The sequence below is a fragment of the Seriola dumerili genome, unplaced genomic scaffold (genome assembly GCF_002260705.1).
Source record: "Seriola dumerili isolate Sdu_G_001 unplaced genomic scaffold, Sdu_1.0 BDQW01000149.1, whole genome shotgun sequence".
NCBI lineage: Eukaryota > Metazoa > Chordata > Actinopteri > Carangiformes > Carangidae > Seriola > Seriola dumerili.
The window spans coordinates 21,599,907-21,671,995 of NW_019174404.1; the positions used below are offsets into that span (position 1 = coordinate 21,599,907).

General features: G+C 42.5%; 2 protein-coding genes across 2 annotated transcripts in view; both read left to right on the forward strand.

The window, feature by feature from the left end:
- The first annotated feature begins 7,398 nt into the window (after window positions 1-7,398).
- Window positions 7,399-49,863, forward strand: LOC111226125 (gamma-aminobutyric acid receptor subunit alpha-2-like). Its single transcript, XM_022751224.1, is given in 10 exon segments — window positions 7,399-7,439; window positions 30,026-30,138; window positions 31,414-31,481; window positions 37,428-37,494; window positions 37,497-37,647; window positions 38,555-38,637; window positions 39,260-39,403; window positions 42,591-42,743; window positions 46,881-47,083; window positions 49,561-49,863. Coding segments are annotated over 10 exon segments (1,326 nt in total).
- A 14,292-nt stretch (window positions 49,864-64,155) lies between these two features.
- Window positions 64,156-72,089, forward strand: part of gabrg1 (gamma-aminobutyric acid type A receptor gamma1 subunit) — a 17,303-nt gene continuing 9,369 nt past the window's right edge. Inside the window, exon 1 of the mRNA XM_022750534.1 lies at window positions 64,156-64,232. Coding sequence (XP_022606255.1) covers window positions 64,156-64,232 — 77 coding nt within the window. The remainder of the gene's footprint in view (window positions 64,233-72,089) is intronic.

Sequence of the window (72,089 nt, forward strand, 5' to 3'; positions counted from 1 at the left end):
AATATTGCTTAATTATCATGGTCTAGCTGATTATGTTAAAGATGAAATGGCTGCACGGGAATCATCCACAGAACCTGATGATTTGACTTCTTTTCTTACCAGAGAGCAGTTAGTCCAGGACTATCCCGGCCCTGGTCTTTGGTGTGACAGGTGTGTGCTTTGCACACCTGCTTTCCAACCCATCCACTTCCTGATGACTTAACAGTCATTAATAAATGTGAGCTTTCATTCATTCAAAAGAAAAACACATTGCAATTACTATTCACTAATTGTTTCTGATATATATATTCAGAAATATAAATATATTCTGAATATGTTAGTGCATGTGAGTCCCTCCTGTTAAACCTTTGGTCCTCCCTACATTTATAAACACACAGGCTCCGCCCACAGGTGAAATGTCACAGTGCAGTATGCAGCATCCAGGTGAAAGTGACCTTCCAGAATTTCCTCCACTGAAAAACCACACTTTCATCTAAAAAGGCCTCAGACAAAGAAAGAGATGAGATCAGATGACAGGTGGATTGGCCATGGTGACTACCAGTTCGAATCCTGGTCAGCCGGTGGACCTTCAAAATATCCATAAAGTTTTTAGTCTTTACCTGCTCCATCAGTGTCTTTCCCATCCCATCTGTGGAGTCAATACTGGTCTGGCTTTACTGAAATGGAGAACGAGCTGCTAAAAGGTCAAGCTGGACTCAGAACTGTTTTTTCTTCTCCTCCATGTGTCAGTAACTTGTGGTTCATAATAAGTCTGTTTTCTTTGGTGACGGCTACAGTTGACATGATAATGTTACCTATCACGTTTCCAGCGAATGTTGCTATTGCTAGCTCCCTAACTGCCAGTATGCTGTGGAACATATCACAGCAATGCAAGCATGGGCTAATGTTTGAGGTTAGATGTTGTTGGCTCTCATGTTCAAAGGGCCTCATGACACCTTGTTGACTGGGAACCTGAACAGAGGGTAGGTTTTGACAACAAACCATTTGTTTTTGGTATGAGATGTCGGGAGTCTAGTGCAACATCTAGTGGCAGTGATTATCATTTACAGAATTTATTGTGGAAATGTGCTTTCAAAGGCTTTTTGTTACTCAGACTCATTGAACAGCCTGACAAAATATTCCCCTCTAAATTTTTAGAACTAGCCTCGCCTTTCTAACCAATGGGAGAAGCCTAAAGTCAAGGGTGGGAGCTCATTCGATTTGTGAATGTGCAGCTGGTGTGATTCTCCTCATACTGAGGCTTTAAGCTTGTATTAGCTACTGGATGACGTCACTATGGCTGACTCACAGACTAGTGAGCTCTAAGTTCTTGCATTAGCAGAGACAGTGATGATGACGAGGACGTAGGTGAAGACCTGACTGTAACGAGCAAAGCGAGGGAGGGGGGAGAGGAGTCTCATGCTAGTGTTATCCTGATTTCCAGAACTTGCACTTTGTAGCTTTAATTTGATGACATCTGCTGCGTTTTGTGCATTTATATTTTTTAGTATAACGTGGCCCCAGCTCCTCTCTCTTTCTCTCCTCCATGTCACCCCGCAGCACCCAGAGGTGTCACCCAGATGAACAGACAACACCAGCTGCTGCTCCACCTGTGCTTCTGCCCCCCCCCTTTACTCCTCCTTCTGCTCCTGCTTTCCCTCCATCTGCCTCCTCTCACCCTCTCACCCTCTCCCCCTGTGCCTCGCTCTGTCCATCAGCACTGTGTGAAGAGGTCCTGGGAACTTCCTGTTTCTGGTGCTGGAATTAAAAAATATATGACTCATCTCACATCATGCAATTATGCAGTTTATTTCATTATCGTTATCTAAAGCAACTGAAGGCTGTCTCCCTGAGCCGGCCTTCAGATTACAGTCTTGGTTAATTACAGTGCTGATTCTGATGTAATTATTAGGTAATTATGGAGCACTTATAAAACAATTATGGGTTGTAACAATGTAGCGACATGAGAACAAATCATGATGTCTCAGCCAATATCAATATATGAATAAACTGCTACTAACACGTTGCCACCATTTCACCCAAAGATATGAGATCAAATGTGCAGATATACAGAACCTTTATCTTGTCTACTATACACTTAAAGTCAAAGGAAATGTATACAACCTGTAAAATAAACCAAACTCTACATACAGATAGGTTTAGAGATCTTTATAGCAGAAACCAGGTATTTCACTTGATATTATATCTGTCCCTTTTTTCTCTTTAGCCCTGAAGAGGAACAACATAACTTTTCAGTCCATGGACCAGGAAACCAAAATAGTCCTTAACATGAAGCAAATAAATGTGACAGTATGGTAGTAAAATATTCGAAAATTAGCATTGGGTTACAGTTACCAAACTCTGCAGTGCAACTGCAGCAACTTGGCAGTAACCAATAACTTTTGAATTAACTTCAAACCAAACGTTAATTGTTAATGTTACCCAGGTTTCATGTCGACTTTATGGAACTGAGTGAATATGTTACTACTGTCCCCAACAGAATTTTACCTGGTGTAATTTTGGTAATAATCAGGGCAGAAATGAACTTCAAAATCACAATAGAAGTTTGGTGGAACAAAGCAGCCCTGCTGAACAAAACATAACGTGTATCATGGATTTTCCTAGAAATACAATTTAGTTGGTGGATTATAGACATGCTGAATTTACCTTAACACCAAATCTCCAGCTTCATGTTCTGAATTATGATTTCACAAACAGTTAAGGCTTAGACAAATCTACCCAATATCAGAGTGAAGTTTGGCTTCCCCCACATGGCTATCAGGGAAATTGTTGCAAGATACTGTGTTCAGCTCAGTTTATATTTAGCTCAAGACACTACGCAAACTGTCTTTTTACACTTAATATTTTATGAGCGTAACTGCAGTCATTGTGTATTGGTCTTTCTTTGATCGGTTAGAAGGGCATGGCCTGACAATCAACTGTAGATGTCATGATCTGGTGTGTGCGCACTGGGTTAAACTGTCTCAGTGTGGTAAAATTAAACTCTGACTTCACGTCCACTGGGTTGGCGGTGGTGGCCTGAGATGGTGCAACCTGCTCCCCTTCTCCCACCGGTCCCTGGGGGAACGAACCGTCCAGGACGTCCTCATCGTCATCCTTCATCCTCCCCCCGTAAACATTGTGTGTTCAGTATACACTATGCTAAATGTTCAATGGGATTCATTATCATTTAAATTAAATCTTCTTTTTTTAAAGTCCTTTTAATTTATTTGATCTTTTCTAATTAAATATCTGGGACAGTAATGTACTTAATGAAAATACCTGGGTTCTGTGACAGCTGCATTTATGGACATTGAAATTCTGCAGTGTTGTGGAAATATTGTATTGTATATAAGCTCTAAAGATTTTAACTGAATGGCTCGTTTTCCCTTTAACATCAAAATTAACTGGCAACACGAATTATCCGTGAAATCAATGATTGTGGGTGTAACACCATCTTACTTTTCAGAACATTATCTTCATTGTTTGTTGTTGTCATTTGTATAAATTGACGATTTCAAGCCCCAAGCAAGTCCTGTAGAAGTCTTATTAGTCCTCCATGAAGTCCGCTATGTGACGACCATTTTTCCATTCTCCTGGCATGTTGCCTCACTCTTCTTCTGCAGTTATGGGAGTTGGCTGGAAGGTGGAGCTTGGAGGGTGGCTAGTTAATATCAGCCCCTTTGGGTAGGGCCTCCCAAAAGGCATAAAGGTCCGCCCCTCAGGTAGTCTCTCTCTCTCAGCTGGGCCTGCTGCAGACACTACAGCCTGTCTCTCTCTTTGTTTGGTTTGTTGCATCTTACAACATACACTACACCATATTTTCACCCATCCACACACTTCTGACATGACTGATGACTTTCTTACTTACACACACCATTTGGTTGGTTACTTTGTTTACTCATTTGAGTTAAATAAATAATTTTCTTGTGTCTGTGTGTGGCCTCCCTTTTTGTTGCTGGCTTAGAGCCAATCGGTAACAGCTAGCATAGCATTTATGAATGCGCAGTGCCAGATCCGGAACGCCGTTTGCTCGTTTTCATAGCCCAGAGACACGATGGGAGTGACACTACTGCACATATTCAGTGGGCCACATAACGCGGAAGTAACCTGGAAGCCAGAAACTTTTTCGGCGTATGCGCCAGGTGAGCAATTTCTATAGAACAGAGTGGGCACCATTTTTAGATCCGGTATCAAAGTCTTACAAGACATCCATGACATAAACACTCGCAGGCACCTCTGGGTGTTGACTTCGGGATAGAGGGCTGGGTGAAAACGCCGGTTACTCTTCCTACCCTCTTACGACCCCTTTTCTCCTGCTTCTTCAGGGTCACGGGATGAGGCTCGGTTGAAAGTACGCCTAGCTCGTCTCCATTTGGAGGCTCAAGAAAAGGCACAGGATCGTCAGACACAGCTTGAGTTCCACCTGCAAGTCAAAAAGCTGGAAATAGAGGCAGACAAAGCTGCATCAGATTGAGCTTAATTCACAAAGAGACTCTTACGTCAGAGGCCGTCTCAGTTACAACAGGCACACCTTTCACTTCCACTAGTTTACAACAGAATTCATTTGATATCAGTAAATATATTGCCTTGGTGCCAACCTTCTGAGAAAAAGTGGACTCATATTTCAGCGCCTTTGAGCGTATTGCAGCGGCTTCTTAATTGGCCTCTACATGCCTGGCCCTTGCTGTTGCAGTGCAAAATTCATGGGAAAGTCCACGAGGTAGTGTCAGCGCTTCCCTTAGAGGACAGTTTACTGTATGACACAGTGAAGACTGCAATTTTGCGTGCCTATGAATTGGTTCCAGAAGCCTATAGACAAAAGTTCAGAGACCACAGAAAGTCTTCAACTCAAACCTATGTAGAGTTTACTAGGGATAAGGGAAGCCTCATTGATAAATGGTGTTCTGCTGGTAAAATTGAGGATTTTTCTGGCCTACAAGAGCTCATGTTGCTGGAGGAGTTCAAGAACAGCTTGCCGGAGCTCATAGTGGTATATTTAAACAAACAGAAGGTGGGGTCATTATCTGCTCCAGCTGTCTTGGCTGGTGAGTATGTGCTTACGCACAAGGATACCTATTCCTCCCTTTCCATTGACAGAGCCCGTTCAATTCCTGCCACTCAGGGTAGCACTAACAAAGCTCCTGCTGGTCACAAAGAAGAGAGAGAATGCTTCTATTGCCACAAAGCAGTTATCGCACATTGTTTACTGTTAAAGCGTAAAGAGCAGCAACAGTTGTCTCCGAGTGCGCCAACTCCAAAAGGCATCGGGTTAATTCAATTGAGACTGTGTGAAACGCCCGTAGATCAGTGCGGCGATGAGCGCCCCAACCCTTGTTTCAAACCGTTCATTTTCGAGGGTCTAGTGTCATTAACTGGCAACCCAGGGGATCAGCGTCCTGTGTGTATTTTGCGTGATACTGGGGGTTCCCAATCTGTCATTCTTACCAGAGTGTTTGCCCTTTTCCAACTAGTCTGCCTGTGGTTACAGTACTGTACTCGAGATGGGTTATGTCCCGTGGCCACTGCACCAGGTGCATGTGCAGTCCAAATTAATCAGTGGATTTTTCCCTGTAGCTGTCTGTCCAGCTCTGCCAATCCATGGTGTCACTATGTTAATGGGAAATGATATTGCTGGGGGTAAAGTGTCTCCTACCCTCGAAGTGTTAAATGTCACACCTACACTTTCCGATCACTATGGCAGTTTGGCACAACCGGGTTTGTTTCCCTCCTGTGAAATTACACGAGCGCAAACACGGCAACTTTGCACAGAGGGAAAGACTCAAAACCCAGCAGATGTTGATTTGTCTGACTGTATGTTGATGAAAGTTTTCGCAGTGGACACAAAATTGGACACCAATGTGCCGACCGAATCTCCTGCAAAAACTGGAAACGAACAGGTAAAGAAAATCAGTGTCCTGTTGCCAGACGAGCTCCGGCTACCGGTAACTCGGGAATGACTCATTGGTGCTCAGAAAATGGATCGAACCTTACATAAATGTTTGGCAGCTGTGGTGAGTAATAGTCAGAGTGGGATTCAAGCCTAGACATATTTTGTTGACCATGACGTGCTCATGCGTAGATGGTCACCGACAATAGCTGAGGAGATGGATTGGAGTATAGTAAATCAAATTGTCGTGCCCACCGGTTACTGCTTTATGGTCATTTAGGTGTTAACAAAACCCACAATCGCATTTATAAACACTTTTTCTGGCCAGGTTTAAAGTCTGATGTTACTGAACATTGTCACATTTGTCCGTTGGCAGGCAAACCATAACAGATCATTCTGCCGGCTCCGTTGTGTCCAATACCCGCCATCGGCGAGCCATTTGAGCAAGTCATAATAGGCTGTGTTGGTCCACTACCCAGAACAAAGTCCGGAAACCAATATTTCCTCACCATTGTGTACGCTGCCACTCCTCCGCGGAGGGTAATGTGTTGGATTACGTCAGCAGATTACGTGAGCGTTTACATCCCGCCCGCGCCTGTGCACGGAAAGCGCTGGCTAGCTCCCAGGTGGAGATGAAAATTCGGCCCAACATTTCGAAGTTGGCGTTAAAGTGTTGGCTCTATTACCAATCCCTCGCTCCTCTCTCTCTCTCTGCGGGCTTTTCCGGACCGTACAGTATCCACCAGAAGCAGAGTGATACAGATTATGTCATCAGCACTCCTGACAGAAAGCAAAAAACTCGAGTCCGTCACATAAATATGTTAAAGCTGTATCACTCTCGGGATGATAAGACTGGCTCTGCGGTCCTGACAAGTGGCTGCTCCGTGTTCGTTGTAACCGAGATTTGTCCAGATAATGAGGATGGTTTATCATCATCGCAGATAAACTATCCTCATTATCTGGACAAATCGCCCTTCCTCCACACCGAGTGTGCGGTTGCCAAATTCAGAGATGCTGGAAGTGTTGCCACGTCAACTCAGCTATCTAGAAGTTAAACAACAACATGATATTATAGCTCTAGTTGCAGAGCTTCCATGTCTGTTTGGCGGTATTCCCACTCAAGACACTGTATTAAAACATGACATAGCCGTGAGGGACGCCAAACCAATCAAACAACACCACTACCGGGTAAATAAGATAAAAAGATCTGATGAGAAAGGAGACCCAGTATCTGCTAGAACATGGATTGGCCATACCCAGCTCTAGCTCTTGGAGCTCACCCTGTCTGTTGGAAGCCAAATTCTCTGGTTCACCTAGGTTTATTACTGATTTCAGGAGGGTCAATGCAGTCAATGTGCCCGAATTCATATCCATTGCCAGGAATGGAAGATTGCATGGATAACTTGGGCTCTGCCAAGTTCGTCAGTACATTAGATTTACTTAAAGGTTATTGGCAGGTGCTGCTGACGGAGCGTGCGTCAGAAATCTCTGCCTTCATAACTCCAGGTTACTTTTTACAATATACCATTATGGCATTTGGGATGTGCAACGCCCCTGCTACCTTCCAACGGTTCGTAAATACTGTCCTGGCTGGCGTGAACAATTGCAATGCTTAGCCGGATGATTTGATTTTCCACTCCGCTACCTTGGCTGAACACCTGAGAATGTTCACCTGAAGTGTTCAGCTGACTTGCAAAAGCGTCTTTCACTCTGAATCTGGCCAAAAGTGAGTTTGGGAAGGGCACCGTCACATACTTGGCCAGGCAGGCAGGTTGGTCAAGGTCAGGTCCGTTCCATCGAGGCGGAAGTTACTGCCAACACTGAATTCCCTGTTCCAACCACCATGCGTGCATTGCGTCGTTTCTTAGGTATGACTGGCTACTACAGAAATTTCAGTAGGAACTTTTCTGCTGTGGTTAATCCGCTGACTAAACTCACCAGTCCTAAAGTCGACTTTAACCCTTGAATTATATTTGTTTCTCCGCCCTTACTTTGGTGTTCCCGGTCAAATTTGACAGGTCTGGTTTAACTGCTTACATTAACACAAAAAACATCATTCAAACATAATCATTACCAAATTTAATTTAACACCTTTTAATGCTGTAAACAATGTCTCCAACTAGTGGTGAACATGAATAACTGCAGTGAATATACAAAGAGTAGACACTGAAAATTATAATAATAATCAAAACAGAGACCAAATTCACGGAACATCAGAAAATCAAGATGAATAGTCATTTGTGTGAGTGGCATTGTGCAGTCAGGTTGGAATATGCTTTGCAAACGTAGGATCACATTTGTAGAATGTCAGTCTTGTTTTATTGTCTCTCGGGGCACAAAGCTTGCATCTCTTCCTCTTTTGCCCCTGTCCTTGTTGGGGGGGGGGGGGGGGGGGGAGCAGTGACTGGGGCTGGGGCTTGCAGACTCCTAACCAGACTGGTAGAGGCTGGTGTGCACGGAAGGTGCTGTCGCCATTGAATGAGAGGAGTTGCTAAAGCTTTCCCAAGCTCTGCCAGGAAGAGTCGCTTCTTGAAGCATTTCCCCCGATTCCAGGCTGGGTCGATCTCCATCCACACCACGTATGCATTATATGCAGACACATCCAGGATGTTGTGGAACACCACCATGTTTCAAACTAAGTGATGACCATCAATAACTAGGGATGGGAATTGATAAGATTTTATTGATACCAATGCCAATATCGATTCTGCTTATCAATCCGATTCTTTATGGATTCCCTTATTGATTCCTGTGGATTTTCTGTGTGGAAAAAAGTAGTCCTATACAGATTTTCAGTGTCAACAACGCAAATTTTATTATGAGTTCCTGAACACTGAACAAGATAGATAACTGCTCTGTAGTTGTCAGTGGCAATTGCTCTAAGACTGCAAAGGAAGCTCAGCTTCCCCTAAAATGTCAACAAAATAAGTGGTCAAATATGTGCTGTTGTTTGTACATTTCATTGACTAAATATGCGCTAGAACACGTTCATCTTTTGTTCAGAATCAGCTACTTATCACAGGTAACCGACACGACTTCCTTCTCATTCATCCCCGCAGCGCCACAGTGCTTTACACAGTGTAGACGCCGAGCGTCTACTGACTTCAGTGGGGAAGCACAGAGTGGGTTGTTCCACCGCAGCGAAACTAGACGGTCATTGGATAAATGCTGGGCTTTGTCCCGCCCATCGGACGCTCAGCGTCTCTGGGGGTCTATGGGGCAGTGGGCTGGCCCGGACGCTTAGCTTCTGCATGATGATTGGATGATCTGTCTGAGGCTGAGTCCCTTCTTGATTGACAGCGAAATGAGCGAATCAGCGATCTTGAAGTATAAGCATCCACCTGAGCATTTTTCAAGTTTTTCATTCCGTTGTTCGGAGTCGATCTGGAGACGTTACTGATCCTCAGCCACTTTGTCTTTGTTAAAAATTACTAGCGTTGTGTTTGACGACTCTCTTCTGTCACTCTGCGAATTTACATATAAATAAACGGACACATTTTATGATGTAGGCTGAAAATGAGCTTCCCCTCCTTATAAGACCAGCAGCCGCCACTGGTAGTTGTTCAATCCCTCGTGGAGGGGGTGCTTGTAGGGTCCTTGTATTAATTTACTAAAAAAGAAAAAAAAAAGTCTCGGATAGGAGCCAGCTCCCATCGTTCATTTAAAAAAGCCGGCTCGTACACGACCTACACATCACTAATACGTACCTTCACTGCTGTGCTGAGACTGGGAAGCACTTGTTGACCGGTGCCATAGAGTGTCAAACACACGACACTCCTGATATTTAATGCCCTGCTGCATCTACAAATGTTTCAGCATGTTGCTGATGTTTCCACCATTGCTTGAAGTCTTAGTGCCACAGACATTGCACATATCGCTGTTGGCGTCATTTGTGTGAAATTAAGCCACACTTCCTCGAATCCTTCGTTGTCGTTCAGGCTGACAGCCTCTCGCGCGAGCATGACGTCATTGTTTGGCATGGCATGTGGAACTAAGTGGAAGGCATTGATAAGGGAATCGTAAAGCATAAACTGGAAATGGTTCTCAATTCCCATCCCTATCAATAACACAGCAAGCTGACTTCAGAGCCTCCTGATACAAATATAATGGAAGCAGATGAGCCAGTGTGTCCCTCAACCTCAGCACCAGTTATTTATACTTTTTCATTAAGGGTATATGTCACTGATACTGGGTGCACATCAAGTACTAAACTTCATTTACACATTTGTGGATCTGCTTTTTGTGCATGTCAGTTGGATCCTGTAAACATGTAGACCATGCATCTGACTGTATTTGTATGAGCATGTATGAGCAGCTGAGAATGTCTTCTCTCTACACATGGAGCTCTGCCCTCTAGTGGCACCAGCAGCTTCTTCTCTGCTGCAGCTGCTGATCTGGCTCCTTTCAGTTGATGCAGCTTCACACTGTTTATCATGACTTCATCATGTGACTGTTGTTTTACTTTGAAACGATCACAATTTTAAATGTGGTGAATACTTGAGACAGAAAATACTAAAGTAAGAGTAAAATTACTGATTTTTAGAAACACTCAAAAAAAACTTCTTTGTTAACCAGGACAGATGTAACTTGTGACCTCCACCTCTGTCAGGTACAGAAATGTACTGTATGGGATCCTACGGAAACACATTCCTGCCACATGAAGATAAAGAAAGGAAGAAAAGGAAATTCCACTGTTTATTTTCCTATGTTAACTACTGATTGATACTGATGAAATATTAATAGTTGATTAGAATCAACTTGTCAAATATAATATGTTTGTGATGAAAACATTAGAATTGGACTCCCTTGTAATTTGAGACTAACTGTCTGAAGGCTCCTGTGCAGGTGGTGTTGATCAAATAAAAGATGAAAAGTTTGACATGATAAATTATTAATGAATATTTGACATGATAATAGTATTCATATGTAATGTCTTGGGGGAGAAACAGTCATTGTTCTTGCTAGAAATGTACGTATGTAAATATATCAACTCAAATTCATTAATGAATACATTTGTAATTATAAATGTTGTATTTGTTTAAAAAAAAAAAAAAAAAAGTTTTAGGGTTAGGGTTTGGGGTGGGGGAGGGGGGGGTTTTTTACCTAACATTTTCCCATGAGCAAGAACTTGTCGACAGCGGCAAGGAAATAACTCCCTTAACAGGCAGAAACCCTGAGCAGAACCAGGCTCTGGGTGGATGGCCATCCGCCTCAACCGGTTGGGTTTAGAGAGAGAGAGAGACGAAGGGAGAGAGAGAGAGAGAGGGAGGGAGAGAATTGGGGTAGGGGTAGGGATTAGAGGATTAGGGGTAATATCAGGTTGAGAGGTTGGGTGACGTTGGGTCTTTGTTCTACTAAAGAACTGGCGGAACCGTTTCCACATAGATCTCTTATTTGATTTTTTCTGAACCTCTTCCATCTGATTTTCTAGATCCATTATTCCTCCCATCAGTCCAGCCGTAGCGCTGTCTTCGTCCTTGGCTTTCTCAGCCTGCTTGAAATCCCTGAGAGACTCCAGGCAGGACCTCTCCTCACTCCACTGGAGCCTTTCCCCTCTCCAGGTCTTCCTGTGCCTTCATCAATGCTGCCTTGAGGCCAGAGGTTTCCTGCATATGCTGAATCAAGAGATAGGACTTCTCTGTCTCCCATTCAAGTTTTTGTCCTCCAGGTCCTGGACAAATGCTGCCTCAAGCTCGGAGATTTCCTGCTCTTGTTCAGCCAGGGGACGAGACCTTTCCACCTCCCACTGGTGTTGTGACTTTACCAGGTAGTCTTCGGCCTGGGCCAGTGCAGATTTGACCTTGGATGTTTCCACTAGCTGTATGGCTAGGCATCACTTGGCCTCTTTCGTCTTCTCCGTTTCAGCCTGGAGAGCTTCCTCTAGTTTGTGTATTTGTTGGGCAGCGTCCCTTTCCATTTTCCCCATTTTGGACAGTTCAACAACTAGGATTGCTATCTCCTGGTTTGCTTCACTTGCTCGATGTTGGAGCAGTTCTTTTGATTTCTTCACCTCACTGGTGAATTCAAGCTTTTCTTTTACCAGCATGGACATATTCTCCCCCCCTTCTGCCCATTTAACTCTTGCTCAGGTACATGAAGGAGGCTCTGTTCGGTCATGTTTTTTTTTTTTACCTCAGGCCCAACGCTGGTATTTCCAACGGGAAACGGTTAGAGTTGAAATGTCACATGCTTTGGTTTGGTATTTACTGCAGGGTTGATATGGGTAGTTACTGCAAGCTGTGGTCTTTCCAGGATTCCAGGCCTGGAAAGACTGGGGTTAGGAAGTTACTGCAGACTTTAGTCTAGTCAGTGTTGTAGGCTGGAATTGTTGCTGGTATTTTTTGCAGGCATTTCTTTGGTAGTTATTGTAGCCTGGATTTTGGTAGTTATTGTGGCCTGGATTTGGGTAGTTATTGTAGCCTGGATTTTGTTGTTCATTGTAGCCTGGTCTTTGTTTTTTACTGTATCCTGGTCCTTGGTAGAAAAGCAGCCTGGACTTTAGCCAGCTGGGGGTAATAACTTTGGCACTGACAAGGTTTTAAATTCCACTCTAGGCTGTGTTTCAGTGGTCACAGCAGTTGATACAGCTGCCTCTGCTTCCATTTTCATCGCAGCTTGTGTTTTGTTTGTCTCTACAGACTGTTTCAGTTGACACAGCTGTGTTGAGGACTTCACTGTCCCCGGTCCAGGAACACTGGACAGGTTCGCCGCTTTGCTTTGTGTCGTTGTTTGTTCCACTTGTGTCCATGCTGAGAAGATTTCTGTTCTCACTTGTTCACTGTGTAAATTCATCAGGTAACTGAGTAATTCTGCTGTATGTGAAGTACTGACCAGTTCATATGAAAAGTGAGGCAACTCAACCTTACCTTGACCTGATAACCTGATATTACCCCCCACTTTACACACACACACACACACACGCACACACTCTCTCTCACTCACACACACACACACACACCCCACCTCCACTCAAAGCCCTTTCAGCCTGTTAAGGGAGTTATTTCCTTGCCACTGTCGACAAGTTCTTGCTCATGGGAAAATGTTAGGTAAATAACCCCCCCTTCCCCTACCTCAAACCCTAACCTTAAGACTTTTTTTTTTTAAACAAATAAAAAATTTATAATTATAAATGTATTCATTAATGAATTTGAGTTGATATTTTACATACGTACATTTCTAGCAAGAACAATGATTGTTTCTCCCCCAAGACATTACATATGAATACTATTATCATGTCAAATATTCATTCATAATTTATCATGTCAAACTTTTCATCTTTTATTTGATCAACACCACCTGCACAGGAGCCTTCAGACAGTTAGTCTCAAGTTCTTGCCCATGGGAGAATGTTAAACACCCCCCTTATCTTCTTAAGTATTTTCTTAAATTCTTTCTTAAGTTGTTCTTAAGACTTCATGAATGTGTTCTTAAACCGAGAATTGTGCGCGCCTGTGTTCTTAGATTGATGAACGTCAATCAAAAAAGTAAAAGCGAGTGCCAGTTGGCCCCAATTAGCATAGGTAAACACCAGAAAATGCCCTTAAAAGGACATGACGCTGAAGGGTCGTGTGCAGACACAGACAGAAGTCACAAAGAGATATCGTAAGGGAAAGTTGAGGAAATGCCAAAACGAAAATCTAAAGACGGAGCACCGGAATCAAAATGCAATAGGAACTTTAGTATTTCTGAAGTGGAGGTACTACTGCAGGAAGTGAGCCGCAAACGAGCGGTTAAATGTTAATGTAGCGTTCATTTATTTTAAATAAGATTATTGTAAGATAATCAAAGGTATTTTTTAAAAAAATATTATAAATGACAAAAATATTATTGTTATTTAAATAAATCTGTAGAACAGAAGAAAACGCAATAACCACTTATCTTGCTCAAACATGTCAGCACTCAAATGTGCATAAGAGTGCTCTTGAATGTGCGTAGATTCTGTTCTTACCTAAGAACAACTGCCTACTAAGAAAACATTGTTGAATGTCAGAAAAAAAAGTGTGTAAGTGGGTTTTAAGAAGAAATTTCTTCTTAATAATGGTTGGTGAATGAGGCCCATTGATTGTTTCTCCCCCAAGACATTACAAATGAATGCTATTATCATGTCAAATAATAATGTCAATATTAATAATTTTTCATGTCAAACTTTTCATTTTTTTTCACTTTTTCATCAACACCACCTGCGTTATTCTCAGTGTTCATCACTTAGTTTGAAACATTGTTGTATCTTGTTATCTGTATACCTTATACATATCTATATCTTTACCACTGTCTTATATTGTCTGTCATTTCTCTGTGAGCCTTAACAGCTCCACAAAGAGGACAGCAGTCTTCCCTCCTAAAATTAAATCTCCAACACAATTAAGTGTTCAAAAGAGTGAGAGGGACTGAGTACTTTCCGAAGCCCCTGATGGAGTGCGGTGCTGGGACTGGTGAGAGTCTGAGGACATCTGGTGGATGGATGGAGAATGACAGAGGAAGTCCTGAACCTGAGGGAAGTGACAAGTGGATCAGAGGAGCAGAGCAAAATACACAGGACCAAGGCAGCCATTGGGAAATGCACTTACCATCTACACAGTATTGGTCTCTTTAAGTCTGTATTAACAATCTAATGCATTTTACTCTGAAAATCTGACACAAACCGTTCCATTAATTATGATAAACAGAAATGACACAAATCTGGCCTGAGGCAGAAGCTAATAAAGTGGCTACTTGGGGCCATTTGGTCACCAGAGTTTCTGAGCTTCAGGCTGACGACTATATGAGGTGTTTTACAGCTAGAGAAGTAGGAAGCAGCGAGAGTGGCAGTGGGAACACGTGTGCCTGAGGTAATTATAACCTCGGCTAAGTCAAGGATCCTGCACCATTTTCCCTGATAGCCACTGTGGGGATAAACTTCACTCTCATATTGAGTAGGTTTACTTAAACCTTAAAGGTATAATGTGACATCATCACAAAGGCAGAATCAGAGAATAAGGTTTATCGCCAGGTAGGATTTTACTTACAAGATATTTGGCTTGGTGTTTGGTGCAGGATACAATGAACATTAACAGGAAATAACAATAAAAAGGTAAAACACTGCAGCAGTCAAAAAGATAAATATACATACATACACACATTCAAAAATAAAACAATGAAAATACTATGTATGAAAGTGTTGACAAAACTGCTGAGCAGGACGTGCAAAAGATCACAGTACAGACAATATGTGTTCTGTGCAGGGATAATATTTCTAATTAATACAAGGTGTTACTGTAATGTGGTTGTTGATGGTTGATGAGGCCAGACTCAGAAGAAAAGGCAGGTGCTGGTCCATCACTGGGAGGACTGGACTGGAATTCTGGTCCTGATACAGACAAACATGTGATAGGACAATTAGTTTAGATCATACAGGTTCTTTATATTCAAACATGCTGGGTCTGTTGTGTGTGTATAATAAATAGTAAAGACAGATATGAATATGCTAAAATGAATACAGTATTAGGCAGTGGATCCTGAACCCGTTGGTTTTGGATCCAGGCTAAACTGGATTTAGACTAAATAGACATTTATTTGCTTCATGTTGACAAAGACTGTTTTGGTTTCCTAGTCCATGGACTGAAAAGAAACTCAATAAGTTAAAGGACAAGTTCACATGTTGTTCTTCAGATATAATATCAAGTGAAATACCTTCAATCTGCTATTAAGATCTATAAACCTGTCTGTACATTGAGTTTGGTTTATTTTGCAGGTTGTGTAAGTTTCCTTTGACTCTTTAATTGCGTAGTAGACGTGATAAAGTTAAATGGTAGGTAATATGGACAGATGTGCTTTAGTCCAGACTCGCATAAGATATGAGATGAAAATATCATAACAGATCTCTCTGTTGTGCTGCCCATCTCCATGGCAACTGCTGTGACTCCAGGAAAGCAACATGAGCCACTCCAAACCAGAGAGGTGCTGATTCAACTTAACAGTCATTTAGCAGGCTGCAGTTTGCCCTGTTGTTGAACCGTATTTACACAGACAGGTGCTGCTTGGACATATTTGACCAGAAGATGGCATCCTCAGCTCATTTCCCCCTGTGTCCTGGAACAATCAGCAGACCGACACATCACAGTGACAGTGGATGTTGTTTAAACGTGTTTCTACATTACTGAGTAAAGAGGAAATTGATTTGTCCATTGTAGAAAAACAGGGAATGGGAGTCTGTACCCAGGCTTGGGATGACCGGTAGAGGGGGTGTTACTGGAGGTCCTTAGAGGTTTCTCACAAAACCAGAGTAATTACATCTAAAAAGAATACATCTCTCAGAGCCAGAACCACAAGGACATAACGTTATTCAGAGCCACAGTTCTGGAGCTGGAGGCCTTTGTTCGTCTTGTCTGTCCAGCTTTACTCAATGTGCTTCTCACCTTTTTTTTTTTAAATCTCGCTTCTTCCTCACACAGATGTACAGATACGCACATAAATACAAGCTTGTTTCTCGTAACCTGAATATGTTAATGATATGCAAATGAACCATTTCTAAAGAGGTGAACTCCACCGTTTCCTCAACTTGATAAATTCCCACCCACACACCCTTAACATGATGCTGCCACAGTGTTAAGATCTGTGTCGGGCTTCTGCAAAAACACACTCATGTTGACATTAACTGGGGTAAAAGCCAGTGTTTTGGCCCCAAAGTTAGGGCCCTGGCTCTGAGCTTAATAACAGCGTTTGGTCATCATGTCCATCAGCTGTGATTGACTGTCGACTGCCTCAACTTTGACCTCTACACAGGTCAACTGTGAGCGAGAGGCAGTTCAGCTAAGAGACGGACAGGTTGACCGAACAGAACCTCCATCACGAACCTTAAGAAAACCTGCCTCTGTTATCACAAAATAATCATCAGTTATTCTGCAAAACATCAGAACTTAAGAAATGGCCTTTGTACTATATTGTGGTCCATGTGGTGAAGTAAACCGTAGAGTATATAAAGAGAAACCACCCTGGTTCTTCTAAATGACATGTTTGATTGATACTCCTTAATAACTTGGTCTCATTAAGCTCAGTCCTTCATAAGAATGCCTCATTAACCATGACATGTTCTTTATGTGAGACATACATCATACAGTCTGATGGGGCTTTACCATCAGTCAGCGTTTGACAGGTGAGCTGTCACAGGGATATTAAAACTGAGCCACTGCAACTATAGTTTACTGGTCCCAGTGCAGCCATCGCTCAATAGACAAAGAGCTGGAGGCTTGTTCAGGATCGTAAGTCCAGATAATGAAGGAGTAAAAGTCTCATGTATGGAAGACCTGCTCATTGTCTGGAAATAAAGATGGACGTAGCCTCTGTGACACGACCCATGGGTTAGAGGTCATTAGAGGAACTGCAGTTTTTAGTTCTTCAGTGTTGGCTTCAGTTTTCAGCCTCGGCGGTTGATGCTTGGGGATGCTTAGCTTATGTCAACCATTCCTGCTCAGTCAGTTTGACACAGGTGTAAAAAATGTGAGGGGAGGAAACGTTTTGTTCTGATCATATAAATATAAAAGCTGAAATGGGAGAATCCACTGGATAGTGTCGGGTGTGTCGTACGAGGGAAGGAGCACAAACACACCTCACAGCTTCTGTTCTGACACATGAAGAAGACGTCTGCAGCCACAGAGAGATTTATGAAGTCATGTCAGGGTGATTATCTGATATAAAACTGTCTCACTGCTGAAGGTGTCTAACATCGGGCTCACATTACGTACACTACGTTACACTGTGCAGGAATTCAATGTTTTGGAAAAAATTGAAATTATAGATATAAATTATAGATATTTAGTAAAAAGACTGACACCGTCTCTTCAAAACAGCTTTATTGACACTATGGTGTATGTACAGGCAGGAAATGAAAGAGCAGCCTGTGACAGGAGTCAAGTCCTCACATTCATCGTTGAGACATTAATGCACGTTATGAAGCAGAGAGAGAAAATGATCATGTGACGGACGACATGGGCCTTCCACGTTCACGCCACACACTCTCTGCTCGCTGTCACAAACACTACAGTTTCAACCAGGAGCTGTCATGGCGACCCACCTTAATTTCTCTGGACACCCTCCCCCACCCACACACACACACACACACACACACACACACACACACACACACAGACACACATGTAGTGTATGTAAGCCAGCTATGTGTGGCTGTCAGCATCCCTCAGTGTAACAATCACGTGTCCACAGAGGATGAATGTGACAGTCTGCTGTAAATGTTCTGAACCATAAATGTCAACAAATGCCACATACAGTCTGTACAGTGATCATCTGTCCAAAGAAACCAGAGCTGTATCTACCTCCTGCTTCCACAGTCACCCCAACATCGTCACTGTGAGGGGAACTCAGCACATAAGGAAAGATTATATGGAAACAAGTTCATTTCTTACATGAATGATTTTGTGAAGGATTTATTTTGAGAATAAAGTCACATGTTGTTGATTGACATCATGGAAGATAAACCGAGATGAGCAGCTTCTCCTCTTCTGGTCTTCACATGATGTTGGTGACTGTTCTCCCTGTAGTGGGTGACAACTCCAGTTCGCTGTGACACAAGACACATCATCCTGCCACTCATCCTCTCTAATGTGCACATTCTCTGTTCACCTCAGGCATCGGTGTAACTGTTCATTTCCGTTTCCCCCTGACACACAGGAGCCATGTCCAATTATGTTAAAACCCTCAGGATTTCTGGCCTGGATTTGGTGGCCCCTGGGGTCAGATGCATAAAACTCTGTGCAGATTCATGTCTTCAACTATACAGTAGCTGTGTCCCGAATCAGGGGATAAATCCTCGGCCCACGAAAGCCAAACTGAAATGAAACAGTGTGGTTCATGGAGGACTTTCGCTGTGCGTCTCCAGTTGTGCCCACCGTTAACGTTGTGTCGCAAAGCGAGGCCCCTGTTGCCTAGCAACCTTGACAACATGCCTCTTTTTTTATCACAAAAACTAGAGGGTTTCAGGCCATTAGTTTGAACAGTTGTACCGTCAGCGGTTGAACTGAGCTGAAACCTAATACTTACATTTAAAAGTGTACCCCTCAGGCTCTCTGTCTGTGTTGTTGCTTGGGATAAAGAAGGACGCAGTTATCGGCTGCATTTGAAGGGGCCTTCGAAATGGGACAGTCCAGTCTTGAAATGCAGCCTCTGAAGTATGCGACCCCTGAATTGGGAGACAGCTTATGTCTCCCAGTTATTCATACACAATATGAAAATATGAAATATTCATACACGTTCTTTTCATCAGAATTATAAAGCCACACATGCACAAGCCTTGTTTCCACTCCCACAATTAGCATATATGGATAAAGACACTCCCTTAATCAATCAGTTTGCATAAAAAAACCCTGTGGCTGCCACAGGTTCTCAGGCATGGCAGAGTAAAGAACAACAAAAAAGAAGCAAATGCCGATTTGCCGATTGTGAAATTGAGGCTCGTGTTGGAGAAATTGAAAAAAGAAAATGTGTGTTATTTGGTGGTCTTAGTTCTGGGATCACAAACAGACGCACGAATACAACGTGGCAAAAGATAACAGAGACTATCAACTGGGTGAGATTTGAGCAAAGGACCATGGAAAATAAAAATGGTCAGATTACAACAGGAGGAGGGTTTTATCAAGCATGGATGAACAGATTGCTTCCATTTTGGGCCACACAGCTTTACAGTACATGATCTCGTGGATGACCACAAGGGAGATACAGACACACAGATGGAACATGGTAAATTATACTAAACAAAATGTTCCATAGATTGGGGCGACGACCACAGTGGCTTCTCAGGGACACAGGATGAGAGCGGAGAGGCTGCATCCACTGCTTGTGCGCAAACTGTGCAAAACCCTGCAGGTCGGCCACGTGTGTGTGACCTCACAGATGCTGTGCTGGAGTTGCAGAGAGACATTATTAACACGATTGCCAACGTCGCAATGGAGTTGAGAGAAATACAGTTTATTAAATCTGACATACTGTATGTTGCACATTAAAATAATTGGTAAAGAAAATACATTTTATGATTATTGGAGCCTCTTTTGTATATGCTTTCAATTACATATAAACCTTTTTAACCTCTAGTCGGAGCATCATATTAAGATGTGTGTCACTGGCTGTATGAGCTCGCTCATGTGGGACTCTGTGATTCTGATGGTCATCAACTCGTTCATTTGTGCCACATTATGCAACACAGGTCAGCACAAACAAAACCAAAGCAGTCTAGTAAATCCAGATCTAAGGATTGAGTGTGAATGTGTAGAAACTTCCACCAGAGTTGTGTCACTAAAGCTTTCTAGAAGCTTGCAGGGTCAGGCTGACGCCAAGATGGAGCCTCAGGTGGAATTCTTCATACTGGACTGAACCTGTCACAACTCATCTAGCTGCCAAGTCCAGCTGTAAGTAGAGCACCACAGCTGGTGTTCATGGCCTCTGTGAAACAGCTACAGAGTCAAATCTGCTAGGATTTCTTTGACAAACACTGTTGAATGGTTCAAGTATCAAATATCAGCAGTTAATTTACACGTATTCTGCATATCCTACTGTCCTCATGGCTCACTCCAGACTCAGGCCTCTGTTTACTTGCTGCTGAGAGTATGGCACCTACATACAAACACGCTTCTCCTAACCCTGTCATATAAGTGCAGTGGCCAAACTGTACCAATCCCTCCTTATCCACAGGGACCCAGTCTGTCAGTGGTAGGTCATTTAAACTGTAGTTCACCTGACACTGCATAAAGTTTGGATTAGATTTATGTCACAAGATATTGTGTTAACCAAACCAAAATCCTACTCCTTGTCACTAATGACCTCCAGTGACCCTGAAACTAATGACCCATCAGTGTCAGGCAGCTAGCTAATGCTAGCTAAAGTTTTGTCTTATAACTTCACAACGTTAATGTCAGGATTTTTTTCTTAGAATATTAATCCCTCCCCCTAGAATTTATATTCATCATATTCATGCCTGGAAGAATCTTGTACTATGATTTCAGACACCCCTAAACTGAACCCTACCATTTCTTAACCTTGACATTAGCTGAACGTTTCTGCCTCACTCCATCAGTGATTCTTGCCCTCATGCCCCAAAACAAACCGTTGTGGTGGTTTGGTTAGTTTTTTACCTTTTTCGTTGGACCACAACAGCTGGGGCCAGCCCTATCATGGCGAATGTCACTGACAGACTGACTGAGTGATCATATTTCCACCAATGGTCAGCCAAATGCCACAAGACAGGAAATATTGTATTTTCTTGTCCACTACACTTATTTGAAGCAAGATACTGCAAGGACTGTAAAACTGCAGTTCACTGAAGCAGGTGCCTACAGGGTACTAGGTTCCCTCGCTCCCTGAGAAAAGGTTGACCCCTGTGACTGTCATTGTATAATTCACACTCTAACTTATTCGCAGTCGTACATAGAGTTTTTAGGTAGAATACATTTTAATTGGCCTTCAGTGTGTATATCATACTGCAGTTTTGTGATATTGAGTTTTCTCACCGAAAGCCTGGTTGTCCATCGCTCCCGTTCCTCCTTTATCAGATTATCTCAACAGTCACAGGTGGAGCAGAGAGCAGCTGCTCCACAGTGAAAACCTGAACTTCTGTGAACACAGAAGAAATACAGCAGGAGGTGATGTGTGGAGGAACGAAGACATGAAAGGTCGTAAATGTCTCCAGTAATCGTCCCTGACGGCAGCAACCTTCACAAACAAGAGAGCAACAGTATTAACTGTTAAACACACACGAGGAAATATACAGGCCTGAGGTTGTGCAGGGATCTGCTGGTGTCAGTGAAGATGCTGCGGGATCTGATGCTAACAGATGTGGTGGCTGCAAGGAGACAACAATACGTGGCTGTCGGATAAAAACAATGTACCTTCAAAAGGTCAAGTGCTCAGATATTTAGAAAAAACAGCAATCTTCGTGGGAACAGCCTTGTGTCTTTGACATTTAATACAATCGAGGGTCATGAGCTTTGGTACGTTCAAAGAAAGTCACAGAAGCCTCCAGATAAACAAGACTTAAAGCCTCAAGTCCTGCTGGGGGGCCCTAGAGGATCCAGTCATCAATATGACATAAACTACAGACTAGTAATTATGCTCCTGTTTGTACACTTTATTACACTGAGAGGACAAACACACAATAGACAGATTTCATGCAGAGAAACCTGCAAAAATGTTTAAGGCAATCTGATCAATAGAGGAAGTGATATCTTTCTCTGGACCAAATAAGTGTTGAAGTCCAGGTACCCCTGGGTGGTTCCAAGACCAGCCAGATGGGATATGTTAGGATGAGGTCCTGTTGGTCCTGTTTTCCTTGCATTCTTTGCTGTGTATATTTGTCCCTGTGCTTCAGTATTCTGTCTCTCCATTGTGTGCCACGTCCAGCTCTGCTTTTTGTCTGCCTGTCCAGTTCTGTGCTCGTCCGACCGTGATGTCCATTCTCACCTCACCTACCTGTTGGACTTCAGTCACCTGTGGCTCTCCGGCCTGACTTCTCCACTCATGTGACCACACCATCCTGCAAGGAATCCATTCCCCTCTTCACTGCCTGCAGCCAGACGCAGCTCAATCCCTTTTCCTTGCTCTGCCCCTGGACACTTCCCCTCTTCGTCATCCTGCCCTAAGCCCCAAGCCTTTTCTTCCACCATCGTCCATCCCCATACAACATAGATTGTCCAGTAAATGAAGGTAATTGTCTTCACTTCCAGCCAAACAGCTGCAACTTGAGACATACAATAATTCAGTTTAATGTTAGGTAAAGACTAATACAGTAACTTGTGTTTGTTTTTAGAACTGAAGAGCAGTTTTGAAGCTCAGTGTGAGCTGCATCACTGTCACCATCTTGGCAGTGTCTGACTCCGCCCCTAACTCCCACGTAATACAGAAATGGTCAAAAAGGAGGGGCGTGTGGAGCTGAGACTTAAGTGCATGCTGGTTTGTGACAAGCATAAGCTCACCCACCTGTCACTCAAAGAGGCCACGCCCTCAATTCTCCATGACTTTAAACAGTTGTCATGAAGGAGGAAATTAGCTCTAGAGACCAAAACTGTTTTTGTACCAGGCTGTAAACATGTTTATTTCTGCTGTAAAGTTGGACATTTTAACATGGGAGTCTATGGGGACTGACTCACTGTTGGAGCCAGACTCTAGTGGTCATTAGAGGAACTGCAGGTTTTGGTTCTTCAGTGTTGTCTTAATTTTTCAGTCTCTGAGGTTGATGCTTGGTTTAATCAGATGAATAATACAACTTTTCCACAGTTGGGCTCTTGTTGCTAGTGGTCCAAAGGCAGTTAGTGCAGTATCCTTTCTTCTAAGGGAACAAGAGATATGAAGTTCAATGGCAACTCAATCACAAGCCGAGGATGCATTTTGTCAACACACAAATCTAGATGAAGCAAAAGACACAGAACACATCTTGATTGAAAGGACCGGAGTGATCTCTTCATCATGGAAGCACTTTGTGACTGGTGTCTGTGAAAAGTGCTAAATAAACTGCTTGCTTGTAGCATCACATGCAGTCTCCAGCTGGGGCTGATGACTGTTAGCTCTGTGGACAGCACGTTTCCTGTGTGTGGGGAGAGAGCTGTTCTCTCAGGGTCATGGACTGGATCCAGGCACCAAGTGTAAAATCTTAGTCACAGACACAGTCACACTGACCTGAACATGAACACTACGGAAGGCACAGGAGGCACAATACTCTTTGTGTGTGTGCGTGTGTGTGTGTGTGTGCATGTGTGTGTGTGTGTGCGTGTGTGTGTGAGGGAGATAAACTGAATGATGGCAGCAGTATAAAGAGTCTAGTAGCAGATGAAGCTTGTTGTATCACCAAAAATAACAATTTTTGATTGGCTGGTGGATATCTGTTAAAAAATATATTTCCTGTCAACAGTAACATCATTGTTGTAAGTCAGTCACCAGATATATTTAACTGCAGGTAACCATAGAAACCTATGGAAGCTAAGAAAGGCCATACTCACAAATATTTTTTTTATCCTGTTATGTTGACATGACAGAGCTTTGTTTTCTTGAGATAACAGAATAATCATCTTGTTATCTCAAGATAACAGAGCTTTGTTATCACAGAATAATGATCCCGTTATCTCAGGAAAACAAAGCTCTGTTACCCGTTATCTTGATATCACAACGTTATCTCGTTATCTCAAGATAACGAGACAAAAAAAAAAGAGCATGTGAGTATGGCCGTTCTTGACTTCGTCGGAAAACATACTTTGTGCAAACGGGTGACTGTGGTATAAGATGAGGAAATGTGTTGTCTGCCATGTCTCAGTACGTTATTCTGGTATCCATGTATTAACATACCTTGTCCTGTATTATCACTGACAAAGACCCAGTTGACAGGAAGGCAGAGTGACACTGACCAGTGCCTGGTCCCAGGTTCAGTTTGAGACCATTTAAGTAAACACAAGTTTATTTAATATGGGCCATTTGCAACACAGGCAACATCACCTACAGCCCATGTTGTCCAATGAAGCTAGGCCCATGCTGGTAGAATTAAATGTCTATTACAGCATAATTTGTAGAGGACTCTGACTGTAGATTTTTCTGGATCCGCTATGACATTGTGTTTCATTTATGATATTATATATTATATATGGTCTCGTGAAAGGTGTCTCATAGTGTATCAGTGCGTATTTACTGTTTGGTTTCTAATTTAGAGTATATTGTGGTTTAATAGTGTCTATAGTAGGCTATATGGAATTATATGCAGTTGCTGATTAAAAATCCAGGTATATGGTGTCTAATTAGGGTATGACCTGTTTGTTTACTACAGAAGCCGAGAAAGGCCATACTTTTATATATTGGGATATATAGATATTGGGATATTTATAACGTTATCTCCAGATAACAAAGCTTTGTTATCTGGAGATCACTGAATAAGGATCCCATTATCTTGAAAAAACAAAGCTCCCTTAGCTCAAGATTATTATTCCATTATGTCGTGATAACGGGATGATTATTCTGTTATCTCAACATAAAAAAGATCCATTAATCTGGAGATAAAGAGAAGAGCCATACTCGCAAATATTTTTTTTATCCCATTATCTCGAGATCAGCAGACTGTTATGTCCAGATCACAGACTAATTATCCTGTTATCTTGAAAAAAAACAGCAAGATCATTATTCTGTTATACTGAGATATTGTAACTAGATAATCCAGATAATGGAGCTTTGTTTTCTTTAGATAACAGTGTATATTCCCATCTCCTCATAACAAAGCTCTGTTATCTTGAGATAATGGTGTCATATTCCCATATCTCGAGATAATTATTCTAGACAGCAGCGTTAATCTCGAGATAACAGCTAACATCTTTGTTTTCCTCAAGATTTTTCTTGAGGTAACAGGATAATTATTCCGTGATAATGAGATAATTATTCTGATCTCTGATATAATGGGATTCAAAAAAAAAAAATTGCCATTCTCGGCTTCCATACTTTACTGTAGAACATGTTATTCCTAGTTTTGTCTGACATAAAGTAGTTTCTCTTACTTCTCATTAGTGAACTGTAAATTAAAGTGCGAGCCGAATGAATCAGTTGAAGTGACTAACTCCTCTACGTGTCATTCTACAGGCTTTTGTTCTACTTGCCTGGTGCACGTTGGTGGTGCGCTCACACGACACCTCATCATCAGCAGATGAACGCGTCTCTCCAGCGGACTCAGTGACTCTCTCTCCATCAGTGCGCGGGTTGGAGCTGCTCTCTCAGACTGTGGCTGAGCCGAGGGGAGGACAGGATGGACGGAGAGTAACCGCGCTCCTCTCTCTGGGAAACTACTCTGTTTTTCCGACCAAGGCTCCATCATCATCTCCACCGTGTCCACACGCAGTCCACGTCTCTCTTGGCAACCCCGGGGACACCTGTCGCGTTTCAGCTGGGCAGTACCTCCATCACTGAACACACATTTCCTCAAAGGCTGTGGAGACAGAGAGCTGGTGGTTGAGGCGGTTGCAGAGTCTTAGATGAACTGAAGCCGGTCTCTGCGGGGACCATCTAACCTGCCTCAGCTGCGCTTCGTGCCGCTCCACCGTCTCATTCAGGCTCCGACAGCGTTCCCGTCTGGTTTTTCAGGCATCAGCCATGACAGGACGATGGAGCTCATATTCCATGTCAGTGCTGCTCTCTCTGGTCGTGCTGTGGCAGACACGGTAAGTTCTGTGTTACTGATACGCGTTTTTACAGATTAATAAACCGCTCTGACGGCGCACTGACCGGGCGCACAGCGGCTCTGTGCCTCTCCACCTCCAGGCTGTTTAACGGTGTGTTGTTAAGCAGCAGCAGCAGCAGCAGTATAGATGACTACAGCTAGATTATACCCACACTAATAACAATGAGGATTTATCATTGATCACGTCCTCTCCTAACGGTCGCTCTGTGCGCTCTGTTCAACCTCACGCGCCAGACCCCGCAGACAGATTTAACAATTTAATGATTATTTGCACATGAGGGAGAAATATCTCAGTAGCTCAATGAGATCTGTTTCTATATGACGGTCTCACGGATACGGCTCTGACCTCAGACCTGTCAACTTTGGGAACTGACTGTTACCACCCAGCGCAAAAACCCGGACGGACACCGCCGGTGACAGTAACAAGCGTAATCCATATTTAATCCAGCAGCAGACTGGACCTCCGTTAATCTGTGTAGTTTTACAATTGATTTTTTTTACACTGCTTGTGTGCACGTGTGTTCCACATGAACTCAACAGCACTTAACGTTCTGTGATAATGTCAAGATACAGTCAGAGGTAGGAGAGACCGGGCGCGGTTGCAACAGTTTTTACATTTCTCCCAGTGACTCAGAGACCAACCAAACTTTGATATATTAATCTTACATCTGTCTGCTAATTATCCATACCATTCAAAGATTACAGATGACATATCATTCACAATATTTAGCCTGACCCCAACCCTGGGGACAGTTGCAACACAGATCAGGGAGGGTTGCAACATATTGAAAATACATTAGATTGCACTAATTAACTTTTGATTTTTGCCTCAATAAGCATAGTATCCTGAAAACGTGCATTGTTTTAAAATAATATTAAAGTATTATTTAGTTAATTAATAATTTGTATCAAAGAACAAGCAAATATATGATGAGACCATGAGAGGCTGACAAAATAATTCCCAAAAGAACCTGTTTGTATTTTCTATTGCCTTAAAATGAACTATTGTTGCATCAAAATTTGCTGCATATTTGGCTCATATATTTTGTTCTAAAAATGTTGAAACACACTGTTGTGTGATCTGTTTTGAATTGGCTGCTCAGTCCAGAGACAGTTACAATAAATCAAACTCAGTAAGTTTTGACTAATTCAGACAAAAGGTCAAGATTGTATGTGAAAAATACAGCTCATTAAAAAAAAATTTCATACTTTCAAAACAACATTTTTTCAATAAATGCAGCAGCAGCAGGTGTTGTGTATATCTTACATCGTCCTGGTAGGGGGAGAGTCTTGCTGCAACCGTCTCCCCAACCTTTAGTTTGTTCCTTGGTTTGGTCGCTAAGGTCTTCTGTGCAACTGTTTAACTGACTTTAAGTGATTCCTTAAGTTCAAGACCAAGATAAGGGGAAAGCCTGAAATACTTAGATGAACATTTTAAGGAAACCCTAATTAGAAGACTTAGGAGTGTTTTTTGCAACTGTTTTTATTTTAAGGAAACCTTCACTTTGATCTTAAGGAAAATTTTAACTTAAGGTGTTTTGTGCAACCGGCCCCAGTTTGTCAAACTGAGAACATAGTTACTGTGGAAACTGGTTGTCCCGGTGATTTATTTAGAGTAGAAATGAAGGCAGGTCATAATCACAAATCAGGACATTTTGTCATGTTTTCTCCTCTGACGATTTTCTGCATCAGTGGATCTGAATCATTTATTTTTCATATTCCAATAAACATCACATTGCTGCACGAGTTTCTTGGCATTTACTTGAATTTCTTAATTAAGATTATAATAATTTGTAAGGAGCTGACCGGTCAGCAAGTACAGTGTCACTGTGTGCATTGAAATGTCACCTCTTTAAAAACTTCAAAACACTGAGGCTGTATTGTGCCTGTTTAGATATTTAATTAGACACCAGACCAGAATTCATCCATGTCCTTTTAAAACTGTGCATCAGTGGTTTTGATTTATTCACCCATTAACTGTTGAACTTGTTTATTAATTGAATTATTTATTAAAGGCTTATTGTGCCATTTGTGTATTCATACCTCCCAGGCTGAACTGTTGATAACACAGCGAGGAGTATTCCAGTGATTTAGTAGTACACCTCCAGCGAGCACTGTCACCTCACAGCCAGAAGGTTCCAGCTCTCTGGGGCCTTCCAGTGTAGAGTTTGCATGTTTCTGGTTTCCCTCCAGAGACATATTAATAATAATAATAATAATAATAATAATAATAATAATAATAATAATAATAAACCTTATTTATAGAGCACTTTTCATACAAGAGATGAATCTCAACGTGCTTTACAATAAAAAATCAATAGTAAAAAAAAAAAGCTACACTGCTTATTTTCTTGTGTGTCAAATTGTGTGTATTCAAAAGTCTGGCAGTAAAAGATGTGAGAGCTTGTGAAGGATTATAAAACAACAGAGAACCTGCAATTTTAACTCCACTGTGATGGTGATGATGCATCATCCGATCACAAATGACAGAGAATCCACTTTCATCCACTCAGATAATAGATCTAGAGACACACCGCAGCCTACCTTTCCAGACCTGGGTCCCAAGATTAGTTTCAGTTGGAGCCATGACGACCCGTAGTATATTGACTTACAATCATTGTTCTTTGCTCTCTGTTCATGTTCTGCCTCGTTCTTCCTCGGGTTAACGTTGGTTATATACTCCTGATCTATTTCCCATAGACCCAACACTTCCCTACTCGGCCGCTAGTCATTGGGTCAAGCCATTAGGGAGCAGTCCTACTTTCTCATGGTGTCAAAACCCTCCTGTCACAATCCTGATGTCACCATATCTGACCAATGATGTGTCTGCCTGGTAAGGTTGGAGTTCTATAAGAACTGTGCAAAAAAAGTGTAACATAACTGCAGTAAAAAATGTGATATAGAGCTGAGGTCACTAATATTTTTATTTTAACTGGTGCAGCTTTTTTGGCCTTTATAGTTCTGGTCTTGTGATGCTACTCAGCCAATCATAGTGACTGGAGTCAGTGAGCCTGTGTAGCAGGATATCAGGGTGGATGACTGGGTTGACAAAACAGGATTTTCACACAGGGTACCACTTCATTTCCCGTGTGCCACCCACTTTTTTCTTTCTTTTTTAAACCATGACCATTCCACAACTTTAACTGTGTGCTTTTTTTGGGGGGGGGGGGCTTTTTGTGCCTTTAATGGACAGGACAATAGAGAGGGAATGACACGCAGGAAAGGGCCGTGCGATGCGGGAGTCGAACCAGGGGCCAGCTGCAGCCTCTATATATGGGGCGCCTGCGTAACCCACTGCGCTACACGACGCCCCTAACTGTGTGCTTTTATTGTAGCCATGACAACAAAAGTCCTGGCTTTGGTTTTAACTGTAACAATGATGATGAAGGTGCGGTACACCTGCCGCTGTAGGGCTGCGTATCAGTAGACGCTCTCACAGATTGTATCGGGGGGGGGGGGGGGGGGGGATATCGACTGGAACATACCCCTGTGTGTTGTCGTCACAGTGTGTTGTCAGGTTTGGAACCATCGTTCTGTGCAGAGACCAAAACCAGATCTTCACTGACCCTGTTTGACAACTCACAGCATACACACAGGGGAGATGAACACTGGAAGGTGTATGTTTTGAACCTAAGATAGCTGGCTAGCTGTTTCCATTCTTTATTGCTAAGCTAGGCTAACCATGTCTCTATGAGAGGTCACACACTAGAGTCTATTATTTCTGTTATTTTGGTCCAGTTTTCAGTTTGATCATTCCTAATGAAAATCATAGTGACTCCTCAGAATAGTCTTTAATTGATGATTTCTAATTCTGTCCCTAAAATACAGATGATACTGGGGTGAGGGCTGAAATGAAAAAGGCAGTCACTTGAGTGATCAGATTGATGAGGATCACATGTTGCTCCCAGTGGAACCTGTAATTCTACCTGCTGCTGTAGACTGGTCATTTTTCTTTCTCACACGTCTTTTATTAGGTCAAAGGCGGATTCCAATTCAACACGTAACTTCAAAGACATCACAACCTTCACTAAGATCCTGGACAGTCTGCTGGACGGATATGACAACAGACTGAGACCTGGTCTGGGAGGTGAGACTGGAACACTTACACACTTCCATCAAAACTCAAAAGAGACGGATAAAGACGGTCAAAATCAAATCAGCAGAGACAGAGATATCTTTACTTTCGTAAAACACTGGATCCTACATTTCCCATAATGCAACGTAATGAAGTCTTCTTCCTTCCTGTCTCGTAAATACCCACATCTCTCATACACACCTGCAGCTTGTATGTGAGACTTTCTGTTATAACCCTGATGACATCACTATGACATCATCAGAGTTGCGTTCTCAAACTTGACCAATGATGATATTATATGATATGATATGATATTATAATACACAGAGTAGGACTGAACTGATTCTGATGGGTAAGATTGAGTTTAACTCCATAAAGGAATGTTCAAAAAAATGTTTTCACCTTTGGGGCGACCTGATCATCAAATCGTTGAATTGCGTACCACTTGGCTCCTGGTTCGACTCCTCCTTTCTAAATATTAACAATGGAAAAACATTTCTTTTATTGTATGTTATAAACACAGGAGAGAAGATGATTTAGATCAGACTGTTGTGTGCTATTTGTAGCATGCAGGGTCTCAAAACTTGTTAAAAGGTAATAAATCAATTTGATCCATCATATGAACAGGTAAATTTTTTTTTTGTTAAGTTATTGTTTTTTCCTTTTTTTTGATAGTCACAGTGAGACTAAGCCTTTGCGGTACGTGCTGTACCAGCGGAGGCACCAGGGCGCCCCCACATGAATTTATTTATTCATATTGTGTAACTGAACAGCACAGAACAGATCAAGTCAGGCAGGAACTCACACACAGGAACGGTACAGAGTATCTGTGTAATTTTCAAAATAAAACACCCTGTGCACACCCAAGTGTATATCACGTGGAACGCACAGCAACTGGAACAGAGTCGGGCGGCTCATTATACAAGTTGTGTCAAAGGGAGGGGGAGGCATCACCACAGCAGAAAATAACCCTGATGACATCAGCTCAGCCTGGGCTCAGAGACTAGAAATGAAAAACACAAAGCCTTTGTGACAAACTGAAGGTAGGGCGGTTCAAAGACCTGGATGTTTACTTGTCTTGGAGGGTTGAATGAAAGATCCTTTTGAGCTGCATCATGGGAAATGTAAAAGCAAGTGTTTTTGAGGTTTGAATCACATCAGGAACTAAATGTCAGGTTATCTCTGCCTCACCAGTCTTTCATTAACCTGTCTGTCATGAGTCGTAAAGACTTTGCTTTTGTTTGCACCGTGATTTTCTGCAGCACATGTCGTTCTCTGTCTCCACAGACCGAGTGACAGAAGTGAAGACTGACATCTATGTGACCAGCTTTGGCCCAGTGTCTGACACAGATATGGTGAGTCTCAGACACATCACCTCTCAGTGTTTTACCTTCTCATGAGCCGAGACAAACACAGTGAAGTGATGCGTCACGCTTCAATCAGTCAGAATAAATCCATAGTTTCAAACATCTTTTGGTTTTGAAAAGACTTGTACAAGGAACTTCAAAGTGACACCAACATGTGATTTTGAGGCCTAGCTGGGAGATAGGGGCGGAGTCAGACGCTGCCAAGATGGCAACGGTGGAGCGGCAAAACTGCTCCTCAGAAACCTGTGAGTGACGTCACGTAGGCTACGTCCATCATTATTTACAGTCTATGGTCCATACAAAAGGCAAGATCTGCAATATCAAAGCAATAAAAATACAGGTACCATACAATCAAAATAGAATTTAATAAAACAATATTAATAATAATGATGAAGTAAACGACAGAACACTGAAAAACTATCGCTGAGGTGAGTGAACCATCTACACACAGAAGGCCAAGCACCAGGTCTGAATCCAGGGCCCAGTCTTGAGAAGTCGGCCTCCGAGCCTCTGACACACCATGCTTCATAAAATGCTGGGCCTGTGCACATGCAATAACACACATCCAGCAGATAATATCCTCCAGACAGAGAACTGTCAGTACTGCTTGTCCTGTTGCTATGGGAAACCCACCCACTCCAACAGGAGAGTGATGACACGTCAGGGGTCAGACTGTGTTATTAAAGATGTGATCTGATCCTCCACCGACACCCAGCTCTGATCTGAGCCGTCTGCTGTACTGCATATTAAACTTATTAAAGATTATTATCATATGTTATGTAATATATTAATGACCATATCACATGTTATATAATATATTAATGGCCGTTGTCATATATGATATTAATGACTTTTATAATACATATCATAAATGATCATACATCATACGTCATACATATACTATAACCCTAATCCTACTTTTAATCATACTGTATAATCAAATGGATATTAACCCATTCAGACCTCAGTTTCCCTCTAAAACATAAACATTGTTTAAACAACCTGAACCTGAGAGTTTTCTGAAAAACTTGTCATTCACTGAAACCTTTATTCCTCAGCCTCTGTCCAGCTGATATGTTCCAGTGATGTTGGGACTTCTTCCGTCAGTCACCCTGAGGTGATTCTGCTTTTCATCCAACAGGCACATGGTCCAATCACAGCGCATGGTGAAGCTTTGTATGCGTCGATCTTTCATCCTCTGTTTAACAGTTAGTTTCAACCAGCTGATGGTCATGATAAACCGTCATTGAGTATGTGCTTTACCTGCATGAGCCATGAGTTATACAGGTGAAGCAAACAGTCATTCATGATGTGACTGAGTTTAGACCACAGTACTACAACCTGTCTGTTTAAAGTATTCATATACGTCAGGTGATAAGTATAAGTTTAGGTGTAGTATGGATGCCTGTAATGTTCCTCCTCTCCACAGTGGGGTGGTGTAGTGATACCCAGTGGCTCCTTCATGAAGGTGCTTACCTGGGCTTCAGCTCCGGGCCCCTGACCAACCAGGGGCCTCAGGAGACATGAGCCTAATGTTTTGTTGTGGTTGGTTGGAGGCCGTGACAGACTTGTCATCATCATACAAAATGCTCCACCACACAAATACTGGAGACTGTAGAAAAACTAGAATTACAGCCTTGCAGATGCATGTATCCACCAAAACACTTTTTGCGTTCCTGAGACAGAAGGCCATAAACATGTTTTGTGAGGTCATCGTGCCCTCTACATTTGACGTTTGACCACCAAAGTCCTATCAGTTCGTCTTTGAGTCCAGGTGGATGTTTGTGACAAATGTAAAGAAGTTCCGTCACGCAGATATCACATCCAGGAGAATGGGACTACGCAAAAACATTATGTCTCCAGCTCTGGCATACAAATCCAAACCTGTCCTTAAACTAGACTAAGTGAAAATCAAGGGTTAAACATGTTAAAATGTTCACAGTTAACCATAAACATCCAGTGTGCTGACAGAGACACTGCTCACTGAACTGATACAGCTCATACAAACACACAGTACGTCCATATGTCACACACACACACAAACACAAACACTCTGCTCCCTGCCCTCAAAGCTTTGCTCAGTTATTCCATTACAATTCCCAACCACCCCCCACCCCCTACCCCTCACCCCCTACCCCTCACCCTCCCTCCCCACCTGGCTCCTCTCAAATATTTAAGTGGCGTGGAGGGGCAGAGGGATGGAAGTGGTCGTGATGGAGACGGCACCTTCTAAAGAAAGAAGACACAGAGATGGTCTCATCTTTAATTCATGACATGTCTCCATCAAACTTGCAGCAGATAATTTCACTCCACCACTGTATCTGTCTTTTCTCTGCCTCTGATAGCTCAGCTCTGACACACACACACACACACACACACACGTCTTTTGGATGGCCCCCTGCTGCTGCGCTGCCGCTTGTTTGTGCAGGTTTCGGATTTCTGGATTATAAAGTCCTGTCTGTGCTTCTCACACTAATGCTGTGAGAGCAGAGACACAGCGAGACGCTTCAGTAAAACACTCGAACACCTGCTCATTCTGTCTGTTGGATTCAGACTGCTGTGCTCTGTTGAAGTCACACTCACAGTAAATATCAGGTTCTGTTGCCACAGCAAAAACATCTGCTGGGAAAATCTAAAATTGAGCAATATCACACGAGAAGGATTGATGCTGTACTGAGTGTCAGCACGACTGTGATTCGGTCGTAGGTACGAGGCCGCAGGCGAGCGCCGTGTTAGTTAAATAAGCAACAACAGATTATGATTCGTTTGTTTATTTCATCATTTATTTGGCTACGCTAACACAAATAGTCCCGCAAGTGGACTGGTACTGGACTGTTACTAAGCAACACATAAACATTTTCCTGACCTGCACAGTGCACGCTAGCTTGCTACTTTGTCTACACTCTACCTCAGGTGTGCGCTGAAGTATCCAGGCTTCTTCCCTTCATCCTCTTCTGACGACCACACATCATTTCATTCAAATGTTATTTCTGGAAATATGTTCTGTTTTCTCATACTTGTAAAGTTTGTTACAATCAATTAATATGACGCTGATTAACAGTTAATAGAACACCTCTGACGCAGAGCGACACATGTAGTTAAAAGTCCCAGTGCTGTTGTGCTCTCAGATCATTAGGAGCTGACGGCACAGAGACCTATGGGCTGGCTTTTACCGGAGGACAAATGTAATGGAATATTTATTACTTATTTAGAAAAGGTGTTTCAAGACTTGGTATAAGAGGATGTAGGATAGAAGCAGACAGAGGCTTGACCTATAAAGATGTTATAGAGTGTTAAATATTTTATATATCTTTCAGTCTTTTCAGCTACAGGGTGGAGTCAGATTCTGTTCCCCGTTCTGCTCAGTCTGGTTTCATGATGACACACCGGCGACAGTCAGAGCTGTCGGTCCCATTCTCATGGACACGATATCTCAGTAACGCCCTGATGAAACTTCTTCAAATTTGGCACAAGCATTCACCTGGACTCAAGGATGAGTTGATTAGATTTTGGTGGTCCAAGGTCAAAGGTCAAGTTCACGTTGACCTCACCAAATGTGGTTTTGGCCTTGTGAATGCAATATCTCTGTGACACCTTGAGGGAATTTCTTCAAATTTGGTGCAAACATTCCCTTGGACTCAAGGACGAACTGCTGTGCACTGTATTACGCCACAGACCAGCTGTTTGGGTCATAAAGGGCTGTTTGACTGTAGTGAAAGTATTAAAAACATGTTGTACACTTGAACTGATATTAGTTTTTTTTGATGGCTAGAATACGTTATTCCTGCTGACCCCGTCCTCAGCAGTACATCACTCAGTTTCAGTGCAGGTGCTCCTGCCTGCCACACTGAGTGTGCTGTGACTGTGGATAAGTACCTCATACATACCTCCATGAAATAACCCGAACTGTCACTTTAACAAACAACTAGTGCTTCAGTTAGCCTGTAGAAAATCTATCAGCAGGTGATTAGTGTGTGTCAGTACCTAGAAAGAAGGGAAGTTTCATCTCACCCAGATTTGAGAAGATGACTGATTACAGTTTGTTCTCCGAGGACGCTCCATGCAGTCCCCTGTGGACTTGTGGTTAACTGTGGAACAATGAGAGAACCAGTCCAGGGAGATGGTTCCACTGGAGGAACTGAAGGCCTCATTAATGTTGTTGTAAACTGTGGCTGACACATTCCTTAGGGAACAGCTGGATCTGAGACTGACAGGTCTGAACCCGGTCAGGTGTCGCATCATCACCATCACGCTGAGATCTGCCTCAGTCTGCAGGCTGAGGACACGACAGGACAGAGCAACTCACATGACTCTCAGATATCATAAACAAATCTGGTGTTTGGAAAGGCTCTAACGCTTTTCTAGAGAATTCGTTTCCTCAAAGTAACTTTTTCAACACATCTTCCAATATGTGATGAAACTTTGCTTCACCCGCAAACCAGTGCTCAGTTATGACTCAGTCTACTTCTATAATCAATGAACTCTCAGAACTCCTACAGTATTAATTAAGGTTCTCATAAGTCTGAAGGTGAAATGAGAAGTGGAGGTGAAATGTTGTTTAAAAGATTTGAAATCAGTGTTAAAACTGAGAATGTAGTGACCATTACTAATTTTATTTAGCTGTACTAACAACATGTCTTTAACAAATGTTTGATCAAACTGAAAACTAAAACATCTTCTGATCTTTCTGTTTTTTATCTGTTATTATATATATTTTTGTGATATTGAACCTTACCACTACATTAACTCATACTTGGACCACAGGTCTGGTTCAGATGCTGAGGTCAGCAGGATTACTAAGGGTCACTCCTCCAATTTGACCCTTAACCTCTGCTGCTGTCCACTGTTCAGGATAATTAACCCTTTTCCTGATCTATGACGTATTCTGATTGATGTACTGATACTAGTAAAAACAGTTATATTATATATATAATGGTTTAGGTTTTTAAAGATTCATTAGATTATTAACCTCATGGAGCTGAGACTTTGGTGAATTAGTGCCTTTGTGGGAAACATACATCACCCGAGACAATTTCCTCCTGTAAAAGAATGAGCCACAGGTCGTCTAGTGCAGCAGGCTATTATGTCCCATAGTTACATTTGTTGCTAGGCGACATCTAGTGGACGTCAGTAATTATGACAAGAGCAAAGGGAAAAGTGCCGGTGACGTACGTATACAAGAGAACAAAGTCCACGTCAGGAGAGGTTGTGGTAGGATGAAGATGACACAGGAAGCGCTGTTCCATTCCCATGTGAAAGTAGCATTGTGTTGTAACCATGACACAAAGACCCTGTAATGTTGAGGAAGTACTTAGTTGTTAACCCATACAAATTGATCTTTTCCTAAAACCTAAAAAAAAGCCACATGACCGTTGTTGTATATGACAATAGCACAAAGTAGGTACACCCCTGTTGGTACAGCTCCCATGTGTTTATTACTGTAACCACTGACAACCAAGCCGGTACACCTGTTGCTGTAGGGGGCAGCTATTTCAGGAGACACTGCTAAGGGTTGTATCAGAGGGTTGAAAAACAACCATGTGGTTGTTCAGGTTGGAGGAGGAGTTGTTGGCTCACCCACCTGTCACTCAAAGAGGCCACCACCTCATTCTACATAACTTTGAGTCTTAATAAAAATGTAAACACTAGTTATATTAAACAGTTGTCATGAAAGGAGGAAATAGCTCTAGAGACCAAAACAGTTTTTGTACCAGACTGTAAACATGGTTTATTTCTGCTGTAAAGTTGGACATTTTAACATGGGATCTATGGGGACTGACTCAGTGTTGGAGCCAGACTCTAGTGTCGTTAGAGGAACTGCAGGTTATTCTTCAGTGTTGACTTCATTTTTCAGGCCCGGGGTTGATGCTGTAGACAATCTCTCTCTCTTGTCTCTCTCTCTCTCCCCTCTCTCTCTCTCTCTCTCTCTCTCAGGAGTACACTGTGGATGTCTTCTTCCGTCAGAGTTGGAAGGACGAGCGACTGAAGTTCCACGGACCGCAGTGACACTGCCTCTCAACAACCTGATGGCCAGTAAGATCTGGACTCCTGACACCTTCTTCCACAATGGCAAGAAATCAGTAGCCCATTAACATGCCATGCCCAACAAGCTGCTGAGGATCATGGAGGAGGAACCCTGCCTGTACACCATGAGGTACCTGATTTTTATCATGTTTCTATACCTGCTTATTCATTATCCAATCAGCCAATCATGTGTCAGCAGTGTATAAACTCCTGCAGATCCAGGTGAGGAGTTCACACAAAACAGTCTCTAGACCAGAGGTTTTCAAAGTGGGAGGTGGGCCTCACCAGGGGGGGGCTCCAGTTTCAGGGGAGGCTCAGTGAATGGAAGGGAAAAATATTACAACTTGTCACATGAGTTATCAAAAGGAGCTTATGTAAATGAGCCTAAATGTGTGTGATGTGGTTAAAGAGAGAGTTCAGAGATAAAGGATAAAAGCTATAGACCGACTGTGGTGGTTTTTTGTTGGATCTCAGCAAACTTCAGGTTTAAAACTGCACCTTTCACAACTGAGAGTTGCATCGCCAGGACTGTTGCTGGGTCATCTGGTTTAAACTACAAAGAACGATTTTTAATTTAATTTCCATGTTTTGCTCAGTTTCCCTCCGCTCCCTTCCTGAGCCACACCAAGTCACGATGACCCAGCCAGGGCAGTGTTGACTATGACTACGACTCACCACCATGTGACAACCTGCAGTCAGTCTGTCAGTCCGTCAGTAACCCAGGAGATGGTGGAGGAGTCTGCCCCTCGTGTAACGGTGCCTGATGATGTTGAATCCACTGAGAAATCACAGAGTGTGATTCTCATAGATTCTCATAGTGCAGCTGGATCCATCCAGATGTGAGTGAGCTCTCTGCAGAGACTCTAGAGCTCACAAAAGCCTGTGTTTATAGATTTATTTCTCAAACAGTGTCTGATATCAGAGCAATGTGTTTATATAGTCAGATAATGTGAGTGTGTGTGTGTGTGTGTGTGTGTGTGTGTGTGTGTGTGTGTGTGTGTGCGTGTGCGTCCATGCGTACGTGTGTGTGTTGACAGGCTCACGGTTCAAGCTGAGTGTCCCATGCACCTAGAGGACTTCCCCATGGACTCTCACTCGTGTCCTCTGAAGTTTGGCAGTTGTAAGTATCGACACATCATTTCTCTTTCCAACACAGACTGAACTAAAAATTTTCCTTTTAGCATATTATTTATTTATTTATTTATTTATCTATTTTGTTGCCCAACAAATTTCATTCAAAATTGGTTTCACTTCCCCATATGTTTACAGACACAGGATCGGACATAACCAGGAAGAAAACAGAAAAGCAGTAGAAAGAAACAAATGGTTTTATTTCAAACTATTCAAAAAACCAAGACAATTCGTGTCCCGGGAAAAAATATTAAGTTGCTAAAAAGAGAACAATCCCAGGAAAACTGGTACAGGTGTCAACGCTAACATTGGTCAATGTCGAAACAGCTGAAGCAGCGACCTACGTGAGTTTAACACCCTCTTCTGACAGTTCTGTTTATGCTCCGATCATTTAACTTTCACTGTGTTCAGGATGTGAAGAGAATTTAAATAATTATAACAACCAATGTTTCTGACACACTACTGTCTACTGCAGTGACTGTGCAGGAGTAATTATACCTCTCCTGATGTCAGCGTGTGCGGGGAAGTGTACAAGCGTTCATGTGCTGAGTGTTGAGTATGATTGTAACAGCGTGTTGATGATCAGTGTCTCCCTCCTCTCCCTCCAACAGACGCCTACACTAAGACCGAGGTCACGTACATCTGGACTCGTAACGCCTCCCAGTCTGTGGACGTTGCAGCTGATGGGTCCAGACTCAACCAGTACGACCTGGTGGGCCAGAGTGTGGGGAAGGAGACCATCAAATCCAGTACTGGTGAGAATAAGGGATCAGTGTCCAGACCAGACAAACAGAGAACTAGAAACAGAGAAGACCAGAGAAGGTTTCATGACATTATTATAACAGCAGATATATTTACTATTTAGATCGTATCATATCATCTCTGGACTTCTTGTGTCCTAGATGCCTTTTCCAGACATTCACAGATTCCGCTGAGCAAAGTCTTTCATTATCACCCCTCTCCTGGCCTCTGTCCATTCGCTCCAGTTCGTTTTAGAACAGATTTTAAAGTTGATTGATTCCCAAACATGCATTGAGTAACACGCAAGAAAACATTCAACCTTAAAAGAAGCAGCCAGAAGCAGCCAGAAGCAGCCGGCAGCCTCTGAGCTGCTCAGTGAATTAAATCGTTAAGTTGTAAAGATGAAAAGACAGAGAACATCTTTTCATTCATCATTCACTCTTCTGACACTTTCTTTATCTGTGATGCTTTTACACAGAAACATGACAAAGTTACACTTGGACGCCTTGTGCTGCTGGAAATGAAAGCTAGCTTTTCATAGCCTAGCCTGTTAGCTTAGCTGGACCTCTGCCTGCACTGCAGCATCTCCTCTGAATGGATGTTTCCGGTGCGGCTTCGTTTGCTCGACAGAAGTCAGTAAGCGTATGTAAACTTGTCACCATAGGAACAGTGGTTACATCACCTTTGAAACACCTCTGCACACGAGAGACAACAACATGACAGATGAGGTCCCAGTGAAGTCAGCGGCGAGTTTAAAGGCAGATGAGTGGCTGCATTTCAGATTTAAAAACTATGTAGACTGTGAAGAGCTGGACAAAAGCCAAGCTATATGTAGCATTAGTTCTCTGAGAATCTCATTCATATCCAAGAAAAATTGATGTTGTAACTGAAATATCTCTGACTGAATCGATACCAAATCAAATCAGAATAGAATCAGAATCGAATGGATTCAGGAAATCATTTTCAATACCCAGCCCTAATAGATAGATAGAGGACGAGAAGGACAAACTTTAACTTGTGAAAGTGTTTTATGATGCAGTGTTGGTGAGTGTGAGTGTGCTGCAGGGCGTCTGGACAGGATTCAGACAGACATTTGTCGACTTCAGCACGAACAAACATTTGAAGCAGCAGCAGTTTGGAGGTGTGGGTCACCTCCAACACGTCACTGACACACATGCAACACAACAGTCTGCTCACATCCTGCACTGCTGCTGTCACACACACAACCTCACTCACTCACTCACTCACTCACTCACTCACTCACTCACTCACTCACTCACTCACTCACTCACTCAGCTCTCTGTGGTCAGTGATTTGATGGCTGTAGATATATTATAGACTGTCTCTGATGACAGATATCATTCCAGGAGCAAACATCTGGAGCTAGAGCTGATAGATAATAATCAAGATAAATGTGGTGAGGTGAGGCCATACCTGCTCACATGTCCACGTCCCACCTATGAGCTTTATTGTATGGTATGGATTATATTACGATGTCTGTGCGGAACATTCGTAACGATATTTTTTGAGATTTTCAAGCGGGCCACGAGCTGGAAAAAATACTCTCATGTCAGTTGATTTGTTTTTTATGTCTTTATTGGATAGCCTGGTTTCAGGGCTCTTCACAGTGCAGAGGCAGCCCTTGTTAAAGTCACTGCTGACCTCCTGCCAACTGCAATTTGAGTTCTTTTACACATAAGTAATACAGTCGATACAGCCAATCATATCATCCTCTTACACCTCTTAGAGACATGAGTAGGAATCAAGGGCTCAGCTCTCAGCTCACTGTGTTCACACCTCTCTAACAGAACTCTGTCAATCACCATGGGAAACTCTACTTCCTCCACGGCTCCCTGTCCTCCCCCTGTCCCTCAAGGCTCTGAGTATCATCAGATCATTCATAAGTCATTTGTAATTTAATAACGAAAAAACCTTAAATCTTTTATTATTTGTGTCAGAATCAAAGAATGAACAGTGGTTTTTGGCCATTCTTTCTTTCTTTCTTTCTTTCTTTCTTTATTCAAGGTTTTTATTTTGACTTTATTTACACTTCACTTCATCTTCCTGTCTTTCCACTGTTCTACTGTTTTTGTCAGCTGAGAAATGAAAAAATGAATCAGCAAAAACCAAAATTGGACTGTGAATTACATTTTCTTTCTCTTTCTTTGGAAACAAAACACGAATAGAGCATCTGATTTTATTTTTCATTTTTGGTGTAGAATAAAAAAAAATCAAATAAAACCATATGATTTAAGTTTTTGATGATAAAAGGAATTTCCAAAAACCAAAAACAGACTGTTTTGATAGATTTTTCGTTTTTTGATTCTGACACCAAAAATGTTTTGGTTTTAAAACAAAGAACAGATTTACAGTTTTTTCATTTTAACTTACAAATGAATTATGGATTATCTGATGAGACGCAGGCCCTCAAGGCTCAGTTCTTGGCCACCTCCTCTTTTCAATATAAAACTATATTTTCACCTACAACTGAATAATTAAACCCTGATTGTAAAAACCAGTACAGATTGCAAAACCAGTCCTCGCCTCAGTACTGGTTTCTGATCTGACTTTAATTGTTATGCCTCAGCGCCGGTGACAGTCAGGGCCAGAGGAATTATGCTCTCAGTAACACCCACAGGGATTTCATTACATTTGGCACAAACATTCACTTGGACTCAATGATGAACTGATTAGAATTTGGTGGTCAAAGGTCAAAGGTCACGGTAAACTCACAAAACACGCTTTTTGGCCACAACTCAAGAATTCATTCACCAATTATGACACAATTTAACTCAAATGTGTATAAGGATAAAATGAAGTGATGACATTTTAAATCCCAAATGTCAACTTCACTGTGACATCATAATGTAACTCAGCATGGAGAGGTTGTGACCTTATTCCCTGCAACTAGAGTGGTGGAGGAAACAAGACGAGGTGGTAATTCTGTTTATTTGGTTTTATTTCCTTTCTTATTCTCCTGTGTTATCTGTGTTTTGTGGCGTTAAGTCGACTCTCTTCAAACCTTTTTTTTTATTCTCAGCCTGAGGAAGTGAAGGTGATGCAGCAGCATCACAGGGCATCAAGGGGCCAAACTAGTCAAGTGACAGCACACTATACAGCACATGGATGTAATACTCTGCACCTCTGTCCAATAATCCTGTCCACATCTGTACTCAGCAGCATCTGTCCCTCTGTCCTCAGGTGAGTACACAGTCATGACGGCTCACTTCCATCTGAAGAGGAAGATCGGCTACTTTGTGATCCAGACCTATCTGCCCTGCATCATGACGGTCATCCTCTCCCAGGTCTCCTTCTGGCTCAACCGGGAGTCTGTGCCGGCCAGAACTGTCTTTGGTGAGTCTGACACTCTCCTCACAGAGAGCAGATCCATTCTACACACGGCTGAGTGGTATTTTTCCTGTGGGTCGCTGTCTGTGTATAAGGAAGGTGGGGTTGTGTTGTGGAGGGAGCAGGGCGAAGCAGGTCACCGTCCCACTAGCGTGTGTACCTGCAGGGCTTTCCTGTGGTTTCTTCTTCTGTGGTCCTGACTGTAAACTGTGTTCATGCTGACAGGTGAACATCTTATCAGGCCGCTGCAGGCCTCCCACCAGATGAGGGTCACACTCGCTCCCTCCTTATCAGCCAGAGGACAATGTTCACCCGCAATCTGGTTCTCCATTTGCTGAAGTGTCAGGGAGCTGTGTGGCGCTAACGTGCTGCCCTCTCTGCACGTGATTCACTGCTGTATGACACCCTGTAACACACCCACTTATCTGTTGTGACACAGCGGGCGGAGAGGAGAGGTTTGGTGAAAGGCATCAGTTAGTTCTCAGGACGGGAGACGTCTCAGTCCTGGTTCATTAAAGACCGGTGCAGCTATGACTGTGATATATGGTTCACCTACAGTGGGTGAAGAAGAGCAGCTTCCTCTGTGGTGTCCATGTCAGGACTCCATGTGAACCGGCTCCGATGATTCCTTTAAGCCTTCAGCTGTGACTCCAGCTTCTTTGTTACTGATCCTTCTGCTCATCGACTCGTCTTCATCCTCAGTCTCTGAGATCTTTGTTGTGAGGAGTAGATCAAAAATACCAGTTAAAATACAACATCAAATTAAACCAAAACAATGAATAAATAACATAATGAAAAGAATGAGTTAAAACAGGTACAAACAGAAGTTCAGAGATGAAGAATCTAAAATGACCAAGAGACACCAATGAATTCATTTTTTGTAGTGAGTTCAGGTGGACTTCCAGGCTCAGTATGAACTGGAGGGACATGGAGCATCAGCCGGTCATTAGTCCTGGTGTCATGTGGTCCAGTGGACCGGACTAACACGGAAGTAAGATGTGAAGGCAGTTTTTCAAGAAGGGAATTTGTAAATAAACAAATACACATACAAATCACACCTCTCAGAGAGAGAGGACCATCCAACCTTTTTGCACAGGATGCAATGATGAGTGTTATAAGCTTCATCAGTAATGATCCTGAGAGCTGAGTGGTAGACAGCATGGGGGGGGGGGGGGGGGGTTTGAGTTGCAGCTGAAGCATGTCTGTACAAGATGTCACTATAATGACTCTTGTTGCCTCAACAAGAGTTTTTCTACAGTGCAAGATTTATTCCTAAAGAAATAGACAATTCACTCACCAGGTTTGATACATGATTCTTAAAGGATAACTTTGCCTCAGCTGATGTTTTTTATAGATCAAAGTGTCTCCAAATCACACCTCCAATCTGGTTCACCACCGACTCCACTGCTGCTGCTGCTGGTCAACATGTTTGTGGTGCAGTTTGAAGTTGAGGGTTGCCAGATCATAGTCGAGTATCCCCCAAATCGCAGCCTTTCGCTCTTTATCACCTTTTGCAGAAAACACTCACAGTGGCTGTGCAGGCCTAAGTTGGGTGAAAATATTCGACACTCTGACGTTATGATACCTTCTTCCTCTCTCTCTGTCTCTTGCTCTGACAGTTTTAAGCTAAATGAAACTGTCCTCTTTCATGCAGCCATCAAAACATTACCACAGGGCAGTCGTTTTACTGGGGGCAGTAAAACTGTTAAACTGATTTGAAGGAAGTCTGTAGTATTGATATGTATTTCTCCACCTCATAAATACTATCTTTCTACACTGCGGTGACTTTTGCACTCACGGTCTGAACTGACCCTTTGTTTTTAGTTTGTCATGATTTGTTTTTTTTCTCAAATGAGAGATGTTGTTGTTCATCTTCTCCTCAGTGAGTGTCAGCCTCTCTTTTCCCTTTCTCTCTAATCAAACCTTGATCCAGAGAAAAAAGGACGAGGTAAGAAGGAAGTTTGTTCAGTGAGCATGAAAATACATCTACAATACTGCAGTAGTACATCTGTGTGATACGTGGTTTTTAATGTATCTTGCTTTAGACAAAGATATTGAGTTACTGGCGACTGACAACTAAAGATCAGTCACATGATCTTTGTTGTTATATAGCTGGTCAGGAGATGCTTTTACACTCTCTCTGTTTTTGCATATTTCTATAGGAGCTCCATGATGAGGTGGTTGATGAGGGGTTCATCACAGAGGTGTGATGCAGACTGATGCAGAGGTGTCTGGTCTCTGCTTCACTTAATCCCATGAGAATATTTTAACACCAGCCAGATCAAAACCACTGATTTATATTTTTCACAACGCTGATTCTTCAGGATGAAATATAGAAGGAGAGGAGGTGTGTGTGTGTGTGTGTGTGTGTGTGTGTTCACATATGAGGAAAGCAACATCAAAAGGAAAGCACATTATCCTCTTACAGTGGGTAGTGATGCATTCACTGTGGTGGGGAGCTTTGAAATATGACCTGCAGCACAAATAGTATTCATGTGCGTATTTGTGTGTGTGTGTGTGTGTGTGTGTGTGTGTGTGTGTGTGTGTGTGTGTGTGTGTGTGTGTGTGTTTATGTTAATGGGTGTTAATGGCAAGTGGATGCTGTTCTAGCAGCTAAACTCCATCAGTCTGAATGACTGAGAACCTCCTCAAACATCGTCACAGTCAGAGACAGAACAGGTCGACACTGATGAGGAAACTCCTCCCACTCATTAGATCTGGGTGATGTCCAACATTTAATATCTCCATACAGTCCAGCCCAAAAATCACCGTATATGATCATCACAGGGTGTGAGGTATAAGTGATGCTGCCACTAAACATCTGTTCAAAGTTTTATTTGTCACATAACAAGCTTCAATGTACAATAAGATCAGCAGTGACATGAGGGTTGGACTCAGCAGCAGGACAGAGTTTAGAAAACTGCAAAAAAAAATCAAAAAAATCAATATTATGAAAAATGTCACACATAGCAGGAAATATAACCCTATATTTGATATTATCAGATACAGTATATGCCCAAACCTCCCACTCATTTGTGTTTATAATAAAGTCTTTCTTCAAACACAGGAAACGAGTGACACCTCTAGTCTTTTAAACTCACAGTCTGTAACTTCTGCCTCTAGGAGTCTCAGAACAATAACAAAAGACAATTTTGGTTGACGTCATGAAATATCATGGGATCACCAGAGTTGTTGTCTTCTCCACCATTACCATAAGATACTCCCGGTTTGGATTCCTTCAGTGTCAGTGGTTCAGGAAATTAAACAGACCCGGTGATTCTAACGGTAGAAACACTGAATCAAGCAGTTTCACTTTAAAAATTCAGCGACGCTCTTTAGTGACACAGGACAGGACGTCTCCAGCAGCTGGGAGCTGAGCTGTCTAACATTTCCTCAGCTTGTTTCTCTGATAACTTCAGATCCAGACGTCCGACGACTAAAATCCTTCATCTGGTTCAAACATAGAGCTGAAAACCACCAAGGTGTCAAAAGTGCATGTGGCTTAAAACTAGATAAAAGTCAATGTTGAGCTTCTGTCAGACAAACACACATTAGGATGATTAAAATCACAGATTTTGAGAGTTTTAGAATTGATGGAAACATTTGGGATAATGTAAGAACACAACAACAACATATAGAACACAGGTCTAGATGTTTTTAGACAATTTAATGTGGAGAAGTTACAGATTATAACTTTTCCTGTCTTCAGTTAGGAACATTGACTCAGAACTTGACACAGACTATTCACCTGTCACGGATTTTTTCCTGAATCAGTTCCTAACTCTGGTTCCCATGGTTACCAAAAAGTTAAGATATGATCTGCAACTTAAGAAGTTTCTGTGATTCACCCCCAGACCCACAAAATAACTTCTACAACTGTGCTCACAGGATGAGTAAAGAGACTTTTAAATGTATGTTCACTTTCGCTGCAGTTTTGTTCTGCACATCATGCATAATGCACATCTGTACTTGTAAACATCTGCATCATGTATTCACCATCCTGTGCCTGTATAACCTCCTCCAGAGTCCCTCCTGTGCTGGCGCTTTTTATGTTTTAAACACACAGTCATTCAGTGGCTCTCATCCAAAGTCTCTCTCTCTCTCTCTCTCTCTCTCTCTCTCTCTCTCTCTCTGTCTATCCAGGTGTGACTACAGTCCTCACTATGACCACGCTGAGTATCAGTGCCCGTAACTCACTGCCTAAGGTGGCCTATGCTACAGCTATGGACTGGTTCATCGCTGTCTGTTACGCCTTCGTCTTCTCTGCGCTCATTGAATTTGCTACAGTCAACTACTTCACCAAGAGAGGCTGGGCCTGGGACGGGAAGAGTGTCGTCAATGACAAGGTAGAGCTGTCACACACCTGGAGCACCAGGTGAAGAGTCCTGGTTGCTGTTCGTAGATCCAACTGAATACAGCTACTGTCAATTCTCATATGACACTGGATTGAGAGGGTGAAATTACCTGTCGTTCATTCAGAAAGTCTTCAGACCTCTGAACTTTAGTCACATGTTGTTATGCTCTGTTGCTTATGTTCTGTTCCTGTTCCTCCTGACTTCTGCTGCAGCTGATTCACCTCCCTCCTTTCCCACAGTCTGGCTTCAGGCAGCTCCTCCCCACATGGAGCCATGACTCAGTTGTGATAGATAGATAGATAGATAGATAGATAGATAGATAGATAGATAGATAGATAGATAGATAGATAGATAGATAGATAGATAGATAGATACTTTATTTATCCCCGAGGGGAAATTCATGTGTCCATTAGCTCATTGTTGATAATAATAATAATAATAATGATAATAATGATAAAAACAGTTAATAATAAATAAACAATAATAATCAGATTAGTCCACTTCCTGTGGCTGAGGTGTTGTATAGCCTGATGGCAGTGGGAACAAAGGATCTCCTGAACCTCTCTGTTCTGCAGCGCAGTGAGATGAGACGTTTGCCAGGAGGTGATCAGAGTGTGTGGTCAGCAGACAGATCACAGGGCCAGGTTCACATCCTGAGTCCAGCATGTGTTTCAGTTAAAACAGGGTTTTCACAGTTTGAAAGGATTATAGCTCTGGATTCAGAGTTTTGCTGTGGGCTACAAACTCAGACGGTTTTTGTTTGCACTTTGACAAACTGTCTCCATTAACAGTGAACTGAGTGAGTCTTTAGGGACTTTAAGCAGTGATGGTTGAAGTGACGACTATGGTGCTTGTATACATTCCAACACATTGCCGTAGTGATGGAAATCAAAGATCACTAAGCAACATTTAACTCTAACAACAGCTACTTAACTTCTTCAGGAAACCGAGGTCGCTCCGAACATTGTTACAATACGTCTCTTAAAAGGACCTGAGAGCTCTTCATATTTGCTTTAGAGACTATTTAATGAGATGAGTTTGTTTAAATCCATCTGTTACTTCAGCACCATGGATAGCGTCATGGTTTCATCAACAAAATGCACAGTCAGGTTGTGGGCTGGAGACAGAGGATGGAGGTTAACAACAGTTAACTGACTATTTAATATGAGAGGAGGAGTTTGTATAAATCCATGTGTTACTTCAGCACCACGGACAGCATCATGGTTTCAGCACAGTCAGGTTGAGGGCTGGAGAGGGAGGATGGAGGTGAACAACAGTTGCAACAGTGCATTTTGGTCTTTTTGTTAACAAATCTATGGCATGGCATCATGGCAGGCTTTACTGACATGACCATAGTCAGATACAGCATTGTCAAAGCAGACTGCATGTGGAAAAGATGAAATTAACAATTAACAACAAAACATATTTATGATATTGATTGAACAGCTGAACAACAACAGCATCAACAGTACTCTGCAAAGGGAAGGAGGTCAAACACAAACACAACAACAACAGAAGCATCAATACAGGAAAACAAACTGTGTGTTAATACAATGCTCCCACTGTTCTGTAACAGACAGTAGGTGGGGCACGAGTGTGTGTGTGTTTGTGTGTGTGTGTGTCACTTGCTCACAGTACGGCAGGTAAGGACACACTGTGCAGTTGTGAGGCTGCAAATCTCTCTCCGAGCAGGCTCAGCAGTTTGCTTATGTTGGTCATGTGGTGGAATTGAGGATGTTTGTTTTTGAATTTTGGGGATATTTGTTGTGATTGGCTGCTGACCTTCAGTATGTGTCATAGTCACTGTCTCTTCCTCTGCTCACAGTTTGATAAGCTGTGGGTTAAAGTTGATGACAGACTGTGGTTTCAGTTAGATGCTGATCAACTACAGTCCTCTTTCTCTATAAAACCAAAACCATGATGTGACCTCAACCCTGTGCTGTGAGGTTTTTCTTGTTGTCATGGCTACTGGCAGATGTTGTGTTACTAGACTGGATAAAACAAGTGCTAAAACCTTATCAATGAACAGTTTATTGATATCTTTAGTTTGAACCTGGGTGTGTGAATCAATTTTAAAAATAACTAATTAATAACACAATTACCTGTGATTAATCATGATTAATCACAGACACCTGTAACCTGTAATCATTCCTCTCTGAATCACCAGTTCACTGTAGAATCAAAGTATCTGTTGATTGGAATAATGACCCTTAATGATTAATTATCACATTGATTCATTCCTCACTTGTTCCTCAGTAACTACTCACAGTATGATGTGCCATATTGTAAGCAAGTGTTCGTCCTGCTGACTGTATCATGCTGCCGTTAAAGCACAGAGCCAGTACAGATGTAGACACAGTGAATTTCTTTCCTCCTGCTCCACTATAAATAATGTCGATCATTGAGACGTAGTGAAATGAGCTCAGACGGTCTCTCTCTCTCTCTCTCTTTCTCTCTCTCCCTTGCAGAAAAAGGAAGCATCCATCATGAAGAAGAACAACGCCTACGCTGTGGCGGTGGCTAACTACGCTCCCAACATCACAAAGGACTCCACGCTGCCCACCATCTCAAAGTGCGCTCTGAGCGACCCCAACAAGACCACGGCAGAGACCAAGCCCGAGCAGAACAAGAAGACCTTCAACAGCGTCAGCAAGATCGACCGCATCTCCCGCATCATGTTCCCCGTGCTGTTCGGGAGCTTTAACCTGGTCTACTGGGCCACCTACCTGAACAGAGAGCCGGTCATCAAAGATCTGGATCCTTCCAAGTGAACTGCAGGGACTCACTCCACACAAGCAGGACTTACACATCTGTCAGCTTTCTTTTTTTTTTTTTTTTTTTTTATGCATGAAGAATTCTCCTCTCTTCTTCTCTCATTCCTACAGAGAACAACGTTGGATCGATGCAGGTAAACATCAGAACTGGGTCAGAACAAACTGAGAGAGGTGATTTCATTATTTTAGTTTTACCTGTTGTTTCAGCCCAGACTGAGAGAAACCAAAACCTCATCACCATTCATGAAAAATATCAAAATATCAAAAAGATATTTCCTTCAAATTAAATGTTATAATCATGACAGAATCATCTGGTGATATTAGAAAACAAAACTACAAAAACTAGAAAAGAATCAGTGTTGGCGCTCTCTGGAGGGAAGGCAAAAAAATCTCTACAAACAAGAACATTTAAGAAAATAATCAATGTTTAAAGCTGCACTGACCAATATTTTTTATATTGAATCAATAACAACGAATGAGATGAGTATGTGTAATATGATCGTGTGAAACCTCCCTCAGCTCTACAGAGCTTTTCTTTCAGCTCATTGTTTTATGTCCAGGAGCTTCAGTTTTGATCATCAGCCTCATTTTCACCTGCAGTTGCTGTGAACCCAGTGGCGCATTTAGCAGCTAAAGACCCAGTTACTTTCTCAGGAGCTGGTGTTAAAGAAGAAGAATTAAAGGAAAACTGTTAGTGTGTCAGTGCTGTGTTTTCATCAGCTGCCACCAAGTGGCCAAAATGTCAATAAATGCAGCTTTAATTAGAATTTCTGAAAGTTTAAATTAAGCACAAATCAAGCTAAAAAGGCAAATTAACCCTAGTTAGCTCCTCCTGTTCCCTGGTCCTGAAGTCTCAGGTTCTTTGAATGTGTTTTTGGTTAGATGGCTGAAATAAGGTCTGTGTTTAACAAAAGCTCAAGACATTTTCACGTTTTATTCTACAACATAAAATACGTCAGTAAATATCCCAGTCCTGATTTCTTTAAACTTTTACCTCTGTTAAAAAAGGCTAACAGCTAACTAGTGTCTAAGTGAGACTAGTGAGGTTGTCGGGGACGTTAAACGTCATCATGTTGAACATGAAAACAGATCTACTCACCAGTCCACCTTCACAGCCTCGTGTTTATATGAACTGTTACTAACCATGTCAGAGGAAAGGCTTTTTATAGAAGAGATAAGAGCTAAATCAAATTAGTTGAAGTTTAGTGGTGGTGACGGTGAAGTCATGTGACCGTGGTGTAGTTGGTTTAGAGGCTAACATTAGCTTTTAACTTCTGTTGATTGTTTTTAGGCTTCAAACATCATAAAGTGGAGTTCATTAGTGAAGATGATCCTGCTGAACTAAACCTGTCAGGATCAGAAACTGTTGTTTATTTTCTCTAATAATCCAAAAGACAATGGAAGAATCCCATTGACTTTTAATAGAGGGAATTAGGGTGATGATAACTGCAGGGTTGGACTATAAAAATACATCATCATGCAGAACTGTATTGACTGAATTTTAATTGAAGTTTCAAATCCTGTCAAATTAATTTCACCAATCCTGCAGTCAGAATTATGTTTATTTGTATATTTATTTATTTTTGTATTTATTTGTTAATTTACTTGTGCGCTAGCAAATTTCACACGTCTTTATCTGGTAATTTTAGGAAAACCAAAACCTTATTAACTAAATAGAGCTGTCCAGATGTTCCTGCTGTTAAATGTTTCAGCACATTAAGACGTTTCTCTTCCGCCTGCCAAATGAAACTACTGGGTTAACTAAACTAGGCCCACCTGCTAGCTTGTTCTGGAGCGTCTTAAAGTTTGTTCAGCTCTCATGGAAATGTAGAGGTTTGAACTTTCAATTATTATTATTATTCTTCCACTGCCAGGACCTTCTGTCCATATTGTCCACTTAAAGTCAATGATCTGTCCGGCTTATCTGGGTGAAAGTAAAGGAAAGAGGTCATGGGAAATAAAGTATTGTTCAGGTATTGAGGGTAAAAACAGCTGCAGGGAAATAAACTAAAAAAAAAATTTCCAATCAAATCTCTAATCAACAGCAGTAACAATGATTATCTGAGGATCCATTTCCAGTAGATTGGTGGTTTCTCATAACTGTTAGGTGTAGCACTGCTGTGTTAAGGAGTCATAATTATCACAAAATGTGTCTGAATTTGATTTTATTCTTCCTGAAGCTTATAAATTTTTCTTTCTCTGTTAATATGTTCTTGCACATCGAGCACCGCTAAAATGTGTTTTGTCATTAATGAGCGTCTGTATTCACGAGGCCACGGGGAGCTGAGAGGCAGCGAGTCAGCACTCATCTCTAAATACAGCTCTGCTGGGTGTTGTCATCTAAACACTGAGCATCAACCAGTCTCCTCAGTCTGCCCACATTGGACTTCATCTCTGGGCAAACATGGAGTGTTCAGGGAGTAGTCTGGTCCTGTGGGTGTAGCGGGCTGTCACATTAACATCTGTACACATCAAGATATTTGCAGGGAACTTACTCCACACCACAGCTTCACCACTGGCACATCCAGATCACTCTGTAGCTCTTGTACAGGTTTTTAGACTCTTCTCCCGCTCTGGACACAACTGTGAGAATATTGTTTTGTGTGTATGAAATGTAAATATTTTTTTATTGTAATCTTTTTATAAGCAATGTAGCAAGAACAAAGGACCTATACATATTTAATAGTCTCAACCTACAGCCTAAAGTGTCAGTAATTCTGCATTCGTTGAATTCTGTGCAGTCTTTGTGTAAAATTACAAGGTTTGAAATTGTGTTTTTTTTTTCTTTTTTTTCTGTCAAAATACTTCTTATACATTCCCAAACACGTGCAAGCTACCAAGCCATAAATGGTCACACCAACGCAGTTCTTTTATTTAATAATAATATATAATCTATATAGATTCACTATAGATACTGTATTTAAAGACTGCACATCCCAGAGCACAGGAGGACAAATAAACGTGGGCACACTGACATGTAGGGAACCACTGAGGGGCACGATATAAAATCTGTCTGGTGCTGTGTCTCAATTCAGGGGCTGTATCCTTCAGAGGACATGGGCCAGACAATCTAGCCCACGGAGGATTTCCTGTTTACCCTCGGCTGCTGTTTTATTCACAGAGACCGCCATTATTTTGAAAAGTGATTACATAGTGATTCATCCACTGGCATGCGATGAATCTCGGGCCACTTTGTCCAAGAACTGAAGGACACATTTCTCAGCAGAATCATAGGGAGCCTTTCAAATGGTACAACTTTGTGAAGTCCTTCATAGGATGCAGCCGCTGAGCTGAGACACAGATTGAGTCTTGGTCTGGGACTGGCCCTGTTGTTGAGATGGTGTCTGGATTGAGTCAACCAGAAGAGTTGAGTGACGTGACCCCTGATGTCAGCTCTCAACTACATCTCGCAGTCTTACTCAAACGATGGAGTTAGCTCCGTCGTCACCCTGTAAACTCACCACCTCCCCCCTCTGAGGGGAGGACTGGACTGGTGTGTGACATCATCGTGACATCGAATGTGACAGCATCACTACATCAGCAAAACAGCAAGGAACCTGGACAAGAGACTCAGTGAAGACCAGAAACAGAAAATGGCTGCGTCCAAAATCATCCCCTGTTCACTATATTAGTGAACTACTTTCACATTCTCCCATTTTATCTGAGTGTGAACTAGATTTTCCAATGTCCTCAAAAAATCCCACAATGTAATGAAAACACAAGTGTCCATGGCATGATGAAAACCCAAAACACTCATTTCATAAAATACAGTATCAGTGCAACTGGACATGAGTCACTTGGGTTCAAAATACAACAGACCTACAATTTAGCAAAGCAGATAATGAGTAGCACCTACTTAACATGCTGTTTGTCTACACAGGGCCAAACGCAGACGAGGGAAATACAGGAAATGAGGACAATTTAAGTAAAAGCAAATGAAACATCTAAAGCCACAGAGACCTAACACCCCCTGACAGTTTACTTGTTTGTGATTCTGCACATAGACCACAATATATATTTTCTTTGTGACACTCAGTGTAGTTAGTTTGTTTTCTGCGATGTGTGTAGAATTCGTGTTGAAACGCAACAGCTGGTCTTTGTTTGGTTAGTAAAATCTGAAATGAGCAGCTGGAGTGGAGCCTTCATCAGCTCAGCCTGTGTACCGTCATCATCAGTCTGGCCCAGTATGAAGCCTAGTGTAGCAAACTGGCTGTTCACAGTCTAGCTGTCCTACCATACCCTGCTGCTGCTACCTCCCCTGCAGGCATACGCCTGGCCTCCAGCGTCCTTCGCTTGATTGTAGGTTGTGACGTCAGATTACTAAATTTATTAGATACATTTTTAAAAGTCAGGGCAAAGTTTAACGCCAATGTCAATGAGATGCAGAGGACTGCCGACAGCTGACGTTGATATTTTGTTGCTTGTAAGTTGTGTTGTTAAGTAACCAAGCGTCCAATGCCTAAAATACTGACATTCTGGTTGTGAGCAAAACCCAACGTCGCCTACAAATCTCTTAAATGCCACTTAAACATCTCTTAAACTCCTCCTAAACGCCTCGTAAACGTCACCTAAACATCACTTAAATTCCTCTTAAACGCCTCCTAAACCTCTAATAAACACCTCCTGAACATCACCTAAATGCCTCCTAAACGTCTCCTAAACATCTCCTAACATCTCATGAACGCCTCCTAAACGTCCCCTAAACTTCTCCTAAACATTTCCTAAACATCTACCACATGTCATCCACACGTCACCTAAATTTCTCCTAAACGTCTCCTGAACGTCATCATCAAATGTCTCCTAAACATCACAATGTCAATTAACCAACACTGGATCCTGACGTCCACCCACTTCCCCTTTCCAACCAAAGTTTAACGTCTGTCCGACATTATCGTTAGAGTCATAAGAGACGTTAGAGTCCAACGTCTGTCTGACGTCTCGTTGATGTCTGGTGCATGCTGGGTATGACCTTGCTCCTCACCACCCGCCCCCTCACCCACCTGTGTGCTCAGTTTCTTCATATTATTAAAAGTTAATATTGATGTTTGCTCTCTTTCAAGAAAATGGATACATGGATGGAAAAATGCTGTTAATTTGATTAAGTCTGACACACATGAAGAAATTCTTTACAATAAATACATGTATTTCATTGACTGTTAACAAATGTAGCAGATTAATCACATTTCCTTTGTAGTATTATTATTCCTTCGTGTTCCTTGTGAAAGTGACTTTCCACTGTTTTTAAAATAAACTTTAAAAAAAAAATAAAGCAATCAGATACGAATACGCTTCTTTTTCTCTCTAATTACAGAGTTTCTCAAGAGACTGTGGATGTGAAATCAACTGTTCTGAAAGTGTTCCCTCATGCAAATATTCTGATAACATCCCTTTATCTTTTTCCTCTAAAAATCTGCAGCGACTCTAAAGCCTCAAAGGGAAAACGTGCGTTCACTAGTATATAAAGCTGCCATATCATCACTGAACTTTAATTAGCTGTACACCATCAGGCCGCCTCGGTGACTCAGTGTGCCGCAATCTGAAGTCTGTCCTCTGGGCTGACTGCACCTGGCATTTCACCTCCATCTCTTTACCCCGGAGGTCTGACGGAGGAACCCCGTCAGTGTGGGACTCCCTCACGTGGCTGGACTGTCGCAAAACATCTCACCAGTCTTCAAGTCACATGTGAACCGGTTCCAAAATGCCAGGAACTGGATACTTATCACTTCCTACATACCTGCCAGGACCTGTCCACGTGACTGCATTAACAAGCGCGGCCATTTGTTTAGCTGGTGTCCACAGCCTCACGTGAGGGAGAGCTGGCGCGCCCGCGACAGCTCCAAGAGTTTAAAATGTACTCAGTATGAGTCAGCATCGATGGCTAACATCACAACAGTGTGAAGGACCGACTACGGTTACCGGTTTAGAAAAGACAGACGACAGGAAGCAAAGACAGTTTTGGTTTAAAGTTTTCTTTCATACCTCCTCTTTGATTTAATTCTTTTCTTTTCTTTCTGTGTTGAATGTGTTGTAACTCCGCGTCTCTTCATCTCTAACAAAGGGAACCTCCTCAGTGTGGAACTGATGATCAACCACTGCGCTGCCATTACCACTGTTTTCACGTGGTCTCATTTCACTGTGATGTGTTAGAGGACGGCAGCGTCTCAGTGGGACTCCTGTCAGAACACCTCACCAGCCTCCACATCACAGGGAGTCAGCCTTCACATCTCCGCTGGTACAGACACCCCAGAGACGGCACAAGACTGTGGCGGTGTATGATGTCATCGTGACATCACGCGTGATCGCTGCGAGGAACGCTACATCAGTGGAACAGCAAAGACCCTGGATGAGAGACTGAGTGAATCATCCTCTGTTACAGTAGGCTGAGCACAGTGCTGGAGTAAATCATGTAGATAACTGAGTTATCCTGAGTCTCTCAGGTTCTTTAAAGCTGGTTTAAAATTCATCTGGAGCTGTTGTCATAGTAACAAGTCCTAAAGCCCAGACCAGTGACATTACATCTTATTGACAGAGAAATCAGTCTGATGGTAAATATTTCATGGCAGTGAGACCAGCAGTTATTAAGATATCACAATTATCTGTGGTGGCCCAATGGCCATTTGGGCGTTATGAGTCCTGAGCAGCAGGTCTCATGTTTGACTCCCTTTACTGCATGTCTCTCCCCCACTGTCTCCCCCATATTTGCTGTCTCTGCTCTCCCTGTCAAAAAAAGACATAAAAATAACTTAAAGATATCACAAGTATCTGGAGTGAGGTGATGAAGGGACTGACATCACTGTCTTTACACTTTGCTGCTACTGGGCTAAAATCCTGCACTGTAAGACTCTGTGCAAAAGGTGTCCAGATATCTTTAAAGCACACACACACACACACACACAGTCAGCAGGCCGTGAGGCATCCAAATCCCAGCAGTGTTGAAATCCTGGGCTCTGCTGAGAGAGGAGTCCTGCTGAATGAGTGTTGCTGAAGAGGCTGTAATCAGGAGCAGCACAGCAGCCGCAGCACATCAGCACATTTACCTCCTGTCTGCACCTCACCCTCCACCTGTCTTTGATCTTCCACCACCTTATCCCCACTGCTGCCTGTCCTTTCACTGGGTGTCATCCGCCCATTCACACTGAAGCTCGACCCCACCAGCTTTACACACATCAGCTACGGACAGACGCACAGACCAAGTCAAAACACAGGAGATCATGTCATTTCACCACGTTCACCCAGTGCTGTGGTGGAACCACTTCCTCTATGTGTGTTAATGAGCTGTAAAATATTAAAATGATATGAGGATGTTGTCGTGTGTACAGTATGTTTTTTTCTTCTCTCCACAAAATACACACTCATACACACACAAACACACACACACACACACACTCACGCAGAAAAACCTCGTCATAAAAACACATTACTCCAGCTGTCAGCATGATTCAAATCTCTCTCTCTCTCTGTCTCTCTCTTACACACACACACACAAACACACACACACACACACAGAGTCTTCTGCCCCTCAGGGGAGTCTTGATCTCTGAGGTGAAGTATCGTTCTGAGGGCCTGACCATGACCAGAGGCTGGAGCTGTCCACACTCATCCCAGTACTCATCACAGACCCCCATACACACACACACACACACACACACACACACACACACACACCTCCACCCCATCACACACACCCCTGCTGACAACACACGTCAGGGGAACTACACCTCAAGTCTGGAACACAAGTGAAAGGGAAAGTAGGTGAGTTGTGGGCAGAGTTCTCGCTTGAGTGGAGGTCACAATTTACGGGGATTAAGAAAGACGATGTGACCAAGTGAAAAACATTCCAGCGTCACGTCCTCTTGTTAGAGCACTGCAGATTATCATGTCATTTCTCTGAAGTTAAGATTAAAGTCTGCTCATTCAAAGTTTAAAAAAAATACCCACACCTCTACAGCTGATAAACACGTTACTGTATGTCTCTGTTGTTGATAGTCTGCACCAGTGGGTCCCAACCTGTGGGCTGTGAAGGTGTTACAAGTGGGCCGACAAATCATTTGCAGTAACATCAAGACTTTGGTGAAAAAATTTAATTATAATTGAAAATAAATATATAATATGGTGGCTCACCTGATAGAGCGCGTACCATGAAGGCTCAGTCCTAACCACAGAGACCCAGGTTCAAGTCCGGCCCATGGCCCTTCGCTGCATGTGATCACCTCTCTCTCTCCCTGCATGCCTGTCTCTCTCTCTCACTGCAGCTATAATAAAAAAACAAAAATGCCAAAAAAAACAAAAACAAAAAAAACTAGAATCACCTCCTGGTGGTTGTCTGCCTCCTCCTCTCTGACTCGTTCCAGGTCACATCCCTGTTTATCCAGAGTCATAGAAAATATCAACCATTTGTTTGAAATTTTGCCATAATTGTTGTGTGAAGTCTTGAATAATGGCTAAAAAGTGTTTTGAGAGGTCACAGCAGCCTTGACCTTTGACCTTTAGGAGTTGGAGGTGGAAGGTTGGGAAGCGCTGGTCTACACAAACAGAAGTGTAGAGAGCAGGTGTGATGGTTTTAGGGGGCATTACCTGCTGGAACTATTTCTTAACGATCCATCTCATTTATCTGACTTCGTCTTCTCTCTGATGTGTTTTATAAATGGTTTATTTCCTGATCATATAAAAATAAACACGTTACGTGAGATTTGATGCAATAACGCAAAATTCTAAAACGCTCTGAGTTCAGTGTCTCAGCTTCCTGCCGCCCGGACGAGTCACTGTGGTTCGTATCGTGTGTGATAGTGCAGTAGGTGTGTATCATGTGTTAAAGTGGCTAATCAGAATGAAAAATGTCAGATTTAATGTGTTTCTGGATTACACACCCACTGGCTTTTGTATTTGAACTCAACACAGTAATTAGCTCTAATAGCTTGTTCATATCACGTATAAATGCTACCCAGCAGCTCTGTGATGAGCCACATGCCCAGCAGCAGCACGCCGCTCTGTAATCACACCTGCAGCTTCGGCCTCGAGGACCAGGAGACTGTTTACAAAGGTTTTATCATGTGTGAGTAATCTGCCTCTCTCACCTCTCGTCTGCAGCCACGGTCAGCAGGAAGGGACTCAGCTTTACAGCCACAAACAAACACACTGATATCTCATCGTTTAATCTGAGGTGGGCTGAAGGGAATCATATCAAATATTTACAGCACGTCAGCAAAGACAGGTTTTATCCATTTAAAGCCCCGCAGCAGTCTCTTAGCAAATTTAACTCATGATTACTACAAGGAGGCCGTAACCCAGCACAATACAGCAACATGAGCTCAGTGTTCACTGATCAGCCGCAGTGTGTTTACACAGGTTTTAATGATGGACTGCAGGAGACTGAATGTAGCTCTGAATGGATGTCTGTGGTAAGATACTTTTTTCCACCTCTTTTTATTTCACAATAATCAGCAGTGATCTATGGAGGACCAGGGATGTCACAGGAAAAGTACTACAGCATTTCTTTAATCTCATATCTCAACAGACATTAAAAATAGGAATTATAAAAAGAATTTATCAATGAACAATTAATGCATAAATAAATACTTTAGATAAAAAAAATAGATTCATGAAAACAACATAATACTCTCTCTCATAACAGGATTTCCCTTTACAATTTCCATTTCCTTTTTCCTGCTGCTTTTCCTTTTCCTATTACTTAATCGTTAGCTTAGTCATTTAACCTTTCTGTGACACTCTGGACCTTCAGTGGTTAAACCAGTCAAAACTAATTGGCCATGGGATGCAACAAGCTCTCTGATTGGTTGCATATATACTACTGAAGTATTCCTTAGTAAAGAAACAGAATAACAAAAACAAAACAGTGGCCGAGTTGTAGCCAAAAGTTACATCATACAGTATGTCCTCCATTAATGATGTACCCACTGCATAACTGTTGGGAGTCAGTACCAGACATTGTCACAGGTTCATTATTGGTCACTTCTACAAAAGTTTTCTAAGCATGAAAATAGCGGGAACCATAGGTCCTGCAAAATATAATCACCATTATGTTTTTCTAAAGGTAAGAATTCAGCTATTTGGTCCAGTGGTCCAGGAAAATCTTAAAAGTTGAAGGAGATATTTTTTTCCAGAATGGAAGTATACACAGAGTGATAAGGTGAAATGTAATTAGTGGAACTGAGGCTGCCATCTTTCCTGCTCTGTGCAGAATAAAACCAACAATGAGAGGTATCTCTTAAAAACCTGTTACCAACACATTGATGAGTTGCATTGTGTAACTGGGTGATGTGTTCCTTCATCACCATGAACACACACTGTAGTTTATTTTGACTCAGCCCCACACACACCTGCTGCCAGAATACTCACTAGATGTGGATTAATCTGCCCGTGAAAATAGCCCCCAACAAATTGCACCATTTCCTTCTGTTTGAGGAAAGTCTGTTAAACTGCAGTGGTCAGCTGTTTTGGGATATTACTGAGATTTTTTATTTTATTTTACAGGGAGACTATATTACTGTGAGCCGTTTTACAAACCAGTGGGTTTGTAGCTGAGAGCCACAGACAGGAAGTTAGACAGGACTGAAAAGTGGTCTAATACACTGACCCTTTGAAGAGTGAATGATAATAACATTGTACTCAATCGTACAGTGCTGTATGAATATGAGCCAAACACTTGAGACTGTGTGTGGTCCATCAACACGAGTGCAGAGAGAGCTTTGATGAAAAGATAGAAACAAGTGGGATTACTGGAAATTGGTTTCTCTCGTAGCCTCTCATCATCTTCTTCACGCTATTCAGGCGTGAACAATTAGTTGATACAGTTGCTTAGCAACAGTAATAATATATGTTTCCCACAGGAAATTAGGTCTCTAGTGAACGTAATTCCTATTAATGTGTTAAAGTGATAATAACTTTAAATGAAGTAAGTAAGTTCGGGGGGTTTGATTGACTGACAGGTGTCTCCACCAATCAGAGTCTGTTGTGGTGGTTTCTGCTTGCTCAGCTTCAAACGGTCACCCAGTGGTAATGATGATGTTGAAACTAAATCACAAAACATCCCCTCAACTAAAACTAAAGTGCAAAACCTCCAAAGGAAGGCGCCCAGGAGGCATCCTAATCAGATGCCCCAACCACCTCAACTGGCTCCTTTCGACATGAGGGAGCAGCGACTCTACTCCGAGCTCCCTCCCAATGTCAGAGCTCCTCACTCTATCTCTAAGACGGAGCCCAGCCACCCTACAGAGGAAACACATTTCAGCCACTTGTATCTCATTCTTTCAGTCACTACCCAGAGCTCATGACCAGAGGTGAGGGTCGGGCTGAAGATCGACTGCTAAAATGAGAGCTTTGCCCCTCCCTCTCCACCACGGGGTACAATGTCCGTACTGCTTATGCTGCATCGATCCGTCAGTCAATCTCCCGCTTCATTAACCCTCACTCGTGAACAAAACCCTAAGATACTTTGGGCAGCAACTCACCCCCAACCTGCAGGGAGCAGTCCATCGTTTTCTGGCTAAGAGCCATGACCTCAGACTTGGAGGTGCTTCACACTTGGCTGCAAATCGTCCCAGTGAGCACTGGAGGTCTCATTCTAATGAAGCCATCAAAACCACATCATCTGTGGAAAGCAAAGATGCAAACTGGATGATGTTTTCTATTACTGTAATGGGGATGTGATGTTAATTAACACATCTGATCTTACAGACCAATCTCCACTTGTAATGAATGCAGCATCATTCAACGGGTTTCTGTTTCTGTTCAGAGTCTCTCAGCTCCTGGATCAGGTTAGAGAAAGATCCTGGGCTCGTTTAATATACAGAAAAGTTCCCTGATGGGACTGTGTGAACCTGGTCTCTGGTGGGACTGTCTGTGACACAGTGTACACTCACCATCCACCCCACCCACCTCTGGTGAATTGTTGCACTTCATTCATTCAAAACATACATTGCCTCTGAATACAGGAGGGCGAACAGCTGTTGGAGACCTAAAGCAGCTCTGCTCTCGTCCCTCTGTGACACTCGCTGTCACATAATGAAGTGAAACTAAACTGCAGGTCATGTGTTCAGTCATTCAGCAGGACACTGGCTCACAGTGCTGGGGTCTAACAGCTGTCACTTCACAGGAAAACACCAGATACTGGACTTGATGTTTGTATGGAATTCTTATATTGGGTGTCTGAAATCATTTAATGATAATTATTAAAAACTCATTCTTCTGACAGTAAAATGTGTGATACATTCCTCAGACACTCCTGATAAGGTCAAGATTATAATTAGCAATGTTCAATAAAAACACTCAAGATAGCATCAGTTGAAATCAATAAAACTGTAGCCACTCAGTATAATCCTTGTTTTACTGTAGAGGACAAAGTCACAACAGTGAGCGGTGGAATAATGTGCAGTCTGAATTATCATTTCTCCTATGCAGTCATTAAATGCTGATATATCCCAGCCCTGTTATTAAAGGAGTTTTGCTATTGCTACATAGCTAACATAGTTTACTTATCAGTCTAGAAGGAACATTGTGAGTTCAGCATCAAACTTCATTCCTTTACTACCAACATCTGTCTCCAGAGGTGGAAACAAACACCAATGTTAATTTTTGTCTGTATTACATATTTTCTTCTACTTAAATTAGCATGCTAACCAGCTAGCCCAGGCCCGCCTCCTCATTGTAGCCTCCAGTCTGTCCTGAAGACGTAGCTACTCAGAGGATGTATTATGACTATACAATCACCACCGCCACAAGAAAACCACGTTCAGCAGCAGAGAAAACAGACAGATCGCTCCTTTAACCCATTTAAAACTGTTACTGCAGTACCCTTCATTGCCACTAGACTGCTTCATCACATTCTAATGCGACTGTTATACATATCAAAAAAACCCTTTATAACACTGACATGAAGAGAGTATTGTAACAAACACTGTAACATTGTTGCTTTAGTGCAACATGTTGAAACATTAGTATGAGAACTTTATTGTAACATTTGAATTTGTACTACAGAGAAATAACATTCACTTACAACTGTACAGTGATTATTCAATGTTAGTGAATCATTCACATTATATAATATGCAATTTAGTCGCCAATTAACCTAATGGCATATCGTTGGACTGTGATATGCACACACTGATGTGCTATAAAAATCTTTGTGCTGTCTTAATGTCAACAAACTTTATTAAGTTTTAGAGCTTTGATGCAGCCATTGTCTTGTGGTGTAACCAGGAAGTGAACAGCTCTGGTAACACATCACATATTTCAGTGAGAGCCTTTATCATTTCAATATTTGTTTGAAATGCACTGATAGAACATTCAGCAACATTTTTTTGGGCTTATAACTGAAAATATTTTTACAGGCACTGTTGTGACTGATGGGATTAAACAGTTTATGCTGCCGTGTGTCCTCACTGTGTCCACACAGCTGACTTCATATTATAACCTTTAAGCTCCTATTTGGGAAATTTAATGGCTCCAAATTGTGTGACTTTGCGGAGGCTCGTCATACTGTGTAATTACAGTATTTCATTTATAAACTAAATATAAACTACAATAAGGATTCAGTGTCTGTTTATCTACCTAAATCTTATTTATAATGCAAATTGCATATCTTAGGCACGTGACCTGAGTGTTGCCAGACTCTGCTGTCTGACTGAGAGCCTTTGAAGTGTAGAGATGAGTGAGTGTGACTCCCTCCCCTCCCACAGATTTGTCAAGGTGCCCTTGAGCAAGGCAGTGACTAGAGTCCAGCCGAAGCAGCTCGGAGTGTGTCCCCTGTGGACTGCTCCCTGCACCACAGATGATGAGGCTGCTGAGCAGCTGCTGTGAATGTGAAGCAGGCTGTGTGTGTGTGTGTGTGTGTGTGTGTGGTGTGTGTGTGTGTGTGTGTGCTGGACCTGGCATCAGTGTGAACAGTAGTAAACAACAACACACACATACAACACACACACACACACACACACTTACAACCATCGGTTCAGTCACTGAGGAAGCAGATAGTGAGGGAGCGTCTGTCACCGCAGCCTGTTAGCGGCACTGCAGATGGACTAGAGCCGAGTCAGCTCTCACTCCGCCTCGTCCTCCCCCTCCACACTCTCACACACACTCACACATACATACACACACACACACACACACACACACACACACACACACACACCATGGACGCAGCTCTCACACCCCTCCGTCGCTACGTTTAACCCGTGTCGGCTGCATTCAGACGCGACCTGACGACACAAAGACCCGGTTTCCTCGTCGCTTCCGCGGACACGTTCAGAGCGGTTTCCAGCTGCGGAGCGGAGCATGAAGCGGCTGTTTGTCAGAGCGGTGGAGGACAAAGCCATGAGCCCCTGGCTGCTCTTCGCTCTGCTCGGACTGTGGTAAGTGTGAGGAGGGAGGATGTCTCCATCACGGGGAGAGGAGAGGAGAGGTTGGTCTGGGTAAATGGCTGCTGATGCTGAAGCTCATGTCCTTGTACTGATCAGGAGTCTTGTGTTGTACCTGAGATCACAGTGTGATGGCTGATGGGGCCTCGGAGGAGCAGGTCTGATACCCTCCGCTCCTGCTCCGCCGGGAAATGGTCTTTGAATGAACCGACCGTGAGCCGTTTGTCTGCATGTGTCTGATCCGTGTGAACCCGCTGCTTTACTGGATGTATTTGGCCACTGAAACGAGGAGACTCGGTTCTACCTGAATCTCCCTCCGTGTCAGCCTGAAGCTCATCTGTCTCAGTGCAGCAGCAGGATGTCATGTGGCTGTTGATGGATGGCCCTGGTCCTCAGAGGACTCAGGATTTCACCCGCCTCAGTCGCTCAGAGGTGTGAACAGTGTCCTGGGGAGGACACAGGTGAGGACAGGCCTGTGTCCTCCTCACCTGCGTCCTCACATCTGGACATGTTAGACACTGCAGATCTTTATTCAACAGATCTTTCTGTACATTTAAATTTACAACCTCCACCTTGTAAGATGTGGAGTCTGGATGGAATGCGTGCCTATAAATGTCAAAATAAAAAAATAAAAATAAGTAAAAATAAAATAAAATTAGTCAATTATGGATTTTTTTGCAATCAATGCTTTTACATCAAGTTTTAATTCAATTCAAATCATTGCTGATTTGTCTCTTGCCTTAATATTTACAGTTTTCATTTATTGATCTTGAATTAAAATACACACATGAAGAAATGTAAAGTCAAACCAATCACAGCTCTGACTGCTGTCTTTTGAGGAAAAGTGAAGCAGGGTGGAGACATTTCCCATAATGCATATGAATATCGTCTTATTAATTGTCAGTGCCTTTCAAACTCATTGCTCATAGTTTGTAACTCCTTCCTGTTCTACATCTCCAGCTCAAACTGAGATGACATCACAATGACATCACAATGACGTCACTGGTGTTATTTTCTCATGCTACGTCCACCGTATTACGTTTTAGTTTAAAACTCAAACTCCAGAGTTTTTGAGGCGTTAAAACATAAACCTTGAGAAACGCTGCTGGACCTGTTTTAGTTTGAAAACTCTGGGGTTGTGCTGTAGTCTGGACGGACAGAAACTGAGACGCTTTGGAAATGATGACATCACACCCACGGTCTCTCCTGATTGGGTCTCATCAGCCTCGACAACCAGTGGTGAAAGCTACATGGATAATGAATGAAAGTGTTACTGACCTTGTTGTCTTTCCTAGCAGCTGTTGTTCAGTTTAACTCTGCATTTTAACGCTACAACTGTCTTCGCTGCTCCTCGGTCAGAGTATTTTCTGCAACTAATCAACTGCAGAGTAGACAATCTACTTCCTGTTTACACAGTGTACATGAATGGTCATGTGATATGTGTTTTCAGGTGTGTTAGTCTGGACGGAGATCGTCTGTGATACAGAGCTAAAACGCTCGTCTGGGCAGAGTGTGTTTTACGTTTTAAAATGAAAAGGTATGAGTGTGGATGTAGCCTCAGACTTGGCTGTTTTCACAGGCTGAGCGGGGCATGATTAGTAAACTGTACCTGACATGTATAATATGTAGGTATGCAGGTGTTCTGTGTGACAGGATTATCTCTCCCCCTCCAGGTTCCTCTGACCGTGTGAGCTTCAGTGTGTAGATGTACAGCAGCTCAGACGATGTTTTCACATTCGTCTGCTGAAGGGAAATTTTCCCAGTTGAACAACTTGTCTGGGAGCCGCTCAGGTGTGTGTTGCGATGACACACAGGTGTGTGTTGAGACAGATTATTAATGAATATGAAATCCAGTGGTGCTCTAGTACCGTTGCTTGTTACAGCAGCTGATTAAAAGTCTGTAGCACTGTGGTCTCATTTCTGACGTGCAGAGGAAGGCTGATTTCACTGAGGTGTACAAGTACTCACTATGAGGGAACTTAGTATATTACCCAAATGTACTGACAAAGTGAGATTTTCACTCGTTAAACTAGGCTTCTGTTACGTATGATTTATGGGCAGCTACTGTATGCAGAGGTTAATTTGAGGGAAAAAGTGAAGGGTTTTACGCTTCATCGGTTTGTTCGATTCATGTGAACAGATGAATTTAAGAAGGGCGTGAATGTGTCCTGCAGTTTTAAGTGTTAATTGAAGAACAAATACTGCAGCTTCAGACTATCCTCTGTACTGTACCCGCCTTGATTTCCTTCTCCGTGGCTCTTGGAAACTGTGCAGCATGAAAAAAGAAAAAAAAAATCCATTTGATTAAAATGCTGGGTAATTAATCAGTATGAAATAGTGGTTAAATTACATGTTTAAAAAAAGCTGCTCTTCATTCGCTCTTCAAAACAGCAGCTTGAATAAGTGAGAAGAAGAGGCTCTGAACAGATTAATGATGGAGTGGTGTCCCCATGAAGGGCAGCGGTCCAGCTCTAATTCAACCAGGCCTCAGTGGTCACAAGTTTCCGGAGGATTCTGCTCCCAGAAATCCTCAGTCCTGAAGCCTCCATCAGCTCAGAGACTGGACCGGTGCAGCGCATCAAGACAAATATATAAAAGTGTCGGTTTTCAGGACCTCTCAGTGGCCTCCTGTAGCTGTGTTGTTATAGCTTCATATTCTGACCATTTAAACACAGCACACACACAGACTGTATGAACAGAGGTTCACAGTTTTCTTTTAGCTCACTTCACTCAGTAATATGAAAAGATATTTCATGTTAAAGCTGGAATAATCCTGGCGATGCTAGCATGAGTTAGCCAAACTGAAAAAAAAAAAACATACTTCTTCTGCCTCTGCTTCTTTGTCTGCTTCTTCTTTGTCTACTTATTCTTCTTCTGCGTCATCTTCTGCTGCTGCTGCTGCTGCTGCTGCTGCTTCTGCAAGAAATATAAAAAAAGTGTTTGTGAGGTAGATGACCTAGCCCGGCTTTAATAGATGGATAGAGTTAAACACACATGTTGTACCACTGTACAACTTCCTGTATGTGAAAGTACACCACAGGTGAAATCTGTTACTTACGAGTTGGGGATCTCAGCTGCTGTAGTCTGTAGCTGTCGAACAGAAAGACACTGCATTTGTCCCAGGATCCATGTGTGTGTGTAAAGAGTCCATGGGGGTACACACACTGTAGGTTTGTGTGGAGACATTAGTAAACACTAAAGGCCATGACATGACTTCCAGCTCTCCACTTCCCCCTGACTGTGTCTTCCAGGCAGAAACATTGTGTTTGTCACCTCTCAGATTTCCTCAGACTCTGATTGACCTCCCTCAGCTGAGCTGGAGATGACCTGTGCCCTGACCTGAACCCGGGATCATAGTGTGAGCTTGTTTCTCATCAGATCTCTCTTCCTGGCAGCGCTGGTGTGTGAATGTGTGTGTGTGTGCACTGCAGAAGGACCTGACTGTGTTTCTTTAGAGGTCGCTGAGAGAGAGCACAGCGTTTTAGAGGTGGTGTTCTAGCTGATGTTGCTCTCTGAAAAGAAACATCATCCATCAAAGGGAGGTAATGCATGTGTTGACACGTGAGGAGCTCCTCCCAGATTCCTCTCTGGGTGCGTTTGTCACTGCCACAGTTATCTGAGAATTGTTTTATGCACTTCAGCATTTCTTCTCAGAGGAAATGTGCTTGGTGGGTTTGGATGTTCTCTGTGCAGAGAACAGGTCAAGAAACAGTGAGTCCATCTACACTGAGGGAAATCTGAAGCTCAGTTATATCTCTAACAGAACTGCAGCGATACCTGTTCAGGTATCCGTGCGTCTGCAGCATTGAGATTAATGTTATCCATGTCTCAGGATCCATATTCTCATTGTATGTTCTGGTTCTGTGTCACCATTGACTTCATTGATGTCTGTATTGTCACACGATTTTTGATGGATGTCACTATCAGATTTCCCTGTCAGTACAAGTCAGTGTTTCACTGTGTGCCACAGCTCCAGGGTCAGGGTTATGGTACTGTCCCTGTTTCTCTGTTTCCTTTGAACCATGAAACCATGAAAGTTTTCTCCTTAATGTTTCCTTAAAATGTTCACTGAAGTATTTAACATTTTCTCCTTATCTTAGTTTTATACTTGAAGTCAGTTAAACCGTTGAACAGAAGCAACCTTAGCAACAAACTAAGTAAAAACTAAAGGTACCTTTGACTCTGTCTTAACTGTCCTGACTTAAGTGACGAGTTTATGGAGAAAACTAGAATCACCTCCGGGTGGTCGTCTGCTTCCTCCACTCAGACTAGTTTCAGGTCACATCCCTGTTTATCCAGAGTCAGAGAAAATATCAACCATTAGTGTCAAACCTTGTCATAATTGCTGTGTGAAGTCTTGAGTTATGGCTAAAAAGTGTTTTGAGAGGTCACACTGACCTTGATCTTTGACCTTTGACCCACAAAATCTAATCAGTTCATCCTTGAGTCCCATTGCCTTTGGAAATTTGTGCCAAATTTCAAGGGATTCCTTTGAGGAGTTCTCGAGTCAGTTCTGAGTGTCAAGAGCTGGATCCCTAGACTTTCCACATTTTGGTAATGCTCTCAAGTGCTAATGGCAGAAAATCAATGGTCTCCATGGAAACAGTAGAATGTTACCGCCGTAAACTGCTAATGCAAATGCCTCAACTTCTTTCCTTGACTATGGAAACCTTTTAAGAGATTCTGTGCAATACTCTTAAGTAACTCCCTCATCTAAGGAGAAAGTGTCATACTTAAGTGGAAAACTTAAGGTGTTTTGTGTAACCAGCCCCTGCTTCTTACACATTTGTCAAACAAAACCTAGCTTAATGTTGTAATGTGACCAACTGGCAACAAAACAGGAACGTCTTGTAAGTGCAGGAGGCGCAGACGCACCCTGTCGGTTATCAAGAGAACTTCTTCCTCTTAAATAGTCGTAAAGGGAATGATCGCAAATGATCCACAGAGAACCATATCCTAATGTTTTCCTCTGTGACACCATGGGACCATAAAAGAACAAAATCTGAATATACGTCTAAAGTCATGTAGGGAATGGACTGTATGTGTTCCCATGTGACTAACAGGGAACCACATGGGAACGTTCTCTTTGTAATGTTATTAAGTGTAGTACAATGAGTGCTGCCTCATCCAGAACAACTATAGATTTTGTCGCAGGAAAAAACATTTTTTCTTCCGTTTTTAAATAATATCAGAAACATAATCATTAACAAAGTGCTGTGTAGTGAACAGCTGTCAATGCTTCAGACCAGGAGAACTTCAGCCCTGTAACGTGGTGATCAGCTTTGTTGGTTTAATCAACCAGTGGAACATCTGACAGTGGAGAGAGGCTCCTGATGCAGAGACGGACTGAACTGATGTGGAATCAGTGACTCATCACTGAACGTCTCCAGGCTCCAGTTGAATCTACACTCAGCATCAAAGTCACTGTGACTTAAAACTGGAGCTCAAGCAGCAACAAGCACAGCTCAGAGCTGAAGGCAGAGCCTCAGAGTTACAGTGAGCTCCACTTCTACAGTTTGAACTGTCTGTGAAGAACAGAGTGACTCTAACTAGAAATACAAACTGTGTTTCCACATATGAAGATCAGTCTGGTTCATTCAGCTGCTCATTCAGCTCAGACTGAAAACTGTAACACAGTATAAACTGAATCTGACACAAACAAGATCAAACTGAACTGTTGTGAGATGTAGAGAGGAATGACAGCCCGCTTCAAATTACATCTGTAAATGAAGATTTAAAAACACAATGAAACAAGTTACAGGACAGGCCTAAGTCAGTTTTATTCCTACTGATGATGATGATACTGTGCTTATTTAGATATCTGTTGATATCTGTTGTTGGGAACATGGTGACATTTATCTCTGAGTGATTTTTATACACAAATTGTTTCTTATTCAGATCATGGTAACATGTTCTATTATAGAGAACTGGGAGTCTGTTTTTATTTTTGTATTAAAGGTCTCATATAGTGTAAAGGTAGATGTCCATGTGTTGTTTGATTATAAAGCAGGTCTAGGTTCTATATTAATACTGTGAAAGTATCAAAGCCTCAGTCCACAGAGAAATACACACAGCCTGTATTCAGACACTGAGCCTTAAAACCAGCTGTCAGGACTTCTGCAACTTTGTGATGTCACAAAGCAGTCACCGCCCTGAGCCATGCCCCAAGCCCCACCCACCTGGACCCCCCATCCAACCTTGAAGGATTTGGTTTCTCTGAGTGTTTGAGTGAAAACACTCTAGAGAGCCAATCAGAAGAGAGGCTCAGAGCCTTATTGTTTGCTTTATTGTGTGCTTGACTGACATTCAGTGGACATGATTCAGAGCAGTCACTCTGCACTGGGTTACTGTGTCACGTCCTTTGTATCAGAACTTGTCCAGGAAAGGATCATTTAACAGCCCGGGCTGAACGCCAAGTCCCCGCGTCTCTACAGCACCAGATCCATGTTCATTAACAGAACAGCAGCAGTACACCTTGGCACAGACCGAGAGTTCAGCCGTGTGGAACTGTCTGTAACACACAGCAGGACAGGACGGCAGACAACAGACACACACACACCTTGTCTACATGTAAGAACATATGTGATGTTAAACTGGCTCCTGATTTAGTTTTAGATTTAGTCTTTTGATGAAACTCTATATTAGCTGTAATCGAATTTTAGTCAGATTAGAAGGAGCTAACCGCATCTGTACCAGTGCAGCAGTGAATGACGCTACAGGCTACATGTAAGGTACATGTAGCTGCAACACTTGACAGAGGTTGAGAGGTCTCAACCTGTCAGCTCTGATTGGACCAGAGACTGTCCATCACTCATCAGAGGAGATGTTAGCAGAGATGTGGTAGCACACCCACTGAAGTTGGAGCAAAACAGACTTCAAGCACAAAGATATTATGGTGCAGGCTGCAGCTTTGTATGTAACCATCATGGTATAGACAACCTGTCAGGACATCAGTATACGGATGGGCATTCAGAAGCAGTGTAGTGTTTAGCCTTCCTGTGTACTTTCAGATATACTGCTTGTTGTGTTTGTGACTTTTCAATCACCTTCCCTGCAATGTTCACATCTTTGGAGAGTATGTTTTTACTCTTAACACTGAATTTGCAGAACCAAGCTGTTAAATGATAAAATGCTTTCAACCAGGCTCCTGCGTGTCATTTCAAGTATGTGGTGGCTAATGCTAAAGCTCCTCAGCTTCCTGATCAAGAACAAGACTAGGTCAAAACCTAATATATGTCTGGACCACCTATGGTCAAATCCTCAAAAATGACCAAACACAGTTAAAGACAGACTGAGCTGTGATTTCAGCTGAATTTACTGTGACATGATCAGAGAGTTATTTTTTCAGGCCAATTGCCTTTATTACAGTCATAGTGAGACAGAGAGAGAGAGAGAGAGAGAGAGAGAGAGAATGACATGCAGCAAATGGCCACAGGCCAGACTTGAACCTGGGCCATCGCTGCACAGACTAATCCAAAATGTCACGTGCTCCACCAGGTGAACCACTGGGGCCCGAGACACTGTCTTCCTTATTTAGTCTCTCACTCAGAGCACAGCCTCCGTCTGGATCCACAATAGTTTATCTCTTAATTGCTTCAACTCCAGAACGTAACAGACTTTTATTAGAGGCAGGTCTTTATGTCTGACTCCCTCTGTTTGATATGTAGAGTTGGTCATAGTCGTTAGTACGAAGCCTCGTTACCGATTTATTCTCTCTCTCCCTCCCTCTCTCCTGCTCTCTCTGCTTGGTGTGTCTTATGTTTAGTTCTTCCTCTGCCTCCTTTAGTAATAATGATACATGGAATGAAAGTAGTTCATTTGCTGTGATGGAGGCAAGGCTCAGTGTTTTGG